Source organism: Lethenteron reissneri, chromosome 69, assembly GCF_015708825.2.
Source record: "Lethenteron reissneri isolate LAM-NWPU_2019-01 chromosome 69, ASM1570882v1, whole genome shotgun sequence".
Classification (NCBI taxonomy): Eukaryota; Metazoa; Chordata; class Hyperoartia; order Petromyzontiformes; family Petromyzontidae; genus Lethenteron; species Lethenteron reissneri.
This window is the reverse complement of record NC_083847.1, coordinates 9,195,409-9,259,664: the sequence shown is the minus strand read 5'-3', so window position 1 is coordinate 9,259,664 and position 64,256 is coordinate 9,195,409. Positions and strand designations below refer to the sequence as shown.

The following is a 64,256-nucleotide window of genomic DNA, read 5'->3' as shown; positions in this document are numbered from 1 at the left end:
CCTCCCCTGATGGTCGGAGCGCGGGGTCGGTGGGGGATGTTGCCACCGGCACCAGCATCTCGGTGAGCGGCCCGATGGTGACTGCCGTCGCCAGGATAGCGGCCACAGGTGTGAAGCGGGGGCGCGTCGGTTCTCGTCCCAGGAACGGTATCCGCTCGCCGTTGCTCTCCACGGTGGCGCATCGCTGGCGGGGTTGCACTTTGAGTCCCAGCCGTTCTAAGAGGTCGGTACCTGCGATACACTCGTGACACAACGCACTCGACACGTAGAACTCCTGGGTGCACCCCTGGCTGCCTATGCGGACCTCTAAGGTGGCTCTCCCCAGCAGCCCCATTCCGGCTCCGCTCGCCGTGTGCAGCGCGCGGTCCGGTGCCTGCAGGTGACGCACGTCGACCCCGATCATGCTGCAGTGCGCTGCGCTCACGAGCGAGGCCACCGCCCCCGTGTCCAGCAGGATTCGGGTACGCACTCCGTTTACCTCCCCTTCCACCAGCGACGTGGCCCCCGTGATCCCCGCCACCAGCTCCCGTAGCCAGTCGCCAGGAGTCACCGTTTCTGTGGGCGTTGTTGCTGGAACCTGTGTGGAGATCACTCGCTCGCCATTATTCTCATTATCGTCTATTTGTATCGGGACCGCGTCGATTGCACCCCTAGTTGGTCCGCTTTCTAGGGGGCGTTGGAGTTTAACCCCTGCGTCTGCCTAGCTCGGGTGATTTCAGGACAGTCTCTCACTAGATGCCCTCGGCGGTCGCACATATAACATGCCCGGGGAGGGGGGGCGGCTCCGTAGCGGGTCCCCTGTCCGCTCCCTCTCCCTCCCCCAGTACGCAGTTGTCCCACATCGGACTCTAATTGGGCTACTCTCCCGGCCAGCCCCCCTACGGTCGAGCGTAGTTCCCCCATCTCAGACTGGAGGGTCTTCATATTTTTATTCGCTTCCTCGCGTACCTGGGTTACCCTCTCACCTACGTGGGTTACCCTCTCCCCTACTTGGGTTACCTTACCGTCCATTCGGTCTACTCGGCCAGCAATATCTCCCATGCCGGTCTGTAACCCAGCTACCCAACCCGGGGTTGTCTCGCGGGGTTTCTGGGCCTCTCTTGCCCGTCTCCCCATGGGGCTGGCGGGCTCATCCTCATCCTCCTCCTCGTCAGGGATCAGGCTCGCCACGGTGTACTCCTGTCCCGACCCTCGGAGCTGCGCGCGTTCGCTGGAGAGCTCCTCACACTCCAGCGCTTGCTCGACTAGGGTATCGAAAGGGAGGCCTGCGCTACTCTTTTTGGGCTGCCACCACGCGGTGCGAGCTAGGTACCTGAGTAGCTTGTCTGCAGCTAGCGCGTCAATGACCTCCTTCGAGAACTCTGGACGGGCGATCCGGGTTAGTGATCGCACGTCCTCAGCGTAGTCTCGGAAGTCCTCGCCAGTTTGGCGTCGGCGCGCCTCTAAGGCGGTCTTCGCCCGTATCGCGTTGCGCGTGCCGAAACGCAGGTCTAATCTACGCATTAGTTCTTCTAGTTGGGTTTGCGCGCTTTCGGGTAGTGCCTCTACAAAGTCGGCTGCCCGCCCGTCTAAGTTTAACGTAAGATGTCGCAACGCCTGCGCGTCCGACCAGCCATTAAGCTCTTTAGCCCCTATGATATTACGGGAAAACGCTTTCCATGTAGGGGTCCCCTGGCCGGTGAACACATGCCTTACCTTTGCGTGGAGTAGCGCGCCACCTTCCCGTGAAGATGTGAGGGTTCGTCCCACTTCTGGCACCAAGTTGTTGGGGCCGCTGGTCCCCGGAGTCCCTCCCTGCTCCGTGCCTATGGCAGGGGCTCCGCCGTGCGCCGACCCCTCGCTGCTCTGCGAGCAGCTGCTGCCGTCGCTGGGCTCATCGCCCGACGGCTCCCCTCCCTGGTCCGTCCCTCCGCGAGCTCGTGTGAGAGGCATAGCTCGCCGCACGCCCTCGTTCACCTGCAGACGCTGCGTTGTCTCTCCACGGATCACGCGCTATTAAACGGGGGTCGGGGGCGAACGACACTGCCCTCACACTGCACGAGTCCCGGCGGCGACAGACGGATCGGGGACCTGCGGACGCACCGACCCCTTCACCCACACTACGAGCGCACACACCTGCACACACGCGACACCCACTCGTGCGCCGCTCTACGCAGCGCTCACTCACGTGGTGAACCACAGTGTACACACGCGCACCCACACGCTCACACTGCACGACAATATCACGCGAGACCACGCTTCGCTATTAATGATTTATTATCTGATACCTGGTAATTTAATGTTAAATCAGTGAGTCGACGAGGCTGGCCTACGCTGATACCTTTATACCTATTCCCGATTTATCTGCTATGATTCTAATTCACCTACTTACTTCCTGCTGGATGCCCACGGCGGTTCGTTGATCCCGTGCTCGAAGCGCACCTCGATGCGTCTCACGGACGATCGGGTCGCTGGACTGGAGAGCGTCCTGTCGCCTGGCGCTGGAGAGAAGAGAGCGATTTCCCCTCCGCGCTCCTCTATTTATCCTCCCTACCTCCAAAGGGGATGCTGCGCTGAACAATGGGCTCGTGCACCCCAAGCCCGCGCACGGCAGTCCCCAGGCGCTGTTGATATGCTAATCAGTGAGCGACGTTGGCGGCGTACATCCTAATTACTCCCTTACCCTTCCTAACAATGGGGCCTGCGCGCTCAAGCGCAATTATCCCAACCCCCCATGACTATGCGCAACAGCCCCTGTGACCCCGCTATTCATGCTGTCTCGTGCCTCCCCTGCTTGCCCCGTCGACTCGTGGGGGTGTGTGTGGGGGGAAATGCGCCTCAACCGCGGTGGCCGAATGCCCCACGCCGCGACCACACCATATTAAGGCCGGCAGCAGCGCCGCGGTACCACGTAGCACGGGGGAGGTCATCCAATTCCCTGATCGCCGGAAACCGTGAGAATTAATCCCGATAAGGGTCTCTCGGATAAAAACCGGTCGGCCAGGCGACCTCCCCTCGGAGCTCTATGGGGGGGGGGGGGGGGGAATGAGTGCAGGTGTGTTCATGTGAGGTGAAGTGAGGGGGACGCGGGGTCGGCTCCGTTGCTTGGTGGTGGCGAGGTCGGGGATTTGGTGCCTGCCGAACGGCTTCGTGGCGGCGGCATCACAGGTGCCGGCGTTGCGTGCACAAGCACGGTCTCTTGAGGAACAACAGCCGTTCGCAACCCAACATTCAGGACCGCGATGAAGGGGTCCCCGTTCCCTTTAACAATGGTCTGTGCCGCTATCAAATCGGGTCCATTTACTCCGGCCCTACACGGTCCCAACAAAACACCCCAATCCGCAATCCCCTCAGCGAAGGGTCGACGCAACCGAAGAGGCACGAGTATCTGGGCTCCCGGCGGTACGCGTACCATTCGCGTAACGAGCGCATGTACCGTCGCAAATGCCGTACGGACAGTAGTGGGGGAGAACAGGAACATCATATGTCGGCCTAAAGGGAGTTCGATGCAACCTTGGTCGATCAATATTCGAATTGGCATTTTGGCCAAAAAGTCCGTCCCCAACAGGCACGGAACTGCCACAGAGGAGGAGACCAACACCGGCCCTGACAATTTGATGTCCCCAATACAAATTTGCGTGCGGATCTGTCCAATAATGCCCAATGAGCCCGCGTTGGCAGCATAACACGAAACATCAACGGGGAGCAGAGGGCGGCTTTGAACAGGAAGAATGTTGTAAATTAAATCGGACACAATTGTCGCCGATGCTCCCGTATCAACCAAGACCCATACCTCCACCCCATCAATATGTCCCACAATGACCGACGACCCCGCCGACGCGGCAACAATGCGGTGGGCCAACTCAGACCACTGGCCCGGATGGAACACCCTCCCCATCACGGCACAGTTTGACGTAGCGACAGCCGATTTCCGAAACCCGTTTGTTGCAGCGTGTGAGTGTGTCACAGGTGTGTGCGTAGGCCAAACATGTGGGGTGCCACGACTTGCCGGAGTTTGCTGCGGAGCCTTGGGAAGAGCAGCGTCGTCCAGCCGAGGTGTTGCACCGCGTTGCCGAGGAGCCTGGCATCCAGAAGCCACATGGCCCCGGAGGCCATAGTTGTAGCACCGTGTGAGTGCCACAGTCGGCTTGGGCTGATCCTGGTGGCTCGGCCTGTCCCGAGCTGGTCGGTCCCCAGATCTCCACTCCGTCGGGCGACCCACAGCGCAGACTTCTTCCAGTGAGAGGGTGGTTGCAGCCACGGTATGCCTGGTTGCCGCCTTGCTAGTGTAGTGACATAGAACGGTCACTACTGTGTCGGCCCGTACGAGGGCTGGGGGCCCCAAGGGGGTGCCTGGGGGGTCACGTGCTGGAGGGATCCGGACCTTCCCAGAGGTGGGGGAAGTGAGGCGTGTCCTGGGAAGGGAGGCGTGGCCTGGAGAGAGCCAGCCACGCCTGGGCGGAGCCGGCCACGCCAAAGCAGATATAAGCGTGGTGTGAACGCAGAGCAAGGCTGTAGTACTGTACTCCGAAGAGTGAAGACACCATCGGTCGTCAAGTCCCGAGTCGTCGTCCTGGGCCAGGCAGGCTGTTGCCTGCCTGGTCCAGTCTGTGTCGCGTTCCAGAGTGTTAGTGAGTTGAGGAAGGTGGTCACCACCTCATGTACAGCGTTATGTTACTTACCGTTTAATAAATAGTGTTGTCTCCAAGCTGTGTGTGTGTGCACCTAATTCGAACCCACTACACTAGCCTTACGACGTTGTGACAGCAAGTTAGCGTGGATGTGCCGTGCGGCCCACAGGGAACGCATCCCTTGTCGTCTTGCGCCAAGACGATGATGTTCAAATCGTCCGCCAGCAGCAATATCTTCTCTGCCACCATAGCGTTTACCTCTTGCTCATCCATCCGCGGGAAAGCCGTCTTTGCCAAGGCCAGGAGAGCCGTGCGGTACGCCAGGGACGATTCCTTGGCGCCCCGCTGACGATCGCAAAAAAGCTGTCTGCAGTCGGAGGGTGGCCTGTAGACTGCAGACACGAGTCGAAGCGTCGCCTGCAGCGTGGCGCACGACGATCTCGGTGCCGTAGTGAGGGTGGCGAGAGCGTCGCTGTCCAGCATCGCTGGGAGCGCGTGTAGCGCCTCGTCGTCCGTCCATCGCGACATTTCTTGGTGGGCGAGGAACCGTCTTTGGAACGCTCCCCAATCGCTCTCTTCTGCCACAAACTCTTTGAGGACCGGCAACTGCTGCTGGAACGAGGACTCCGCAGCCAAAGATCGCCAACCGCCATTCCCGCCATTCTGTACAGTATCGGCGGGAATGGCGGACGCCATCAGCGTCCGCATTGCTGGTGACGCGCTGTCCGCTGATTGGCGTTCGCCGCCGTCGGCCGCTGTTGATGACGTGGCAGTTACTGGTCGGTGACCATCGGCCACATGATGTGCCCGGGCCCCGCCCTCAGCGCCCACTGTACTGATGGCGGCGAATTCAACCTACAGCCCCGTTGAAATGGCGGAAACTGGCGCTGCGTGTCGTCCGTCGTCGCCCCGTGCTGCTCCTCCAACCCCAGGCGAGTGATTTCCTCCAGCGTGGCAGCTGCCACGTAGAGTAGCTCCGCAGGCGGGAGTGAGCCACCCGCAGCCCGTCAGCCGACGGCCCCCACCCGTCCGGCTGTTGCGGTGGTGGTGGACTTGGCCCCGGTTGCACGGACTCGCTCTCGGCGAGGTCAGGCTCTGAGTCAGCCGAGGTGTCATCCTCCCCAGGTCCCCTGGTATGAGCCGTCCATCTTGTATCCATCTTTAGAAAACCACTTCTGACGCCGGTTGTGGTGAGTTCAATGAGACGTAGACGACGTAGTCGAAGGCACACTTATATATTATAACTTTATACTCAGCACAGGCCAATGTATACAACACTTGAAGGGGTAGCGGCCCTGTCACCCATCTAACAAGGAGACCCCACTAACACTAGCCCAGCTAGCCTACTCCCAGGTCCTCCACTCGAGAGCTAGATGAGGCTAGCTGATCCAGCTCTGGCCAAGCTAGGATCACGGCACCCTTAGCCACCAAACCGGCTCTTACAAGAGCATCTGCTCTGGGCTCTCGGGGCCACGCCACTGGGTTGCCCTGGTCAGTCCTTAGAAGGACAACGATCCAGGGGAGTCCCAGGGCCTATCTAGCCGATCTTCACTCTTCACTGGTTAAGCTGAATACTGAACCCCGAGCCCACCGGCTCACCGCCTCATATAGCAACACCCCCCCGAGGGGTGGGGCCGTGGGGGATCACAGCGCCGTTACAGCCCCCCAGGGCTAACCGATGCGGACGTGGATGTAGGCATCCTTCCACCTGCGGGCGTAACCACCCCTTGTGTGTTTGTTCGCCCTCCCGCAACACCCCTACACATGTACAGGGGGGCTGCTGCCTGAACCACGTGAGGATACCACGTCGGGGGGGGGGGGGGTGGCAGTGGGGCAGATGGACATTTTAAATGGAGGGGATGACGGGGAGGGGACATATAGCAAACCGAATGTGGGAGACCGAGGGGGGAGAAGGAAGAGTGGAAGGGGGGTGGTCAAAGAAGGCCCCTAAGATCAAAACATGTGGCTGATGGGCGTATTATACTATCCTTACACCGAGATTTGAAGCTTTCGTGACTGCAAGTATTCATAGTCTTTGGTTTTTTCTGTAAAGTCACGTAGGTAAAAAATTAAAATTAATACAAGTAAAATAAAATAAAAGTCACGACGTTTCGGAGGCAACACAAGCTTCCGTCTTCAGGTGGAACCGTCACAGCACGCTTTCTGTATCAAGTAAATGAGAGATTCCAAGAGATACTACCCCGTATATATACTGGTTGAGGGGGGGGGGGGGGATGGGCCAGGACAGGCTCCCTTTTTATTATTATGGTAAGGTGCGGCTTGAGACTACGCTAGTCTACATAACAAAGGACTGGGCCTTTATTATGGTAATGATAAGCCGCACTTACCATAATAATAAAGGCTATCACTGGTGACAAAGGGGAACCCATAGGGGTATCCTTATTCTGTTTGTAGAAGGTGCCATTCCAGGTAAAATAAGTGTTGGTGAGGCAATGCCAAACCAGCGCAGGTACATCCGAATTCAATCCATGTTGGACCCGGTCTTAAATTATTGTTAGGGTGGCAGGTACTGGGACTTTGGTAAATAGAGATACCACATCAAAACTGACAGAATGAGGATACCCCTATGGGCTCCCCCTTGTCAACAGTGATAGCCAATATGTTCATGGAAAAGTTTGAATCAGACGCCATCCATACATCCACCCTTGCGTCCTTCCCTGTGGAAGAGGTATGTGGATGACACTTTCGTCATTTGGCCACATGGCCTCCCAGCATAGAACCACTTCTTGGACCACATCAATTCCAGACACCCATCCATCAGATTCACCATGCAAGTGGAGAAAGATGGCAAACTATCATTCTTAGATATTCTGTTTGAGAGGAGACCTGATGGATCCTTGGGACATTCTGTCTACAGGAAAGCCACCACACAGATTCCTACTTGAAACCTGATTCCCACCACCACCCATCTCAAAAGAATTCTCTCATCAAAACGCTATACCACAGAGTTCATGGCATTTCTGACCAACACCACCTGGCCAGTGAATTAAGACATGTACATGGGGCCCTCAGGATGAACGGATACTCTGGCCGCACCATCCGCCAAGCTGTTTCTCCCACCATTCAGAAACAGCCACTTGAAACTCCGATCAAAACTATCACGTTGCCATACATAGCAAGCGTGACCAAAAAGATCTCCAAAATTCTAAACAAATATAAGATCCAAGTCCGATTCAGTACAGCACATAAAATCCGTGATCTAATTCCACCTGTGAAAGATGTCATTCCTAACTTAAATACCCTGGAGTCTACAAACTGAGTTGCAGCTGTGGTGATTGTTACATTGGAGAAACGAAACGTCATATCTCTGATCGTGTCCGCGAGCACAAGTCAGATCTGAAACATGGCAAAACTGATTCTTCCGCCGTTGCCGATCATTGCTACAACGCTGTGGGCTCTCATGAAATTGTCTTTTCCGAGACCAAGGTACTCTGCAAACCTCCTGGCTACCATCAAAGGTTTGTACACGAAGCCATCCAAATATATAAACACAGACATAATTAAAACCGTGATGATGGGTATAAACTGAGTAATCATTGGAAATATGTTATTAACCATGCAAAAAAGATTTAACTACGCATATTTTGACCATCTTATTTGTTAGGCACTATTCTTCAGTTACCGTACAGTTTCTTCTTTTCTCACACACTGGTTTCCTGCTTTAAGTTTCACCACACATATTTGGCAAATCTAGAATTAATCCCATCAACATAGCAAAGGGCTGTTTCATCTACGTAACAAAGGTTCAGTCCCATTTTCAGCAGCCCCACCTTTACAGCAGCCGCACCTTAACAACTCTGGTATTTCCCAGTTCAACCAGTCTACACAACAAAGGCTCATTCCTAGCAGCGGCTTCAGCCGCACCAACCTCACAATAATAATACAAAACTCCGATCCAGGTGCCTGCCTTGACTCCTACCACCTTCAACCAGTATATATACAAGGACGGGTCTCTAGGAATTTCTCTTACTTGATATAGCAATCGTGCTGTGACGGTTCCACCTGAAGACGGAAGCTTGTGTTGCCTTCAAAACGTCGTGATTTTTATTTTATTTTTATTTTACTTTTTATTAATTTTAAACTTTTTTACCTACGTGACCTAAGAATATAAATACACATCAACCCCACAGACCCGCTCATCCTCGAGACACTGTCTGATGTCCCGCCCATTAATGAACTCGACACTCCACCACCATTTTCTGAGGTCGACCAGGCAGTCAAAGGCCTGAAAAACAATGAAAGTGCTGGACCCAACGGCCTCCAAGCTGAGATGCTGAAGCAAGGGGGATACCTCCTCCTTCACTGCTTGCAACTTCTCATCAAGTCCATCTGGCTGTCCAAAACCATCCCACAGGAATGGAAGGACGCGAATATTGTAGTTATCTACAAAAAGAAGGGTGACAAAGAGGCTTGCGGCAACACACAAAAACTAGACCCCTACAGTCCTTTGAACTGCAATATACAGACGACTGTGCACTCATGGTTCATACCCCAGAATCCATGCAACACGCCCTCAACCGGGTCTCCTCCTAGCGCTCTGTCGGCCTCCAAATCAATACTTAGAAGACATAAATAATTTCCCAACTCTCATCCACATGCACTTCACTCCCTATCTTCAATATCGGTGGTATTCACCTTAAAATGGTTACCCCATTTCACCTATCTCGGTTCTGCCCTCTCCCCTACGTGCTCCCTTAACGATAAAATTGACACTCACGCCAACAGAGCCTCCACTTCCTTTGGATGCCTCTCGGCCAGGGTCTTCAAAAACTGTAAGCTCAAGACCCACACCAAGGTGGGAGTTTGCAATGCCGTTTCTGATTCCACCCCGCTTCATGGCTCAGACAATTGGACCTCACACAAGTGGCAAATTAACATCCTGGAAGCCTTCCACATCAGATGCCTCCAGCGCATCCTAGGGATAACCTGAGAGGACAAAGTTCTACATATTGAGATCCTCACCAACACCACGTCGTCCTGCATTAAGGTGAGCATGGCCACATGGACACCTCCACTGGCTTGGCCATGTGGTCCGCATGCCTGATCGCCTGCTCCCCTGTCGAGTTCTCTAACGCCAACTCAGCACAGCCAAACGCTCCACGAGAGGACAGAAAAAGTGCTTCGAGGACCACAGCAAGGACCTGCTGAAGCACTGTTACATCAATCCCTTCAGCCTGGAACCCCTGGCGCTGGACAGGTCCAACCTGGTGGTCCACTTGTGCCAGAGGGGTTCAGCACCTGGAAGACGCCATCTCACAGTAGAGATGCGAGAGATGCACCCAAAGACACCCCCAGACACCAACGCATAGCTGGGATAACGCCATCCGAGACGCAACACACGTGTCCGATCTGCAGCAGAGTGTGCGGCTGTCGCATTAGCATCCACAGCCGCATGAAGTGGCACTAACGCCAAAAGTGCTAGCCCACCAACAAGAGGAGCAATCGTCATCATCTTTTTTCGATAGACAGCCAAGAGAGAGGTCTAGTAACTATAGTAGTATTTTTCGATACTCTTTGGTTCTTTCGGTAAAGTCAAGTAGGTATAAAAATACAAATAAATAAATTAAATCACGACATTTCGATCGCTTACACAAGCAATCATCATCAGGTGTTAAAATCACAGAAAGAAAATGTTTTGCTGAAGTGGGAGAGAGATATCGTGGTAAGAGGTTAAAAAGGTAAGAGAGGGGGTAGGGGGAGGGGGGTAGGGAAAGGGGAGCTTTGCTTGAACGCTAAGAGAGGGAGACGTGAAGCGAGGATGCGGGGAAGTGGGCGGAGCTGGGAGTGGGATGCTGAGAGTGCTCATGATACACGGGGGGGGGGGGGGGGACGCTACTACAAAGCAGCAACAGTACCAATAAAGGCAACAACTCCCATGCAGTAGCAATGCCAAACGCAAGGGATGCAATTAACTCAGCAAAATAGACTATTGCCCGGTAAATATGGTCCTGTGGTTTTCCCACCTGATGATTTGCTTGTGTTGCGATGGAAATGTCCTGATTTTATTGATTTATTTGTATTTTTATACCTACGTGACTTTACCAAAATAACCAAAGAGTATGGATCCCTGCAGTCACGAAAACTTAAAATCTAGTATTTTTCGACTATAGTAGTGACTGCACATTTCAAAGGGGAGAGAGGGGGGGGACATCAGTGGGGGCGACATGTGAGGCACAAAGCACCAAAAAGCCTTCCAAACGAGCTAAAAAGTGTTTTCTTAGCCCGTTCTGCAGACGTAATTGTGCAGTCTGGCTTGTCTCCATGCACGCTGTCCAGGATTATCCTCAGCGTGTGCTCTTGCAACAGTAACGGTGCAGTCTCCGGCTTGTCTTGATTCAGGCTGATCTGCAGTTCTCAGCCCGTGCTGCCAAACTGCCTTCATTGATTGGTTGCTGTTGAGAGCCGCAGCTCCTCCTTTTGTTTTGCACGCGACAATGCTGCCACTGTTTTTTCATAGCATTTTTTCTCACCAAGTCTTTAGCGCCAGAGAACCTCCCGTCAACACTAAGCAACCGTTTGCATTGCTCGAGGCAACCACGCATGTGCAGATGCGTGTTGTGGCTCAGTTATCATTAAGATCAGCGTACATTGTAGTTTGATTTACTTTATATTGGACCAAGGATACAAACAAATAGCGAATGTTCATTCTGGGACTGAGTTTGTTGGCTTTGTGTACCTTGTCGAAATGTAAACAAGTTTGTTTAAAGTGTTAAAAGGCAGACGATGACGTTTAGGCAGAGGGAGTGCGCGTATATGGGTGCTATAGACATTAATACAGGTAGGAACAGTTCCACACTGCCCACCAGGGATCGTCTCGGTCTTGCATAGCCACGCCCTCGATTTGTATTTCATAAAGCGCTTCGGTCGGGCTCAGCACCACGTGACACGCCCCCCCACGTAGCTTGCGCCACGTCACACGGATCGCACGAATGCACTATCCAACCAAGTTCCTACCTGCCCACTCCGAAGGAACTTGTTATTACAAATGTTATACTGGTAGGAACGAAGTGAACCAGCCTACAATAGATTATATCGTCCGTCCGATGTCCGATTAGGTGTAGCAACATCGCCCCCTACTGCAAACACTTGGCAGGACCCTACAAAAACCTTAAGCCAGAAAAGCCACACAGTCTAAACAAGTAATAATACATTATGTTTATATTCTTTGGTTATTCGTTCCTACCAGCCCACCCCGCAGGGACTTGTTCAGGACAAAGTAACTTTATACCATGACATTTCAGGCAATACGTCACGTAGATGTTTCGTGTGTGTTTTTTACTTTAACAGGTAAGACTTAAAAGGAACATCCAAATCGCCCCATGCGTCACCATGTCAGCTATTATCCAGGATTGAGCAAGTCCAGGAGAAATGGTCTTTACAGGTTGTCCGTCCTTCATACAGTTCGAGGAAGTTGAGAAACACCAAGGTAGAAGGTCAATGATTTCCAGGCCGTGTTTGGAGGCAAACGGTCTTCCTAACAGCGGAGTTTCAGGCAGATGGTTTAACACAGGTCCCAGAGTTCAGGTAGTTGTAGACCGGAGACTCCGGGGCTATCAGCATGTGTGGTGTCATACCCAAGGAATTTAACGTCGAGGAACCAAGTGGAGGCAGAGTTTATCCAGCATTCACCCCAATGCAGATAGACGGATGCGTCACGGCTTCAGAACCCAGGGATCTGAAGCAACACGCCACTTGTGCACAAGACCACAAAGAATGTCTAGTCAAGCATCCATTAGCGTTGTGGTTGTCGTTTCCAGGGGAAGAGCACTTTTGGCAATGTAGACAGACGCTTTGTAATGCTACAACCAAGGTCAACCCAACCTTTACTTGAAACTAGTTAAAGTTGGCAGCATTCAATTTCTCCCCCCTTGCACCACACATTCTTGATGTTCCTTCGAAATAGTTTGTTAGTGTGACGGAAACGTGTCTCTGGAACATAATGTCCACATTTGCGTGTTTGGGGAAAAAGGATTCATTAGGTCATACATTTAAGAAACCTGGATTCAGATTCCTTAAGCATGGCAAGGTGCTCTTGTTTGAAGCCAAAGGCCTAAACCTTGGTACACGTTGCTGCTATCGAGGGACTTGCCTTGGGGAAGAAACGTGGCCAAATGCAGCACTAATACTTCCTACATAGTGCACACAATCCTCGTGAAAAGGTCAAAACAGCAGTAGCGAATTTCAGAATTTTATTTTTGACAATGGTCAGCAAGACATGCAAGTGCCAGCAATCACAAGTAGTCAATAGCCACTCCCGTCAAGCGCCACAGCCCGGCTCCTGCGCCTCCTGACGGCAATGGCAGCAGACAGGAGAGCAATGACGGCTGTGGCAATGACGAGGAGAAAGGACAGAGTCCCAGCTGAGGCCCACGATGAGGAGGGAGCCTCCAGCAACAGCAGAGCAGCGTCATTAACAGGCGCTTCTTCAAAGAGCACGGGGCCCTGCAGCGACACCACGTGCTTTCCTACCACGCTGGAAGCGTCAGAGATGGCGTTGCGCTCTGGAACAACAGAAATCGGTCGATGACCACTGGCCCATACGAAAGGACATCATATGCTGCAGGTCAAGTTCCCCAGAAAATCAAACGAGTAGGTAATTATGGCATGCCACGGGTTGTCAAACCAGTCTGCAAAGGTCACAGCAAATGCACTCTAAATATAAACGATAACATATCAACATTAAAGCCCCTTCGTCCTCTGACAAATCGTTACTCTGCGAGGCTTTTCTGGGTAAACAAGCACAAGATAATCAATAGGTCGCGGTGGTGCTCACGGTAGCGCCTGGTCTGTCCACACTGCCGATTGCACTCGGTGAGGAAGTTGGTGCTGGAGCTGTCGCACACCACGAGAGAGCAGTGCAGGTAAACCTGTGGCAGACAGAATGCATCGCTCCCGTAAGTAAAGTGTCCCCATGTTTTTCGGTAGTCCTTTTGCCCTCCCCAGTTGTACACCGTAAACGTCATCCCTCCATGGTGACCTGGTTTTTAATGGATGGAAAGAATCGGGCACTCACGAGGTCACGGGTGGTGCTGCGGTCAGAGTTCATGAAGGCGAAGGCCTGGAGTGCCAGACGCTTGTAGTGAGAAGGCAGTGGCAGGTCAGCAACACCAGGGAAGAACACACTGCAACAAGGAGACTGCACGGGGCAGCTGCACAGGAAAAAGTGCCGTTTACCCTCAATTCAAAGCAGATTGAATACACACATCTTTATTTAAATCTGCACGCAAGGATGAAGGTCAGCTTTAGTGAAGACATGCTCACGACTAGCAAAGGCAGCCCAAATGCCAATATGCAGTGCATCCGTGCAATGCAACCATCATTGCATGTAGTCGGGCCTTGTACAAATCACCAGCTCTGGGAGGCAGAGGGTGGCTGTGTTAACATCCAGAACAACCCAAGGAGCGGTAACTATCGACATTTGGAGATGGCACTGCAATCTTGCTTAGACGCCAGTACTTGATAGTCACCATTCCACGACCCGTTGTCATTACATGGGGACGTAATTAGCACAACTCTGCTTACGTGGGAGAAGAGACAACCAATGCCTCAAACCAGGTTGCCTCTGCAGGCCCTGCTGTGGCAGTGAGAGCACTACACCATCCAGCCTCACCCATCCACCACAAGCTTCCACTGCGTGGGGTCGGTGGCATCTGCCGTGGGTGTGGCCCAGCAGTCCTTCAGGAAGAGCACCAGCGTGGGGTCAGAGCGGTGCAGCAGTGACGCCTGCAGGTAGAGCGGCGTTCCCAGAAGCGTTACCAGCGGGTACTGCCAGGGCTGGTACGGCGTGGTGTAGGAGTTGTCTAGCAGCGTGCAGACATGGTTCACAAGGCATGTGGATTAGTGGTGTAAAGGACCTGTTTAGAGCACATTGGATAAGGCAAAGCACAAATCCCAAAACGTGCGAATTACTTTTGAATTGAACTAGTGCACATCTCAACATGTTCCTGGCATTAACCGTGGTTTATATTTCATTTGTATTTTCAGAATAAAATGCTGTGACCCTCACCTACATACGGTGTATACAACGGCATCTCTAAATGTCTGTAGATGTGTTAAAACGTGCCCCTTACAACGGAGGGATGGGAATCAGGTGCTAACAGTTGGCCAAGTTCTAGTCCTATTTTTAGCCAATTGGTAACCAATGAAGCTATTGATAACAATTCGTTCACGCAATTGTGACCTGACAAATGAGGCTAAGAAAGCCAGTCCAATTGCCCTGTAAACAATGCCCTCAAGCAGACCGTTTTGATTGATAGGGGCCATTGTCATCCCGTTCAATGTCGGCCCCACACCAACATGGTTTTAAGCTAATAGCTGCTAGATCAAAACCTCAGTAGAAATTAGCATTTGAAGTTACACGTCGTACTATGGAGAAGGTGCAAGTCGTTCTAGTTCCCTTATGGCTAATTATGAACTGTTGGCAGGTTCACAATACTGGCAGCACAGCCTAGCACGTCATCCGTTTACAGTTCAAGTTCAGCAGCCATGCCGATTAATGTTGCAGATGCATTCAAAAAGCGCATGCAGCCTGCATCAGGGGAAATTAAACCAGGGTTGAGCTGCTAGCTCCGCACAGGATAAAATAAGTACGACTTACAGCTGGCTTCGACGCAGAGCTAATACGGAGAATACCGACTCAAGCCTTCCCTGGGCAGAGCAACCTCACAACCCGTGTTCCCCTAAAGTGCCATTTGTCCGTTCAGCTGCACAGGGTGTGGGAGGGCAGTACTCACCAGTGAAGACCTGGAGCAGCAGGGAGAGGGGCCCAGTGGCTGTGGCTGGAGGTGGCGGTGGGAGAGTGCTCACCTGCACTCCAAGCTGCAGGTCTCCACTTCCAAGGAAGCGGCATTGAAGAACCATCCTGGTAAACAAACACCACCCATCAAAAGGTCATGCACAACGCCCTCACGGCAGCAAGAAATTGCAGGAGCCACACAGCAGACAGGGTGCTTTGCAGTCGTACCAGTCAAGGAACAAATTTGGTTAATACCGTGTTTACATTAGCCATAAACCATATTCCTCCTACTTCAGGCGATGTTAAAAAGATCCTGGACGAAGAAGTTGCCCTTGTGCGTTGAATGGCCCAATTTGAAAATTAAATCGTTGAATATGGAAGCAGATTGGTCATGGTTCTGCAGGGAAATGCTGAAAATATTTCATGTTTCAGTGACAGTGGCCATCGATTGGGGTGGATCTCCTCTGCAATCTCGTGCTGGACCCTCATGAGCACAGCACGTGCAGAGGGGTGGTGGCAGTGCTTACTTGTACGTGGACGACTTGGTGATGGCGACGTTTCCATCGACGCAGAGCTCCCGCTCGGAGACCAACATTAACTCGTACACGAGCTCCTGTCCACTCCACTGGTCACAACAAAAAGTAGTATACACAACGATACTTCCATTGAGTGAGCAAGCAGAAGACTGATAACTGGTACTGTCAAAGAGTCCAAATTGCTCAAAATTAGATATTAGGATCCTCCTAAATTCTGCTTTGGGGCTCGATTCATTAGACACGCAATAAGTGACCACGCTGTTCTTTATCAACTAGTGCATGACTGTACTCAAGTAGATGTACATCGTGAAGGGTCCGATGCAGCACTTCAACAAGGCCAAACAACCACCATCAGGATGGGGGCAGGGCAAAGCAGAGTCCAGGAGCCCATTACCTGTACAGTGGCACCACACGCTGCCATGGGTATGTCAAAGACTGCAAGGTCTGCAGACACCAGCACGGGGCTGCACTGCGCACTGCTACTGCCAGTCAGATGCACGGTGCTCAGGTCCAGCGGTGGAGACGTTAGGTTCCGAGACACAGGCACCACAAAGCGCCCATCTGTGGTGCACACTGGGTGGAGCATGGTGGGAGGGTAATGGAGAGTTCGGCGAATCGCGAAAGATGCCCCATGTAGCCCGTGGTGATGCAACAAGTTCAGAGAACCAGCACAGCAGGATGCTACTGTGCGAACATTGAACCTCGCAGTAAGAGCCTAGTTTAGGTAGTAAATTATGGAATCTGTTTTGAGGCGGCTACGTACCAGCTTCACTGTAGAAGCAGCGGCGTTGAGTGGGGTCGAAGCAGCAGCCACCCTGTGCACAGACGTCTGCGCTCGGGACACTCTGCACAGAGTTGCATGGGAAGTTCCTGCTCTGACCAGAACACGTGGCGATCTCTAAAAAAACAGCACGAGCACAACAGGTCATCGTACAAAACCCCACACGTACTTAAATACAAGTCATCGTTCGAGCCACGTGTCAAGTATGTGAATGAATGTTACTTGGCACATGACAAAAGCACCCGGGCAACACACCCAATCTCAGAAGCGGAGCAGGGTTGAGTGTACAAGCAAAGATGGACAAACAGTGCTCACTGGCTGTAAAAGGCTATGGCAGTGCAGCACAATTTGTTGCATTGCAGGTCAGTGCTACTAAACCGCACCAACCAGCAGTGCATTAGGAAAACGCGTTTATAATGGTGCAATTATTGCAATCAGCCATTGGGGGGGGGGGGGGGGGGGGGGGGGGGGGGGGGGGGGGGAAGTGCATCGGAAAAGGAGTCAAGCTGCAAGTTTGTCCAGTAAAAGCCAAGGACATGAAACGCATTTGCATGAAGTGCAAAAGCACCAGGAGAGATGATGTGGGTCGATACAAAAAAGGCAGCCGTTGACCCAGCAGACCCATTCTAGAGCACCAAGTCCGATTAGCAGAGTCAAATCAATGGTACTCACCTCCAGCCCTCGCAGATCTAAGGTTCTCAGGGCAGTCGATGGTGAAAGCCCAGACGAGCCCATTCAGCCCCTGCCGCATCTCGTGCAGCTCCACCTGGATCTTCCTCCTGCCGTCCTGGTGAAATCAGCAGCCCTCAAAATCGGACTCGGGGGCCAGTGCGCCAGGAAGGCTCAATTACAATCAGATTTCGTGCATTCTAAAGGTTTGGGTGAGGTCAGGTTAATGACAATTAAAACTGTCAATTAGGAACACGCCACCACCTGCCACCCAAATTATGACAGGCAGACCCCGCACGTGGGGGTTGCATTCCTGGGTCCGAAATCACTTTCCCAGGTTAACCCTTGTCATTGTACAAACGGATGCTGCGCTGCGCTCTACGTGTAATACATTTTCCATATTGACCTTGCCACAAAACCTCCATTACTCTTCCCACAAAACAACCGTACTCACAAATTCTCACCCTTCACACGGGCATCACGATCCCTGGGCAGAAAGTCCATTGTGTCAACGACACATTTATTATTGGTTTCCACTTTCATGTCTTGTGCAAGTAACCTCAAGTAGTGCACATCTTTCTGGCACAAAGCTCGTATGTTGGTTAGGTCTGCCAAAAGTTACATTTTCTTGTTGTAGATAATACATGTGCAATATTTTTTTTACAACTACTTTGGTGCCTTACAAGTCAGCTTGGATAGTGACTTTCTGTAGCAATACATAGTGCTGCTTATTCTACACCAAGCAAACTGCTCCGATTCCCATCTTTGCATTGAAGAGTACTGCGAAAGCTGCATCCATTGGCAGGCGTGAAATACATAAACTGAAAGCTTGTTATGCAGTGTTTTGTGCGATGGAAACAGTTAACCGTTCACACATTGCCTCTATTAAAAGGCGACTACTTTTGCGACATGCACGTCTAGATGGCAAATCCTTTACCGTTAAGCACAGGAAGAAAGATTATGCTAGACAAAAGACTGAGGAGACGGAGAATAAAGAAACGAGCAATGCAAGGCGAGGCAAGGACATGGGCAAGAAAGGATACTTAGGAATGGCTGGAAGCGTAATATAGCAACATGGCATAGAATGAACAAGAGCACAAATAAAAAGGTAAACTGATAAAAAAACAAGGATGCAAGATCTTGATAACAAGACAGATGGAATGAGCACTGCATCGATTGTACAGGGATACCAGTCGAGAGAGCTGCTGTATAAACTAGAAACAAAGTCGATACCACCAAGGGATGATCGAAATAAATACATTTTGTAGGAATAAATAGAAAAAGCAATAAAAACAACTTCCAGATTGGACGGCATGAGCTAAAAAAAAATATTGGAAGAGACTTAAAAATAAATGTACGAGCCAAGCAAACGTGGAGGGGAAAATACCAGAGTAGACAAAATTCAAGTCGATTCTGGCCAGACAACATCGGTGGCACGTGATGGTCGATCGGTTATGGATTGCGAAACATCAATTTCGCTACTACCACAGCAGTCCCAGCAGATAATAGGATCGACGCAAGTCACAACGGTCTCCTCGTGTTCACCTCCACGCGCACGTGGCAGGCATCACCAGCAGCGGTGAAGTGGAGCGCAGCACCGTCCCTCGCGATGGAGAAGCCACACTCCCCCTGCACAGACTCCACATCCACGGCCTCATTCCGCACCGCTGGAGACATCAAGAACAAAGTTAGAAAAACCTGCATCTGGATGGATTGCGCACCACAAGTTCATGTGGGTAGCGTGACTGCAAGAGAACAACAAAGTATGGTGTCAGCGTCAACGCGAATAGGAAGTTTCCACAGTACCAGGAACGTATCCAGGACACAGGATACTCAATACACTGCTGGAGTTACGGTACTCCCAAACATGCACAACGACCTGCGTGGCAGATTTAGCGACAAGAGCGTCCAAGTCGACAACGGAGGACTTCTGGTGGGAAATGCAGACGATGCAAGTAGAGAACTAGAGTCTGAGAGGAGTCGCCAGGTTCAGTTTATAACAGAAGGTACCACCTTGCATTAAATGTTCCAATGAAATAAAGAGCCTATTGCGTAGGCATTGATAAGGTAGTCAACTGTTTAGTAAACACATGTACCATTGGAACCTCGTTTGCCAGTAGCAAAATATGATAATTGGCTCTAAGGAAAGCAGTCTCGGGTGTGGACCAATCCATTTCAAGGACAGTGCATACATTATCAGAGTTATGTTTTTGTTTGCATTCCGACTGCAGGTTTAGTGATCAATGCAAACATGACTCCTTGTAAAAAAAGTGTCAGTTTTGTTGCCAGATAAAAGGGTAAAAAACGAATCGTCAGAAAACACACGCATTTATCCTATGAAAAATAAGGGTTGATTGTCATCTGCTGTATTAGACTAGTTGAAATGAACCCAATACAATATTATGCTTTGAACCAAAGATTCTTAAATTTCCCATCGTTCATAATAATTACATTTCCCATCGTTCATAATAAGTACATTTCACAATGGAGAGTGAACCAAAAAACCTAAAAAGCGACACCGAATAGGAAAAACTGCAAAGGTCAGAACGCATCGAAAACGAAGCAGTTGGGACCAAAACAAGTGGCCAGAGAATCTCAGCCCTGAATCAAGTTGCTAGGATCCTTGAGAAGCTTGATATATTCAATCATGCAACGGATCAAGATGATTAATTATGTCATCACGATTGAAGTGAAAGCTGGTGGACTCACTCCGTACAAAGACACGGTAATCACTGTCAGAGGAGCTGCGCCATCCCACAGAGAAACCCAGAGTGGAGGAGAGGCATTGCTTCAGTAGACCTGGGGGAGGCAGTTCAGAAGTTGAGACGTCAACATCAACTACACCTTAGGGAGCAATTAAAAACAGCCCGTGCCGGTTGCTGGGTGGGCGCACATCAGTCCCTTACCTTTTCTGTGCACACAAGTCTGTTAGGTGTTGCAGCGTTCTAATTTGGCGCAAATTAAAAAAGAGGCACGTGCACGACTCGACAGTATGAACCTCATACCAGGGATCGTCAACCTGCAGCTTCGAAGCCACAGGTTGAAACATGGCTCTTGATATTTTGGTTGTAGACCCCTGCATTAGACTCTTGAAATTGTAGTGGAAAGTTGCCAAGGTAGAGCCTGATAAATGCAAATTATCAACGCGAGTGTACAAGTTCGTTGTTACTGCAATGGAAAGGAACAAGGCCATGATGATTTTGCCACGCGAGTGTTACGTGTAGTCGTGTGCTGTCCAAGTTGTACAACTCACTATTTACAGTTTCAAGAGCCGTACCAATCAGTCAAAAGCCGTATTTTTCGAAAGGGTTATTATTGTGAAAAGAAACGTGCAAGGGAGTTAATGTCCCTCCCTGAACGCCCCCTTTTCCATGCGCTGGAGGATTATTAATTATCCCCATGCCGGCCCCGTACCCAGCAGCGATCACGTCGCGTCACGTGACTGCTGCAGCGCACAATACAGGCACCCCCACCTCGTCCAGGCAGCGCTCTTGTGGGCAACTCATTTCGCCGGTAACGGTTTTCCAGTTCACCGAGACGCCGCCCTTCTAGTCTTGCGCACGGCGGTGTCTGTACACACGAGGTGGTATTGAGCGAATGCGCGATGTGGTTTTGTGGCGGCAGCAGCGCCCCCTACCGCTCGGCTCCCCCAGCGTCCGCGGTCCCAGCGGCTGGCGAAGCCTCGCGAGGACGGAGCCCAGGCAGAGGAAGCTGTTGGGAGCACGAGACACGTGATCGCCAAGACCAGAGGACGCAGGGAAAGAGGAGAGGCAAACACACCCCCCCACCCCCCCAAAAAAAAATATATTAAGTGGCCAGTAGCGATTTTAGAGAGCACCTATTCAAGGCCAGCACGGTGCACGATGGAGTTGGTGTGAACAGCGCCACGCAATGCCACCTTTGGAACCCTTACCACCCACAAATGGTGTAAGCGAGACATTTCAGGACCGCATTTCCACATTTTTATCTCCATGCAGGTCAGTTACGCAGAGCGATATGGATACGCTCGCTCTTACAAACGTACACAAGACTTCATTATCCAGAGATGTTGAGTAACATCCCTGAACACCCCTCAGCACGCTCCTCCGCCTCCTCACCTGGTCAGGAGCAGTAGAAGAACTCGCAGGGTCGCCATCGTAAAACAAATCGGCTGCGTCGCCTCCTTTAGGCAACGGCTCCCTTTTATATGGAGAGCCCTCAGCGATCCCGATCCAGATTGGATCAGATCCACCCACGCATTGTCTCATCAGCGAGATTGTATCAGAGCAGATCCACTCACTGATTGTCTCATCAGTAGAGGTTTGCTTGAGCTCGGCATTACGTGCATGGATTGGAGCAGCACCGCAATCACGCGGCACGTACGCAGGAGGAGTTAATTGGCTCATTACTGAAACTGAATGAGGCCGGGCGCAGATAAAAGCCCCGAGTCGGGACAGTAGCTGCGTTGGCTCTGCTGGTGCCGTGCTAAGTCTCGGTTTTTGTTGTCCTTGCGATGGAGACCACGAGGGCTTTGTTTGCGGTCTTGGGGTTGTTATGTCTTGCCTCTGGTGAGTGGAGTTTGGTCGATAGATGCTTTTACAAACTTGTTTATTCGTCGTTCAATGCAACTGCCGTGTTTATTAATGTGAACACCATAATATACCGGTACTAACGATGGGTTTGGTAGTGTGGTGTGGTGGTTAATTTACTGTTCTATATACCTGAACACGAATTTGCGTCCTGGTAATGGTTTGCCATAATTCAACCCGTACTGATCTGTATGGTCAAACTGACCGCAATGTGCGAGACTTGGTCCAGTAGTGGATTGCCAAAATTTATTCTCAACCTGTCGTAACGCGTGTATGCATTTATTGAGGTAATACTGCGGAATTTGGACTCTAGTATTAGCAGCTCCGTGTGGATGATTGTGACTCGCGTCTCGGACTTTTTAAGGCTTCACTGACCACCTGTGTCACTTTGGGTAACTCTCGCGTCTCGTCCCGTGCGGCACCGCCAGCCGCAGTGGCCACATCCGCCACGGTGAGTGTGGTGTGTGACGAGGCGACGCTCACGCTGACCGTGAGCAGGGACCTGTTCGGCACGGGTCACCTGGCCCAGGCGAGTGACCTGTCCCTGGGAGTGCCAGCCTGCCCCGTCACTGGGAGCGACGCCCTTGCTGGGACGGTGACGTTCCTCTACGCACTGGAAAGCTGTGGCAGCAGCCTCCAGGTAACTGACTGCTAATGCTGCTGTAACATAATCTGCGCAGTCCAACTGCTATATTTTTTCGCCGAGTGTAGATGCAGAACTAAAATTCCGCATTCGAGTCGAGCCAATCTTCTTCATTAACAGTGGGGTGTATCACTTTGAAGTTCCCTTGGTATTTGTAGATCGGTTATTGCATTATTATGTTAAGGTCTGTTCTGGATGACCAGTCGTACATTAGAGCGTTTTATTCTTCCATAATGCATCGGGAATCTGCATCTGCCGTGGTTTTATATGGTGGACATGAGCTAGGTGAATTATTTAAACCATGGACCTGCTGCATTGGGTCTTCCACCAAGGTGTTTGAGCATGTTTTTTTTACTTCTAGTATTGCAATGGGTAAAAAAACCCCACGTCTTCCCCTCTCCTTAGATGAGTGCAGAGCTGCTTTCTTACGAGAACTACCTCTACTACCGCCCCACGTCCAACACGGGCATTATCCGCACAAACTACGTCGCCGTGCCGGTTGTTTGCCGCTATCCCAGGCGAGTTCACCAGCAGTCTCTTGTTGACATTTGCTTAATTTTGAAGTCCAGCTAAACTGCTTCCAATTCTATCACTGTCTTTACAAACTACGTGCCGTTTCGTGTGCTTTAGCTTTGCGAGGCCTGAATTGCAATAAAGCCAAAATAACAGCGAGTTAATCCACCGATGAAAGGTCTCCCTGTGCTGTCTGTCGTGGGGGTTTTTGGTGCCAACTTTACTGATGGGTTCACATCAAGCTCCTGTATGGCGTGGCCTGCCTCAAACATCCTGCCTTGCAAGTGTCCACGCCTGAAGTGGTGCATGCCTTGCATAATGTGAACCCCGGTCCCCTTAATTATACTCCATTGCATAGCATTCATTGCACCAAGTCTCTTACTTAATCTTATTTGGTTATCGTCGGATATAAGTTTTGCACGTTGCGATGTTAAATATACTCTGAAAATATGGTTGTATATCTTCGCTTGTCTACTCCTTGTAAGATGGTGTTAACAGCATTGCAATAAGAATCTGGTCACAATTAGTGCTGTTGAGCATCGCCCACCTCTGCTCGTTTGTCGAGAATGTGTGCCTGATCTCCTTCTCACTGCAGGAAGGGGAACGTGTCCAGCAATGCCATCAAACCCACATGGATCCCCTTCAGCAGCGCCAAGGTTATGCAGCAGCAGCTGAGCTTCACGCTGAGGCTCATGACCGGTCAGTGGTGATGTGAGGACGTTGATTGCCTATTATGCACATGGCTACTACCAGGATGGCAGTTTAGACTAAACCCTTCAAGATGTTTGCTTGGTATTGAAGAATATGCCCGACATTCCTAAACTTTATCCTAGTTTTAAGAATAGGTTTTCCCCTGTTAACGGGTGTTAGAATGTTAAAACACCAAACTAAAACCTTTTTACAAGGCATGTCTGCATTAACCACAATCCTTGGTCGGAATGCAAACAAAGACTCTGATAATATATGCATCGTCTTTGAAACTGGTCCACACGAGGCGGCTTTCTTTCGAGTTTTCTTTGTTTGCATTCCGACCACAAATAGTGGTTAATGCACACGATTCCTTGTAAAAGGTTTTAGGTTGGTGTTTTAACATCTTAACACCTGTTGCCAGAAAAAAGGAAAACCAATTCTCACATTTTGGTACTGGCAAAGGAGGTCCCATGATTTATCTGGGATTCTTCCACAAGCAGTGACGTGAGCAAGCATTTTCCTGGCTATGCTTTTAGTCTGCACTCGGCCTTGGCAATTGTGTTTTATGAAGTTGTCTAATTGGTTTCTTTTTTATGAAGACGACTGGAGTGGCGCGACCTTCCACTGTATACCAGCTGGGCCAGACTCTGCATGTCGAGACGAGCGTGCAGACACTGAACCACGTTCCACTCCGGATCTTCGTGGTCAGCTGCTTTGCAACCCCGGTTCCGGACAGGAACTCTCCCCTCAGCTACCAAATAATTTCTAACTCTGGGTGAGATTTCCCTCTCCTAATCCCACCTGATGAATGTGTATGCTCCTTGTGAAGGTGGCATTCCACTGCTTGAGTATATAACATCCTGACGTTGAAATGCCGCTGAATCTTGCTCTGTGTACAGTTATTGCTTTTTTTCACGTGGTGTCTGTCGGTACACTACTGATGAGAGATGTGGTCCATGTGCGTTATTGGTGACCTTTGGTTTGTGGGTGGGAGGAGCCCCTTAAGAGGTGGGCTCGGTGCAGTATTATACTTCTGCTGGCCTGCCCTATTTAAAGCCACGTGTCATACGTCTACGATGTCTGTGCAGGTGTCTTGTGGATGGCAAAGTCTCGTATGATGCTCACCTTACTTCTGGCTTCCTGCTCCGGCAAAGTGACAACGTCCTTCGCTTCTTCATAGATTCCTTCCGCTTCCTTACAACGTTGACCAACAATGGCGATCAGGTGATCTACTGTCATGCAGGCCTCGACAGAAACCGTCTTTAGCCAGGTGGTAGGCAGTGTGGTTGAGTAAGAACCCATCTTCCTCTTCTCGGTCCAGGTTTTCATCTTCTGCCAGCTGAAGGTTGCAGATGTTGCTACATCTCCAACGGCTGTCAATAAAGCTTGCACCTACAGCCCCTCGGCTGCATACAGGTTGGTCTGCTTCCTTGTATTGCTCAGCAATTTGTTTTTCAGCATCTTCCATTTCAATAGCTCAATCCATGCCTTGCATGTGTGCTTGACCAAGATCCCCCGAGACCTGACTTCGGTTTCTCGCTGCAACTGGTATTACAACATTTCCTGTGCAGTTCCACGGGTCTGCTCTTGTTTAGATTTATTCAGGTGGTTATTGGTCATAGCCTCCTGCACTGGTCTTGCGTTTGGCAACAAGTGTAGAAGCCTGCATACGACGTCCGTAATTCGTCTGAGCCTGGTAGCCAGAGTTCAAATCTCACTCGTGGCTAAATTCAGGAGCATCAACTGAGCCGCGCCTTCGTATATGTGTGTGTGCAATGCAGGTGGGTCTCTGCTGATGCATCCGACTCGGTGTGCAGCTGCTGCGAGTCCACGTGCCCCAGTGGAAGAAGGCGCAGGGATGTGGCAGCAGTGACTGGTGAGTACATCCGTCGTAATCGGACATTTAGTCTTACACAGGAGACCCTTGACTATCAAGGGAGTAAAGTTCTTGGAAAGTGTCCAAAGCCAAACTGCGACATTCACTATGTAAGCCTTTCCTAAATAATGGTGTTAGGTGGCAATCGAAAGTGGGAGGCATCACGATTGAAATAAGTACTGTAATGTGCCAAGTAAACTTAACAGAAATACTTTTGTTTTAAAGCTTTTGTGACTGCAGGGATTCATATTCTTGGTTCTTTCAGTAAAGTCGCATAGAAGGGAAATAATACAAATAACACTAATTCGCATGACGTTTCGATTGCAACACAAGGAATCGTCATCAGGTGTGTATGGGCTTAAGCCTGGGCATTCGCCACGTTGCAAATGTGGTACTCTCACTCAGGACCGTCGTATGCGGTGGAAGATGTGATGCTGGGCCCCATCGTGATTGCCAAGCCCTTCTCAGATGGTGCTGAGCCAAGCAGCCCTGCAAAACGGCAGCAGCCACGGGTTTCTACATCTGCATCCAAAGGTAATCCTGCCAGATTATTTCATGGTACATCTTTTCCAGTCTCGGGGTTAAAAGCTATTTCTCATACTTCGATACTGGCAAAAAGGTCCCATGATGTATCTGCTCGCCCAGGGATATAAATGCTCTGATACATGGATTGTCATTGTACGGTTTGCCTTTTTGGCGCTTTCTGGTTTGTCTCGGACTAGGCCATAAACAAGGTTGTCTCTGGTGTAGCCCAATCCATTTCAAAGACGATACCAATATAAAAGGAGCATGTTCACCAAAAGTACGTGTGGTTAATGCAGACTTGATTCCTTGTAAAATATATCAATTTGGTATGAATATATTAACACCTGTTTTATTGCCTGAAAGAGTAAAACCCGTTTGCATACCATCCGATTCAATTGAGGCTAGACCAGGACCTCCATGCGGCAATGACGCTCTCAGGTTGACCTTGGATTGGCCGTCTGTAATACTTGATCTCTATACGGAACGTTCTGCAATTTGGGGAGGAAGCAATTTGTTTTTTCGAACTCCATCTTCTTCCCTTATGAAAGGGCCTATGACATCCAACTACAACCCCCTTCCCCCAATAACTAGTTGAAAAGGTACAAAATACGGATATTACAGCAGTGCCCTAAAGGTATGCCGAAGATGTATTGCTATGCTGCTCCTTGAATGTCCTTTGGTCGTCGATGTAAATATGTTTTAAGATGGCAAACTGTTTAACAGACCTAATGATACTTGTGATAGTTTTAAATAATATATAATGTGTGACATGCTAAGTTAAACCCATCTACCAGTGTTATATGGCAAACCTTGGTGAGTGACATATTTGAACAGCACACCTTGACCAAATACTTGGATAGGTCAAATGCTCTCACAACCTCCGGCATGTGGAAACCCTAGCTATACGGCTCCGCGGTTATCCACCAGCCCTTTCTCTCAATTGGTGTTCTACAGGTGCTGCTCCCGTCCTTGGTCTGGGAGTGGCTGCGCTGGTGATGGCTGTCGCAGCAAGCGCCACGGTGGCTATGTTTGTTTCGAAGAGGCGTCACACGACTCCTTCAAAGTGATTGGAAACGAGCTTCTGATCTTCAGTTGCTTTGCTTTACCTATGATAATAAAACTCTGGTGCATTACTTTTCTGGTCTTGTGGGGTCTTTGCTTGGTGTTGTGAGCACTGTGTAACCACCATCGCCCAGTTAATGAGGGCGAGTATGGAAACGATTCGGTGGTCTCCAATTCATACGTTGCAGGACTAGTGGGATGTACCTAATATAGGCAAATGTTTTTTTAAACATTCCCAATTTGTCCTAACTGGCAGTCATTCTTTGTCATGTACAATGGAGCAGTTGAACAATTTTCAGCTGACAAATGCATTCCTATGCCTCTTCAATCTGCCATGAAAAATGGCCCCAGAAGTTTTCAACCGGGGCAGTAATTGGCCGTTGATGGTACATTACAAAGACGGGTAATGTGCAACAACCGTGCAAAACAATAGGATCATTTAATATTGTACTTAAGCTGGTTGGAGTTTTACCTGTGGAAATTGTTTCCAGAGTGCCCACAGCCTTAAATCAAAATATTTATTCATCCTAGGGACGTGAGCTCTGAAGCTCTGTCAATTGGATGCATGTCAAAGTTACACAAGTTACCCTGTGGTACCCTTATAAAACTCGCGCCGGATTGTGCTGCCCTCAGTCGGCCATATTTGTGGAATACACCACGCCGCCGTTGACCCCTGGCCATTGACCGAGCAACCCAACGTTCCATACCAGCTCCCTCCGCAGGAATGTGGTGTCTAATTTACAACGTCAAGGTTCCAACACGGTGCTGCAAAGGCTTTATTAAATGCTCTTTGAATTGTTAGATGCAGTGATTGGTAACCTGAGGTGCACTCGCCCTCTGGGTTTGCGAGATTCCCCTTTCTGGGTGTGAGACGTGCCAGTTTTTTAGGAAGTAAATTTTCCAACGAATTATTCACAGGCGTGTAAGTACAACTACTTTGTTTCATTATTAACATTATACGTGTTTTGAACGATTGAGAACCACAGGGGTGCAAGGCTGCAGTAAGGGTTAAACAATGGTTTGGTGAATTTTTTTAGGTTTCTTGATTAGAATGGGGTTAATTCGTAATTTGCAGATTTACCAATGAGTATTGTGGCTGAATGTGACCAAATTTCTCTTGCATCAAGTGACTGTCGAAAAAAGTAATTGCCTGGCTTTTTTTTTTTTTTACAAAACGAGGGCCTGATGGAGCACAGCTCTCCGTAACCGTATCGTGTCCTGGAGAACAGTTTTAACGCAACTGGACCATGTGTTGTGAGTTCAATGAGACGTAGACGACGTAGTCGGAGGCACACTTATTTATTGTTACTTTATACTCCACACAGGCCAATGTATACAACATTTGAAGGGGTAGCGGCCCCTTCACTCGTCTAACAGGGAGACCCCACTAACGCTCGCCTACTCCCAGGTCCTCCACTCGAGAGCTTGGGGAGGCTAGCTGATCCAGCTCTGGCCAAGCTAGGATCACGGCACCCTTAGCCACCAGACCGCGTCTTACAAGAGCATCGGCTCTGGGCTCTCGGGGCCACGCCACTGGCTTGCCCTGGTCAGTCCTTGGAAGGACGGCGATCCAGGGGAGTCCCAGGGCCTTTCTAGACGGTCTTCACTCTTCACTGGTGAAGCTGAATACTGAACCCCGAGCCCACCGGCACACCGCCTTATATAGCAACACCCCCCGAGGGGTGGGGCCGTGGGGGATCACAGCGCCGTTACAGCCCCCCAGGGCTAACCGATGTGGACGTGAATGTAGGCATCCTTCCACGTGCGGGCGTAACCACCCCTTGTGTGTGTGTTTGCCCTCCCGTAACACCCCTACATCACCCCCCCCCCCCCCCCCTGTACAGCCCGCAGCCGTCCCGGCTGCAACAAAATTCAACAATAAAGATGAATTCCCCCAAACCCGTGTGTGCCTCGCATTAATAACAACAAGAGCAACAACAACAACACTAACGACAGTAACAACAACAATGCCGAGAAAAAAAACGATGTACCGCCAATAAATACCCCATTCCGTAAGAAACCAACATATGTACAATTGCATGTTTCCCCACCCCGAACGGATTCCCCCCCTCCCTCCCCACGACCCCAGCAAGGGCTGCACAAGAGGCCGACCTCACAACAGCCTGCGCATTTTGGCGCACGTTCTTGCAGCGGGACCGTCACAAGGGCCAACCCCGGCTGGCCCAGCGGTGGGTGTCAATAGTTCTGGTGCGAGAGCGTCCGGCTTCGCGGACGAGCGACCCCTGATCCCCCCGGGAGGGGTTGTCAGTCCCGGTGCACCTGGAAGCAGAAGAGTCAGTGGCAAATCAGGCGCATGCAGCGAAGTCGGACTCCGGAAGCTGGTGGACCTCTCACATGTTCGGCCATGTGTGTGTGGAGTAGGAACATGGGGCGCAATGAACGGTTTCAACCGCGAGGGGTGCACGAACCACCGACGCTTCCCCCACTGAATACGGACACATTGTGGCCGCAAGACCTGCACCACTTCCATGGGCCCCGTCCACGGCCACAACAGCTTCGACGAGGTTGCCAGCAGAACTTGGGGACAGTGCAACCATGCTTTGTCGCCCGGTTTCCACTGGAGCACATGTACCCGGCCCAGCTTGAGCCTTTCATTCGCCTTCTGGCGGAGGTCTGAATTTTGGATGGCCGCCTCCCGCTCCTCTGTCAATTTAGAGATGTTGAACTTGACATGGTCGGCCAATTTGGATTTAGCATGCGGCGCGGAGACCCGTAGCTGAGTCGCAACAGGCGGTTCAGCCACACAACCGTACATTAAGAAGAAGGGCGAAAATCCGGTCGCCGCATGAGGTGCCATCCTGTAGGCTGCCAAAACCCCCGGGATATGAAGGTCCCAGTCGGTCTGGAATTCAGACACCTGGTGAGACAGCATGGACGTGATAGTCCGATGCAGACGCTCCACCATCCCATCAGTTTGCGGGTGATATGGCGAGGTACGAATTTTTTTCGTACCCAGGAGCTCGCACACCTCGTGGAGAAGTTTACCAGAGAAATGTTTGCCTTGGTCGGTCAGCAGCCGCTCTGGAGTACCCTTGTCGAGGACGTAGCCCTGGACAAAGGCCTCCGCGATGGCTGCTGCCGACTGGTTGGTGAGGGGCCAGGCCATAGGCCATCGCGTAAAATATTCCACGCCAACCAATAGGTATTTATGTCCACTAGGTGTAACGGGGAATGGACCCAAAATATCAAGCGCGACGAGTTCGTTAACCCGGGTAACCTTAATAGACTGCAGCGGTGGGTTGGACCCCCTTGCTGGTGGCTTCCATTGCACGCACTGAGTACAGGACCCTAAGAGATCATCTACGTCCCTTGCCATGCCTGGCGAAGAAAAATCCAGCTGGAGCATGGCAAGGGTTTTGTGAGTCCCCAGGTGCAGGAGTCGCTCGTGAGCAGCCCACACCACCCTACCCGTCAGTGTGGAAGGCACCACCAGCCGGTGGCGGCGGGATCTCCCATCCCAATGCATCAGGAGACCCTGGAACAACCCCCATGAGTCGACATTCGCCGCGCCCTGAACAGATCCCCCGATGCGATGGCGCAACGCGATGAGGGAGGTGTAATCCATTTGGAGGTGCCCCCACTCCGCAACAGACAATCCCAGCAAGGAATCCCTCCCTTCTTGCTCAATAGGACCCGCAATTGAAGACGCATCAGTGGCGGCCGCAAGGACCGAATTAGAGATTTCATTCGGAGGTCTGCAACGCCCCGAACCCAGGAGGCAAGCGCAATCGGAAGTGGGCGGCAAACGCGACAGAGCATCTGCGTTCGTGTGGCGAATGCCCTTACAATATGTAGTCTCGAAATCGAAATCTTGGAGAATCTCCAACCATCGGCACAATTGTCCCGATGGCTGTTGAACCCGCAAGGCGTACTGTAACTCCGCATGATCTGTGCGGACGGTAAAATGGCGTCCGTACAGATATGGGCGATATTGCTGAATGAAGTAAACGATTGCCAATAGTTCCCGACGGGTGACACCGTACCTTTGCTCCGCCGGAGACAAAAATCGACTGCCATATGCCACAACATGCTCTACGCCCCCAACAACCTGGGAAAGCACGCCACCAATGCCCGTGTTGCTTGCGTCCGTATCGAGCAAGAAGGGTTTAGAAAAGTCGGGATAACTTAATGGCGGGGCCCCCACTAGGACGTGCCGGAGGGAGCGAAAAGCAGCCTCCTCCTGGCCCCAATGAAACTTGACCCCCTTTGATGTCAAGGCATGTAAGGGCTTAGCGATCATCGTGAAATCGGCAACAAACCGCCAGTACTAAGACGCGAATCCAATGAAACTCCTGACCTCCCCCACCGATGGTGGGAGTCGGCCAAGAGCTGACACATTGAGTTTTGGCGGGATCTGTGGAAATATCTGACCGTCCGACAATGTGGCCCAAATACCACACCGATTCGCAGAGCAAATTACATTTTGTGGCTTGAAATTCAAATTAGCAGCAAGCATCTTGAGAAAAACAGCCCACAACCTCTGGAGGTGTTCGTCGAATGTTTTACTAAAGACGATGATATCGTCTAGGTAAATCAGACAAGTATCCCATTGCAAGCCAGCAAGAACCAATTCCATTAAGCGCTGGAAAGTTGCCGGCGCTGAGTGGAGCCCCATCGGCAAGCGGTTAATTAGAATAGGCCGTGCGGCGTTTGGAAAGCCGTTTTTGGTTTAGAATCATCATCCAGAGGGAGCTGCCAGAACCCTGACAGTAAATCCAACGTGGAGAAGAATCGCGCCCCTGCCAGGGCGTCAAGCGATTCATCCATCCGATGGAGCGGCTATGCATCAGCCACCGAGATCTTGTTTAGCCGACGAAAATCGACACAGAAGCACAAAGAACCATCGTTTTTTTTTAACTAACACGATGGGTGCAACCCAAGGGCTGGTAGAAGGGGATATAATGTCCGCAGCTAGCATGTCATCTACAGCCGATTTGACATGATCTTTTTCGGCGAGACTCAACCGAAAAGGATTTTGGCGGATTGGCGCGCTGTCACCCGTGTCAATATGGTGTCGCAGCAGTTTAGTACAGCCACTATCATATTTGTGTTGACTAAAAACATCAGAAAAATCTTCTTGGTTCTTTCGGTAAAGTCACGTAGAAGGGAAGTAATAAAATAATAAAAATAAAACATAATAAAACAATTCTCACGACGTTTCGGCCACAACGCAAGCAGCCGTCCTCAGGTGAAAACCAGGTCCGTCGAGGCGACAGAGTCTGAATGAAACAGCACACGGGCTTGGAACATATATATAAGCTGGGCGCATTGACAAAGGAATTTGCATATCAACAGGAATTTAGCATATTTATGGGAAATGCAGGAATGTAATTAGTACTGCATATGCATGTGCATTATGCAGGATTAACAGCATCAAAGGGAGCTGTAGTTACTGCTGCTGCAGTAGTTGCTGCTGCTGCTGCAGTTGCTGCTGCTGCTGCACTTGCTGCTGCTGCTGCACTTGCTGCTGCTGCTGCACTTGCTGCTGCTGCTGCACTTGCTGCTGCTGCTGCAGTTGCTGCCTTATCCATTTTAATATAACACTATGTATTATTCTACCCACCCTAATGTGTATCATACTGCTATATGTTTACTGTACAATTACGACACCATACATTACTCTGCACACTGCACCATGCCAGTGAGTGGAACGCGGTCTGAAAGTCACCGTTAACGTGAACACAATCAGTTAAGATCCGAAATGGTTTATTACGTCCTTCCAATGATTGCTGGTGTCTTCAGACCGCGTTCCACTCACTGGCATGGTGCAGTGTGCAGAGTAATGTATGGTGTCGTAATTGTACAGTAAACATATAGCAGTATGATACACATTAGGGTGGGTAGAATAATACATAGTGTTATATTAAAATGGATAAGGCAGCAACTGCAGCAGCAGCAGCAAGTGCAGCAGCAGCAGCAAGTGCAGCAGCAGCAGCAAGTGCAGCAGCAGCAGCAAGTGCAGCAGCAGCAGCAACTGCAGCAGCAGCAGAAACTGCAGCAGCAGCAGCAACTACTGCAGCAGCAGTAACTACAGCTCCCTTTGATGCTGTTAATCCTGCATAATGCACATGCATATGCAGTACTAATTACATTCCTGCATTTCCCATAAATATGCTAAATTCCTGTTGATATGCAAATTCCTTTGTCAATGCGCCCAGCTTATATATATGCTCCAAGCCCGTGTGCTGTTTCATTCAGACTCTGTCGCCTCGACGGACCTGGTTTTCACCTGAGGACGGCTGCTTGCGTTGTGGCCGAAACGTCGTGAGAATTGTTTTATTATGTTTTATTTTTATTATTTTATTACTTCCCTTCTACGTGACTTTACCGAAAGAACCAAGAAGATGAATCCCTGCAGTCACGAAAGCTTTAAATCGAAATCAGAAAAATCGTGCAGAAGGGTTCGTAGTTTTTCACGCTGTGAGTCGGACAGCTCCGATGATCCCGCACAAAGCGCATCCAGCCGCCCCTCATCACGGTCCAAATGCGGTTGCGACGGAGGAGCGGTGCTCACATGGCCAGTGAGCGGTTCCTCTCAAGGTGCCGGCGTTGCGTGCACAAGCACGGTCTCTTGAGGAACAACAGCCGTTCGCAACCCAACATTCAGGACCGCGATGAAGGGGTCCCCGTTCCCTTTAACAATGGTCTGTGCCGCTATCAAATCGGGTCCATTTACTCCGGCCCTACACGGTCCCAACAAAACACCCCAATCCGCAATCCCCTCAGCGAAGGGTCGACGCAACCGAAGAGGCACGAGTATCTGGGCTCCCGGCGGTACGCGTACCATTCGCGTAACGAGCGCATGTACCGTCGCAAATGCCGTACGGACAGTAGTGGGGGAGAACAGGAACATCATATGTCGGCCTGAAGGGAGTTCGATGCAACCTTGGTCGATCAATATTCGAATTGGCATTTTGGCCAAAAAGTCCGTCCCCAACAGGCACGGAACTGCCACAGAGGAGGAGACCAACACCGGCCCTGACAATTTGATGTCCCCAATACAAATTTGCGTGCGGACCTGTCCAATAATGCCCAATGAGCCCGCGTTGGCAGCATAACACGAAACATCAACGGGGAGCAGAGGGCGGCTTTGAACAGGAAGAATGTTGTAAATTAAATCGGACACAATTGTCGCCGATGCTCCCGTATCAACCAAGACCCATACCTCCACCCCATCAATATGTCCCACAATGACCGACGACCCCGCCGACGCGGCAACAACGCGGTGGGCCAACTCAGACCACTGGCCCGGATGGAACACCCTCCCCATCACGGCACAGTTTGACGTAGCGACAGCCGATTTCCGAAACCCGTTTGTTGCAGCGTGTGAGTGTGTCACAGGTGTGTGCGTAGGCCAAACATGTGGGGTGCCACGACTTGCCGGAGTTTGCTGCGGAGCCTTGGGAAGAGCAGCGTCGTCCAGCCGAGGTGTTGCACCGCGTTGCCGAGGAGCCTGGCATCCAGAAGCCACATGGCCCCGGAGGCCATAGTTGTAGCACCGTGTGAGTGCCACAGTCGGCTTGGGCTGATCCTGGTGGCTCGGCCTGTCCCGAGCTGGTCGGTCCCCAGATCTCCACTCCGTCGGGCGACCCACAGCGCAGACTTCTTCCAGTGAGAGGGTGGTTGCAGCCACGGTATGCCTGGTTGCCGCCTTGCTAGTGTAGTGACATAGAACGGTCACTACTGTGTCGGCCCGTACGAGGGCTGGGGGCCCCAAGGGGGTGCCTGGGGGGTCACGTGCTGGAGGGATCCGGACCTTCCCAGAGGTGGGGGAAGTGAGGCGTGTCCTGGGAAGGGAGGCGTGGCCTGGAGAGAGCCAGCCACGCCTGGGCGGAGCCGGCCACGCCAAAGCAGATATAAGCGTGGTGTGAACGCAGAGCAAGGCTGTTGTACTGTACTCCGAAGAGTGAAGACACCATCGGTCGTCAAGTCCCGAGTCGTCGTCCTGGGCCAGGCAGGCTGTTGCCTGCCTGGTCCAGTCTGTGTCGCGTTCCAGAGTGTTAGTGAGTTGAGGAAGGTGGTCACCACCTCATGTATAGCGTTATGTTACTTACCGTTTAATAAATAGTGTTGCCTCCAAGCTGTGTGTGTGTGCACCTAATTCGAACCCACTACATTTGGCGTCAGAAGTTGTGGAAAAATAAATATTGCTAGGTGTTATCCTAGGGAAGTAAAATGGGCACACGAAAAACAAATACAAAACTCATCTGGACGTCTTCGTACGACGGGGATGGTGTGACGACCGTCCTTCGGACAGCCCCGGGGATGGCAGCCCCGGTGACAGAGAGAGAGAGAGATGGCGCTGCATGCGGAGCGGCGGGACTTGCAACGCACTGCTGCTTCGCCGCCATCGGGAACGGAGCGACGGAGCCGCGGCGAGAGGACACCATCGTCGCTGCGGGGGCTGGCGGGGGAGGCCCGGGCAAGCGGGCCACGCGGTGGGCCCGCCATTTCGGCGGCTGGTCGGGGCGCTGTTCCCGCCAAAACGCCGTTCCCGCCATTTCGGCGGCTGGTCAGGGCGCTGTTCCCGCCAAAACGCCGTTCCCGCCATTTCGGTGGCGGGTCGGTGCGCTGTTCCCGCCAAAACGCCGCTCCTGCTGCCGAAATGCCGCTCCCGCCGACATCAACGCCTGCAGAGGGGGAGTTCCAGCCTTCTGCTCGAGCGCGAGAGGTGGATGGGTTCGCAAGAGCAGGCCGTGTTCACCATGAAAGATTCTTCGGGCCGTCCCAGTGCTCCACCTTGCCGCCCTCCACTATGCACAGTTTGCCAGGCGAGTCGTGACATGACAAGCACCCGGCCCCAAGAAAAATAATAATAATCTTCATCCATCTTGCGTATGCCGGGTTGCGATCGCGTGTGTTTTTTTTTAACTCGCTGGGTTGCGGAACGTGTTCGTCCGGTTGTGTGCGTGAGAAATTGACGCGGCGACCATGCGGGTTCTGCTTGTAACAGTGTTTGTTGTTAATTACGGCGTCGAGATCGGTATCTTCTGGGTGTAGTTAATGATTAATTCGTTGTTGGGTGTCCCGAGCTCCTTTGATATCCTGTAGGTTGCCGTGTTAATGACTCGTGTTGTTACATCGTTGTGTTGCGAAATCGCCATTGCTTTGTGTATACTGTATGGAGTTTCGCTCGTGATTGTCACGTGTAACTGTAAGAAACTTTGATCGTCATTGTTGCCAAGGTACAGACCGTATGGAGCTTTGCTTGGAATTGTTAACAGTGTATGGAATGTTGGGTACTTGCTTGTGATTATTTACTATGTACGGATTGTCTGGAGTATTGATTGTGTGTGTTGCCATGTGGGGACTGGATGGAACATTGCGCCAAATGATTGACTGTACGAACTTCGTATACTGCATATACTGTATTAATCAATTCGGCGATTCTTGGGGTTTGTGTATAGTTTTTTTGCTCTCAAAATTCGAATGCCCTGAGTCCCATGGTTAATGTTGAAGGGGATTTTGAAATGACAGGTTCGGTTTGTTCAAACTCACTGGTTGGTTCCTGTCCGTTGTTGCACAGATGATGTCTTTTGTGCGGGAATGCTCCTTGTGTTCTACATGGATCGGGGGTGCGTTTCCGTTAATTGCCGTCAAATTGCGTTGCTCTCTCCACTCGGTTTGGTACAGCTGCATGCTGCAATGCGAGTCTCGGAGATGATGTGTATGGATACGGGATGTGAGGTGTATTGTTGTGACCATTGAATATTCGGGATCGTCACAAATTGTGCGTACCTGTTCGGCATTGGATCAGTTCTGTGGGGGATCATAATTCAAATTGTATGTGTTGTGATTGTGTTAAATTGCGATGGTGACATGCTGCCAGGGATTTGGAATTGGGGTGCTGGCTGTCACTTATCTTGGGGCGCAGATCCTGACCAGGATGGCCCAGTGAGTGTTGCGTGTCTAACATGAACGTTGTGGTCCCGTCATGCTATGGCTGACGGCTTGACCTGACAGCCCGGAGATTGAAACACTCCGTGGTATGTCTAGCCTAGTGGGCTGTGCGCTCACAGGGCTCGGAGAGTGTGGTCCCGTCATGCAATGGCTGACGGCTTGACCTGACAGCCCGGAGATTGAAACACTCCGTGGCATGTCTAGCCTAGTGGGCTGTGTGCTCACATGGCTCAGAGAGTGTGGTCCCGTCATGCAATGGCTGACGGCTTGACCTGACTGCCCGGAGATCGAGACACTCCGTGGCTTGTCTAGCCTAGTGGGCTGTGCGCTCACATGGCTCGTAGAGTGTGGTCCCGTCATGCTGTGTCTGACGGCTTGACCTGACAGCCCGGAGATCGAGACACTCCGTGGCTTGTCTAGCCTAGTGGGCTGTGTGCTCACATGGCTCGGAGAGTGTGGTCCCGTCATGCAATGGCTGATGGCTTGACCTGACAGCCCGGAGATTGAAACACTCCGTGGCATGTCTAGCCTAGTGGGCTGTGTGCTCACATGGCTCGGAGAGTGTGGTCCCGTCATGCTATGGCTGACAGCTTGACCTGACGGCTCGGAGGTTGAGACCGTCCGAGGCGAGTTGAAACAGTGGGCTGGAGATTCGTAAGGTTCAGGTGGAGTTGTCTTGTTACGTTGAGACTGTATCCCTCAGTTGTTAGGGTGCATGTTGTGCAGTGAGTGAACGATGGGTCATCTCAGCTCGGTCGGTACAGCTATATGCTGCGATGCGAGTCTTGGAGAGAGACTGGGTTAAAATCCCACCGATATGGCCGACGCGTGCTGCTGGTTGTGACGCCGCGTCGGAAAGGCGGTGGGGTGGTAACATGGAAATTCCCCCCCCGATATGGCCGACGTGTGCTACTGGTTGTGACGCCGCGTCAGAAAGGCGGTGGGGTGGTAACATGGAAATTCCCCCTCCGAAATGGCCGACGCGTGCTACTGGTTGTGATGCCACGTCGGAAAGGCGGGGGGGGGTGCTAACGGGTGACTGTCATTGCATGCGTGATTCTAACGGGGGGGGGGGGGGGGGGCTGTGCTGGAGCGTAAGTGGGTTAGCCAGTTTTCATGTATATTTGTTGTTAATTCCCCGTTTTCTATGCGGTTCCCTTTTACTCTCGTCGATTCTGTATATATTACGTGATTGTATTTCTTATCGGTCGCCGGTCATTTATTGATGTTGCTGGTTCGGAGGCACACCTTTTCGATGTTTCACAGTTGTGTTACAGCCGGGGACGGCTGTGTGTTTATACAGGGGGGGGTGATATAGTGACATAGAACGGTCACTACTGTGTCGGCCCGTACGAGGGCTGGGGGCCCCAAGGGGGTGCCTGGGGGGTCACGTGCTGGAGGGATCCGGACCTTCCCAGAGGTGGGGGAAGTGAGGCGTGTCCTGGGAAGGGAGGCGTGGCCTGGAGAGAGCCAGCCACGCCTGGGCGGAGCCGGCCACGCCAAAGCAGATATAAGCGTGGTGTGAACGCAGAGCAAGGCTGTAGTACTGTACTCCGAAGAGTGAAGACACCATCGGTCGTCAAGTCCCGAGTCGTCGTCCTGGGCCAGGCAGGCTGTTGCCTGCCTGGTCCAGTCTGTGTCGCGTTCCAGAGTGTTAGTGAGTTGAGGAAGGTGGTCACCACCTCATGTACAGCGTTATGTTACTTACCGTTTAATAAATAGTGTTGTCTCCAAGCTGTGTGTGTGTGCACCTAATTCGAACCCACTACACTAGCCTTACGACGTTGTGACAGCAAGTTAGCGTGGATGTGCCGTGCGGCCCACAGGGAACGCATCCCTTGTCGTCTTGCGCCAAGACGATGATGTTCAAATCGTCCGCCAGCAGCAATATCTTCTCTGCCACCATAGCGTTTACCTCTTCCTCATCCATCCGCGGGAAAGCCGTCTTTGCCAAGGCCAGGAGAGCCGTGCGGTACGCCAGGGACGATTCCTTGGCGCCCCGCTGACGATCGCAAAAAAGCTGTCTGCAGTCGGAGGGTGGCCTGTAGACTGCAGACACGAGTCGAAGCGTCGCCTGCAGCGTGGCGCACGACGATCTCGGTGCCGTAGTGAGGGTGGCGAGAGCGTCGCTGTCCAGCATCGCTGGGAGCGCGTGTAGCGCCTCGTCGTCCGTCCATCGCGACATTTCTTGGTGGGCGAGGAACCGTCTTTGGAACGCTCCCCAATCGCTCTCTTCTGCCACAAACTCTTTGAGGACCGGCAACTGCTGCTGGAACGAGGACTCCGCAGCCAAAGATCGCCAACCGCCATTCCCGCCATTCTGTACAGTATCGGCGGGAATGGCGGACGCCATCAGCGTCCGCACTGCTGGTGACGCGCTGTCCGCTGATTGGCGTTCGCCGCCGTCGGCCGCTGTTGATGACGTGGCAGTTACTGGTCGGTGACCATCGGCCACATGATGTGCCCGGGCCCCGCCCTCAGCGCCCACTGTACTGATGGCGGCGAATTCAACCTACAGCCCCGTTGAAATGGCGGAAACTGGCGCTGCGTGTCGTCCGTCGTCGCCCCGTGCTGCTCCTCCAACCCCAGGCGAGTGATTTCCTCCAGCGTGGCAGCTGCCACGTAGAGTAGCTCCGCAGGCGGGAGTGAGCCACCCGCAGCCCGTCAGCCGACGGCCCCCACCCGTCCGGCTGTTGCGGTGGTGGTGGACTTGGCCCCGGTTGCACGGACTCGCTCTCGGCGAGGTCAGGCTCTGAGTCAGCCGAGGTGTCATCCTCCCCAGGTCCCCTGGTATGAGCCGTCCATCTTGTATCCATCTTTAGAAAACCACTTCTGACGCCGGTTGTGGTGAGTTCAATGAGACGTAGACGACGTAGTCGAAGGCACACTTATATATTATAACTTTATACTCAGCACAGGCCAATGTATACAACACTTGAAGGGGTAGCGGCCCTGTCACCCATCTAACAAGGAGACCCCACTAACACTAGCCCAGCTAGCCTACTCCCAGGTCCTCCACTCGAGAGCTAGATGAGGCTAGCTGATCCAGCTCTGGCCAAGCTAGGATCACGGCACCCTTAGCCACCAAACCGGCTCTTACAAGAGCATCTGCTCTGGGCTCTCGGGGCCACGCCACTGGGTTGCCCTGGTCAGTCCTTAGAAGGACAACGATCCAGGGGAGTCCCAGGGCCTATCTAGCCGATCTTCACTCTTCACTGGTTAAGCTGAATACTGAACCCCGAGCCCACCGGCTCACCGCCTTATATAGCAACACCCCCCCGAGGGGTGGGGCCGTGGGGGATCACAGCGCCGTTACAGCCCCCCAGGGCTAACCGATGCGGACGTGGATGTAGGCATCCTTCCACCTGCGGGCGTAACCACCCCTTGTGTGTTTGTTCGCCCTCCCGCAACACCCCTACACATGTACAGGGGGGCTGCTGCCTGAACCACGTGAGGATACCACGTCGGGGGGGGGGGGGGTGGCAGTGGGGCAGATGGACATTTTAAATGGAGGGGATGACGGGGAGGGGACATATAGCAAACCGAATGTGGGAGACCGAGGGGGGAGAAGGAAGAGTGGAAGGGGGGTGGTCAAAGAAGGCCCCTAAGATCAAAACATGTGGCTGATGGGCGTATTATACTATCCTTACACCGAGATTTGAAGCTTTCGTGACTGCAAGTATTCATAGTCTTTGGTTTTTTCTGTAAAGTCACGTAGGTAAAAAATTAAAATTAATACAAGTAAAATAAAATAAAAGTCACGACGTTTCGGAGGCAACACAAGCTTCCGTCTTCAGGTGGAACCGTCACAGCACGCTTTCTGTATCAAGTAAATGAGAGATTCCAAGAGATACTACCCCGTATATATACTGGTTGAGGGGGGGGGGGGGGGATGGGCCAGGACAGGCTCCCTTTTTATTATTATGGTAAGGTGCGGCTTGAGACTACGCTAGTCTACATAACAAAGGACTGGGCCTTTATTATGGTAATGATAAGCCGCACTTACCATAATAATAAAGGCTATCACTGGTGACAAAGGGGAACCCATAGGGGTATCCTTATTCTGTTTGTAGAAGGTGCCATTCCAGGTAAAATAAGTGTTGGTGAGGCAATGCCAAACCAGCGCAGGTACATCCGAATTCAATCCATGTTGGACCCGGTCTTAAATTATTGTTAGGGTGGCAGGTACTGGGACTTTGGTAAATAGAGATACCACATCAAAACTGACAGAATGAGGATACCCCTATGGGCTCCCCCTTGTCACCAGTGATAGCCAATATGTTCATGGAAAAGTTTGAATCAGACGCCATCCATACATCCACCCTTGCGTCCTTCCCTGTGGAAGAGGTATGTGGATGACACTTTCGTCATTTGGCCACATGGCCTCCCAGCATAGAACCACTTCTTGGACCACATCAATTCCAGACACCCATCCATCAGATTCACCATGCAAGTGGAGAAAGATGGCAAACTATCATTCTTAGATATTCTGTTTGAGAGGAGACCTGATGGATCCTTGGGACATTCTGTCTACAGGAAAGCCACCACACAGATTCCTACTTGAAACCTGATTCCCACCACCACCCATCTCAAAAGAATTCTCTCATCAAAACGCTATACCACAGAGTTCATGGCATTTCTGACCAACACCACCTGGCCAGTGAATTAAGACATGTACATGGGGCCCTCAGGATGAACGGATACTCTGGCCGCACCATCCGCCAAGCTGTTTCTCCCACCATTCAGAAACAGCCACTTGAAACTCCGATCAAAACTATCACGTTGCCATACATAGCAAGCGTGACCAAAAAGATCTCCAAAATTCTAAACAAATATAAGATCCAAGTCCGATTCAGTACAGCACATAAAATCCGTGATCTAATTCCACCTGTGAAAGATGTCATTCCTAACTTAAATACCCTGGAGTCTACAAACTGAGTTGCAGCTGTGGTGATTGTTACATTGGAGAAACGAAACGTCATATCTCTGATCGTGTCCGCGAGCACAAGTCAGATCTGAAACATGGCAAAACTGATTCTTCCGCCGTTGCCGATCATTGCTACAACGCTGTGGGCTCTCATGAAATTGTCTTTTCCGAGACCAAGGTACTCTGCAAACCTCCTGGCTACCATCAAAGGTTTGTACACGAAGCCATCCAAATATATAAACACAGACATAATTAAAACCGTGATGATGGGTATAAACTGAGTAATCATTGGAAATATGTTATTAACCATGCAAAAAAGATTTAACTACGCATATTTTGACCATCTTATTTGTTAGGCACTATTCTTCAGTTACCGTACAGTTTCTTCTTTTCTCACACACTGGTTTCCTGCTTTAAGTTTCACCACACATATTTGGCAAATCTAGAATTAATCCCATCAACATAGCAAAGGGCTGTTTCATCTACGTAACAAAGGTTCAGTCCCATTTTCAGCAGCCCCACCTTTACAGCAGCCGCACCTTAACAACTCTGGTATTTCCCAGTTCAACCAGTCTACACAACAAAGGCTCATTCCTAGCAGCGGCTTCAGCCGCACCAACCTCACAATAATAATACAAAACTCCGATCCAGGTGCCTGCCTTGACTCCTACCACCTTCAACCAGTATATATACAAGGACGGGTCTCTAGGAATTTCTCTTACTTGATATAGCAATCGTGCTGTGACGGTTCCACCTGAAGACGGAAGCTTGTGTTGCCTTCAAAACGTCGTGATTTTTATTTTATTTTTATTTTACTTTTTATTAATTTTAAACTTTTTTACCTACGTGACCTAAGAATATAAGTACACATCAACCCCACAGACCCGCTCATCCTCGAGACACTGTCTGATGTCCCGCCCATTAATGAACTCGACACTCCACCACCATTTTCTGAGGTCGACCAGGCAGTCAAAGGCCTGAAAAACAATGAAAGTGCTGGACCCAACGGCCTCCAAGCTGAGATGCTGAAGCAAGGGGGATACCTCCTCCTTCACTGCTTGCAACTTCTCATCAAGTCCATCTGGCTGTCCAAAACCATCCCACAGGAATGGAAGGACGCGAATATTGTAGTTATCTACAAAAAGAAGGGTGACAAAGAGGCTTGCGGCAACACACAAAAACTAGACCCCTACAGTCCTTTGACATGCAATATACAGACGACTGTGCACTCATGGTTCATACCCCAGAATCCATGCAACACGCCCTCAACCGGGTCTCCTCCTAGCGCTCTGTCGGCCTCCAAATCAATACTTAGAAGACATAAATAATTTCCCAACTCTCATCCACATGCACTTCACTCCCTATCTTCAATATCGGTGGTATTCACCTTAAAATGGTTACCCCATTTCACCTATCTCGGTTCTGCCCTCTCCCCTACGTGCTCCCTTAACGATAAAATTGACACTCACGCCAACAGAGCCTCCACTTCCTTTGGATGCCTCTCGGCCAGGGTCTTCAAAAACTGTAAGCTCAAGACCCACACCAAGGTGGGAGTTTGCAATGCCGTTTCTGATTCCACCCCGCTTCATGGCTCAGACAATTGGACCTCACACAAGTGGCAAATTAACATCCTGGAAGCCTTCCACATCAGATGCCTCCAGCGCATCCTAGGGATAACCTGAGAGGACAAAGTTCTACATATTGAGATCCTCACCAACACCACGTCGTCCTGCATTGAGGTGAGCATGGCCACATGGACACCTCCACTGGCTTGGCCATGTGGTCCGCATGCCTGATCGCCTGCTCCCCTGTCGAGTTCTCTAACGCCAACTCAGCACAGCCAAACGCTCCACGAGAGGACAGAAAAAGTGCTTCGAGGACCACAGCAAGGACCTGCTGAAGCACTGTTACATCAATCCCTTCAGCCTGGAACCCCTGGCGCTGGACAGGTCCAACCTGGTGGTCCACTTGTGCCAGAGGGGTTCAGCACCTGGAAGACGCCATCTCACAGTAGAGATGCGAGAGATGCACCCAAAGACACCCCCAGACACCAACGCATAGCTGGGATAACGCCATCCGAGACGCAACACACGTGTCCGATCTGCAGCAGAGTGTGCGGCTGTCGCATTAGCATCCACAGCCGCATGAAGTGGCACTAACGCCAAAAGTGCTAGCCCACCAACAAGAGGAGCAATCGTCATCATCTTTTTTCGATAGACAGCCAAGAGAGAGGTCTAGTAACTATAGTAGTATTTTTCGATACTCTTTGGTTCTTTCGGTAAAGTCAAGTAGGTATAAAAATACAAATAAATAAATTAAATCACGACATTTCGATCGCTTACACAAGCAATCATCATCAGGTGTTAAAATCACAGCAAGAAAATGTTTTGCTGAAGTGGGAGAGAGATATCGTGGTAAGAGGTTAAAAAGGTAAGAGAGGGGGTAGGGGGAGGGGGGTAGGGGGAGGGGGGTAGGGGGAGGGGGGTAGGGGGAGGGGGGTAGGGGGAGGGGGGTAGGGGGAGGGGAGCGTTGCGTGGACGCTAAGAGAGGGAGACGTGAAGCGAGGATGGGGGGAAGTGGGCGGAGCTGGGAGTGGGATGCTGAGAGTGCTCGTGATACACGGGGGGGGGGGGGGACGCTACTACAAAGCAGCAACAGTACCAATAAAGGCAACAACTCCCATGCAGTAGCAATGCCAAACGCAAGGGATGCAATTAACTCAGCAAAATAGACTATTGCCCGGTAAATATGGTCCTGTGGTTTTCCCACCTGATGATTTGCTTGTGTTGCGATGGAAATGTCCTGATTTTATTGATTTATTTGTATTTTTATACCTACGTGACTTTACCAAAATAACCAAAGAGTATGGATCCCTGCAGTCACGAAAACTTAAAATCTAGTATTTTTCGACTATAGTAGTGACTGCACATTTCAAAGGGGAGAGAGGGGGGGGGACATCAGTGGGGGCGACATGTGAGGCACAAAGCACCAAAAAGCCTTCCAAACGAGCTAAAAAGTGTTTTCTTAGCCCGTTCTGCAGACGTAATTGTGCAGTCTGGCTTGTCTCCATGCACGCTGTCCAGGATTATCCTCAGCGTGTGCTCTTGCAACAGTAACGGTGCAGTCTCCGGCTTGTCTTGATTCAGGCTGATCTGCAGTTCTCAGCCCGTGCTGCCAAACTGCCTTCATTGATTGGTTGCTGTTGAGAGCCGCAGCTCCTCCTTTTGTTTTGCACGCGACAATGCTGCCACTCTTTGTTTTTTCATAGCATTTTTTCTCGTTAACAAAATGGCCACCAAGTCTTTAGCGCCAGAGAACCTCCCGTCAACACTAAGCAACCGTTTGCATTGCTCGAGGCAACCACGCATGTGCAGATGCGTGTTGTGGCTCAGTTATCATTAAGATCAGCGTACATTGTAGTTTGATTTACTTTATATTGGACCAAGGATACAAACAAATAGCGAATGTTCATTCTGGGACTGAGTTTGTTGGCTTTGTGTACCTTGTTGAAATGTAAACAAGTTTGTTTAAAGTGTTATAAGGCAGACGATGACGTTTAGGCAGAGGGAGTGCGCGTATATGGGTGCTATAGACATTAATACAGGTAGGAACAGTTCCACACTGCCCACCAGGGATTTTCTCGGTCTTGCATAGCCACGCCCTCGATTTGTATTTCATAAAGCGCTTCGGTCGGGCTCAGCACCACGTGACACGCCACCCCACGTAGCTTGCGCCGCGTGACACGGATCGCACGAATGCGCTATCCAACCAAGTTCCTACCTGCCCACTCCGAAGGAACTTGTTATTACAAATGTTATACTGGTAGGAACGAAGTGAACCAGCCTACAATAGATTATATCGTCCGTCCGTCCGTCCGATGTCCGATTAGGTGTAGCAACATCGCCCCCTACTGCAAACACTTGGCAGGACCCTACAAAAACCTTTAGACTCAGTGAGGCTTTCCTGGCTAAACAAGTGTAACATTCCCTTATAATTCCCTGAGATAGCTTTTACAGGTAGGAACAATGTTACAGGTAGGAACAATGTTCCACACTGCCCACCAGAGATTTATTGTCTGTCTGTCTGACTGTCTGTCTGTCTGTCGTGCATAAATAAATATATAATACACACAGCTCTTTGATTGGTGGAGACCTTACAAACAGCTCTTTGATTGGTGGAGACCTACTGCCGGGTACGGAGAGGGGCGGTGCCTATGGGAGGAGGGTCAGGGGAGGGGCCTAGGGGAGGGGCCTAAGGATATGGGGGGTTGGTCAGGGGAGGGGCCTAAGGGAGGGGGGTAATGGGAGGGGCCTAAGCAAGGGGGAAGGACCAATAGTTAAGGGGGCTGGCTACCTGGTTGGCTGCCTGGCTACCTCAAGTCAAGTTATCTTGTATACAGGTAGGAACAACAGGTTCCACACTTGTCCACTAGGGATTATTTGTTTGTCTGTCGTGCACGAATGCGCTGTCCAACCAAGTTCCTACCTGCCCACTCCGAAGGAACGTGTTCCACACTGCCCACCAGGGATTTATTGTCTGTCTGTCTGACTGTCTGTCTGTCGTGCATAAATAAATATATAATACACAGCTCTTTGATTGGTGGAGACCTTACAAACAGCTCTTTGATTGGTGGAGACCTACTGCCGGGTACGGAGAGGGGAGGTGCCTAAGGGAGGAGGGACAGGGGAGGAGCCTAAGGAAGGGGGGAGTCATGAGAGGAGCCTGAGGGGGGGGATCAGAGGAGGGGCCTAAGGGAGGGGGGGTCAGGGGAGGGGCCTAAGGATATGGGGGGTGGTCAGGGGAAGGGCCTAAGGGAAGGGGGGTCAGGGGATGGGCCTGAGGATATGGAGGGGGTGGTCAGGGGAGGGGCCTAAGGGGGGAGGGGCCTAAGTGAGGGGGGGTAAGGGGAGGTGCCTAAGCAAGGGGGAGGGGCCGATAGTTAAGGGGGCTGGCTACCTGGATGTCTGCCTGGCTACCTCAAGTCAAGTTATATTTTATACAGGTAGGAACAACAGGTTCCACACTCCCCACCAGGGATTATTTGTCTGTCTGTCGTGCACGAATACGCTGTCCAACCAAGTTCCTACCTGCCCACTCCGAAGGAACGTGTCAATTAAAACATTTAAATTAAAAATTAACTCACAGCGGCCTAAAGCCTACAGCTAGGCCTAAAGCCTAGAACTAGGCCTCAAACTCTCCCTTCGTATCGTACCCCCACGTATGTGAAAGGGAGTTAATGTTTAACGATGTTACATTCCCTGATGTTTTTAAATAGAAACATTAAATTTAAAGTGTTTAAATAAATAATTAAAACATTTTAATTAAAAATTAACTCACAGCAGCCTAAAGCCTACAGCTAGGCCTAAAGCCTAGAACTAGGCCTCAAACTCTCCCTTCGTATCGTCTGATTAGGTGTAGCAACAACGCCCCCTACTGCAAACACTTGGCAGGACCCTACAAAAACCTTAAGCCAGGAAAGCCACACAGTCTAAACAAGTAATAATACATTATGTTTATATTCTTTGGTTATTCGTTCCTACCAGCCCACCCCGCAGGGACTTGTTCAGGACAAAGTAACTTTATACCATGACATTTCAGGCAATACGTCACGTAGATGTTTCGTGTGTGTTTTTTACTTTAACAGGTAAGACTTAAAAGGAACATCCAAATCGCCCCATGCGTCATCATGTCAGCTATTATGCAGGATTGAGCAAGTCCAGTTGAAATGGTCTTTACAGGTTGTCCGTCCTTCATACAGTTCGAGGAAGTTGAGAAACGCCAAGGTAGGAGGTCAATGATTTCCAGGCTGTGTTTGAGGCAAACTGTCTTCCCAACAGCCGAGTTTTCCAGGCAGATGGTTTAACAGGTCCCAGAGTTCAGGTAGTTGTAGACAGGAGACTCCAGGGCTATCAGCATGTGTGGTGATCATACCCAAGAAATTAAACGTTGAGGAACCGAGTGGAGGCAAAGTTTATCCAGCAGTCACCCCAATGCAGATAGACAGATGCGTCACTGCTTCAAAACCCAGGGATCTGAAGACCACAAAGAATGTCTAGTGAAGCCTCCATTAGCGTTGTGGTTGTCTTTTCCAGGGGAAGAGCACTTTTGGCAATGTAGACAGACCCTTTGTAATGCTACAACCAAGGTCAACCCAACCTTTACTTAAAGCTAGTTAAAGTTGGCAGCATTCCGTTTCTCCCCCCTTGCCCCACACATTCTTGACGTTCCTTTGAAATAGTTTGTTAGTGTGATGGAAAAATGTCTCTGGAACATAATGTCCACATTTGCGTGTTTGGGGAAAAAGGATTCATTAGGTCATAAATTTAAGCAACCTGGATTCAGATTCTTTAAGCATGGCAAGGTGCTCTTGTTTGAAGCCAATGGCCTAAACCTTGGTACACGTTGCTGCTATCGAGGGACTTGCCTTGGGGAATAAACGTGGCCAAATGCAGCACTAATACTGCCTACATAGTGCACACAATCCTCGTAAAAAGGTCAAAACAGCAGTAGCGGATTTCAGAATTTTATTTTTGACAATGGTCAGCAAGACATGCAAGTGCCAGCAATCACAAGTAGTCATCAATAGCCACTCCCGTCAAGCGCCACAGCCCGGCTCCTGCGCCTCCTGACGGCAATGGCAGCAGACAGGAGAGCAATGACGGCTGTGGCAATGACGAGGAGAAAGGACAGAGTCCCAGCCGAGGCCCACGATGAGGAGGGAGCCTCCAGCAACATCAGTGCAGCGTCGTTAACAGGCGCTTCTTCAAAGAGCACGGGGCCCTGCAGCGACACCACGTGCTTTCCTACCACGCTGGAAACGTCAGAGATGGCGTTGCGCTCTGGAACAAGAACAGAAAGCGGTCGATGACCACTGGCCCATACGAAAGGACATCATATGCTGCAGGTCAAGTTCCCCAGAAAATCAAACGAGTAGGTAATTATGGCATGCAACGGGTTGTCAAACCAGTCTGCAAAGGTCACAGGAAATGCACTCTAAATATAAACGATAACATAGCAACATTAAAGCCCCTTCGTCCTTTGACAAATCGTTACTCTGCAAGGCTTTTCTGGGTAAACAAGCACAAGATATTCAATAGGTCGCGGTGGTGCTCACGGTAGCGCCTGGTCTGTCCACACTGCCGATTGCACTCGGTGAGGAAGTTGGGGCTGGAGCTGTCGCACACCACGATAGAGCAGTGCAGGTAAACCTGTGGCAGACAGAATGCATCGCTTCGGTAAGTAAAGTTTCCCCATGTTTTTAGGTAGTTCTTTTGCCCTCCCCAGTTGTACACCGTAAACTTCATCCCTCCATGGTGACCTGGTTTTTAATTGATGGAAAGAATCGGGCACTCACGAGGTCACGGGTGGTGCTGCGGTCAGAGTTCATGAAGGCGAAGGCCTGGAGTGCCAGACGCTTGTAGTGAGAAGGCAGTGGCAGGTCAGCAACACCAGGGAAGAACACACTGCAACAAAGAGACTGCACGGGGCAGCTGCACAGGAAAAAGTGCCGTTTACCCTCAATTCAAAGCAGATTGAATGCACGCATCTTTATTTAAATCTGCACGCAAGGATGAAGGTCAGCTTTAGTCAAGACATGCTCACGACTAGCAAGGCAGCCCAAATGCCAATATGCAGTGCATCTGTGCAATGCAACCATCATTGCATGTAGTCGGGCCTTGTACAATCCACCAGCTCTGGGAGGCAGAGGGTGGCTGTGTTAACATCCAGAACAACCCAAGGAGCGGTAACTATCGACATTTGGGGATGGCACTGCAATCTTGCTTAGACGCCAGTACTTGATAGTCACCATTCCACGAGCCGTTGTCATTACATGGGGACTGTAATTAGCACAACTCTGCTTACGTGGGAGAGAAACGAGACAACCAATGCCTCAAACCAGGTTGCCTCTGCAGGCCCTGCTGTGGCAGTGAGAGAGCACTACACCATCCAGCCTCACCCATCCAGCTCCACTGGTGGGGTCGGTGGCATCTGCCGTGGGCGTGGCCCAGCAGTCCTTCAGGAAGAGCACCAGCGTGGGGTCAGAGCGGTGCAGCAGTGACGCCTGCAGGTAGAGCGGCGTTCCCAGAAGCGTTACCAGCGGGTACTGCCAGGGCTGGTACGGCGTGGTGTAGGAGTTGTCTGTCAGCGTGCAGACATGGTTCACAAGGCATGTGGATTAGTGGTGTAAAGGACCCTGTTTAGAGCACATTGGATAAGGCAAAGCACAAATCCCCAAAACGTGCGCATTACTTTTGAATTGAACTAGTGCACATCTCAACATGTTCCTGGCATAAACCGTGGTTTATATTTCATTTGTATTTTCAGAATAAAATGCTGTGACCCTCACCTACATACGGTGTTATACAACGGCATCTCTAAATGTCTGTAGATGTAGTAAGGGGCACGTTTCCACACGGAGGGATGGGAATCCGGTGCTAACAGTTGGCCAAGTTCTAGTTCTATTTTTAGCCAATTGGTAACCAATGAAGCTATTGATAACAATTCGTTCAAGCAATTGTGACCTGACAAATGAGGCTAAGAAAGCCAGTCCAATTGCCCTGTAAACAGTGCCCTCAAGGAGACCGTTTTGATTGATAGGGGCCATTGTCATCCCGTTCAATGTCGGCCCCACACCAACATGGTTTTAAGCTAATAGCTGCTAGATCAAAACCTCAGCAGAAATTAGCATTTGAAGTTACACGTCGTACCATGGAGAATGTGCAAGTCGTTCTAGTTCCCTTATGGCTAATTATGAACTGTTGGCAGGTTCACAATACTGGCAGCACAGCCTAGCACGTCATCCGTTTGCAGTTCAAGTCCAGCAGCCATGCCGATTAATGTTGCAGATGCATTCAAAAAGCGCATGCAGCCTGCATCAGGAGAAATTAAACCAGGGTTGAGCTGCTAGCTCCGCACAGGATAAAATAAGTACGACTTACAGCTGGCTTCGAGGCAGACCTAATACGGAGAATACCGACTCAAGCCTTCCCTGGGCAGAGCAACATCACAACCCGTGTTCCCCTAAAGTGCCATTTGTCCGTTCAGCTGCACAGGGTGTGGGAGGGCAGTACTCACCAGTGAAGACCTGGAGCAGCAGGGAGAGGGGCCCAGTGGCTGTGGCTGGAGGTGGCGGTGGAAGAGTGCTCACCTGCACTCCAAGCTGCAGGTCTCCACTTCCAAGGAAGCGGCATTGAAGAACCATCCTGGTAAACAAACACCACCCATCAAAAGGTCATGCACAACGCCCTCACGGCAGCAAGAAATTGCAGGAGCCACACAACAAACAGGGTGCTTTGCAGTCGTACCAGTCAAGGAACAAATTTGGTTAATACCGTGTTTACATTAGCCATAAACCATATTCCTCCTACTTCAGGCGATGTTAAAAAGATCCTGGACGAAGAAGTTGCCCTTGTGCGTTGAATGTCCCAATTTGAAAATTAAATCGTTGAATATGGAAGCAGATTGGTCATGGTTCTGCAGGGAAATGCTGAAAATATTTCATGTTTCATTGACAGTGGCCATCGATTGGGGTGGATCTCCTCTGCAATCTCGTGCTGGACCCTCATGAGCACAGCACGTGCAGAGGGGTGGTGGCAGTGCTTACTTGTACGTGGACGACTTGGTGATGGCGACGTTTCCATCGACGCAGAGCTCCCGCTCAGAGACCAACATTAACTCGTACACGAGCTCCTGTCCACTCCACTGGTCACAACAAAAAGTAGTATACACAACGATACTTCCATTGAGTGAGCAAGCAGAAGACTGATAACTGGTACTGTCAAAGAGTCCAAATTGCTCAAAATTAGATATTAGGATCCTCCTAAATTCTGCTTTGGGGCTCGATTCATTAGACACGCAATAAGTGACCACGCTGTTCTTTATCAACTAGTGCATGACTGTACTCAAGTAGATGTACATCGTGAAGGGTCCGATGCAGCACTTCAACAAGGCCAAACAACCACCATCAGGATGGGGGCAGGGCAAAGCAGAGACCAGGAGCCCATTACCTGTACAGAGGCACCACACGCTGCCATGGGTATGTCAAAGACTGCAAGGTCTGCAGACACCAGCACGGGGCTGCACTGCTACTGCCAGTCAGACGCACGGTGCTCAGGTCCAGCGGTGGAGACGTTAGGTTCCGAGACACAGGCACCACAAAGCGCCCATCTGTGGTGCACACTGGGTGGAGCATGGTGGGAGGGTAATGGAGAGTTCGGTGAATCACGAAAGATGCCCCATGTAGCCCGTGGTGATGCAACAAGTTCAGAGAACCAGCACAGCAGGATGCTACTGTGCGAACATTGAACCTCGCAGTAAGAGCCTAGTTTAGGTAGTAAATTATGGAATCTCTGTTTTGAGGCGGCTACGTACCAGCTTCACTGTAGAAGCAGCGGCGTTGAGTGGGGTCGAAGCAGCAGCCACCCTGTGCACAGACGTCTGCGCTCGGGACACTCTGCACAGAGTTGCATGGGAAGTTCCTGCTCTGACCAGAACACGTGGCGATCTCTAAAAAAACAGCATGAGCACAACAGGTCATCGTACAAAACCCCACACGTACTTAAATACAAGTCATCGTTCGAGCCACGTGTCAAGTATGTGAATGAATGTTACTTGGCACATGACAAAAGCACCCGGGCAACACACCCAATCTCAGAAGCGGAGCAGGGTTGAGTGTACAAGCAAAGATGGACAAACAGTGCTCACTGGCTGTAAAAGGCTATGGCAGTGCAGCACAATTTGTTGCATTGCAGGTCAGTGCTACTAAACCGCACCAACCAGCAGTGCATTAGGAAAACGCGTTTATAATGGTGCAATTATTGCAATCAGCCATTGGGGGGGGGGGGGGGGGGGGGGGGGGGGGGGGGGGGGGGGGGGGAAGTGCATCGGAAAAGGAGTCAAGCTGCAAGTTTGTCCAGTAAAAGCCAAGGGCATGAAACGCATTTGCATGAAGTGCAAAAGCACCAGGAGAGATGATGTGGGTCGATACAAAAAAGGCAGCCGTTGACCCAGCAGACCCATTCTAGAGCACCAAGTCCGATTAGCAGAGTCAAATCAATGGTACTCACCTCCAGCCCTCGCAGATCTAAGGTTCTCAGGGCAGTCGATGGTGAAAGCCCAGACGAGCCCATTCAGCCCCTGCCGCATCTCGTGCAGCTCCACCTGGATCTTCCTCCTGCCGTCCTGGTGAAATCAGCAGCCCTCAAAATCGGACTCGGGGGCCAGTGCGCCAGGAAGGCTCAATTACAATCAGATTTCGTGCATTCTAAAGGTTTGGGTGAGGTCAGGTTAATGACAATTAAAACTGTCAATTAGGAACACGCCACCACCTGCCACCCAAATTACGACAGGCAGACCCCGCACGTGGGGGTTGCATTCCTGGGTCCGAAATCACTTTCCCAGGTTAACCCTTGTCATTGTACAAACGGATGCTGCGCTGCGCTCTACGTGTAATACATTTTCCATATTGACCTTGCCACAAAACCTCCATTAATCTCCCCACAAAACAACCGTACTCACAAATTCTCACCCTTCACACGGGCATCACGATCCCTGGGCAGAAAGTCCATTGTGTCAACGACACATTTATTATTGGTTTCCACTTTCATGTCTTGTGCAAGTAACCTCAAGTAGTGCACATCTTTCTGTCACAAAGCTCGTATGTTGGTTAGGTCTGCCAAAAGTTACATTTTCTTGTTGTAGATAATACATGTGCAATATTTTTTTTACAACTACGTTGGTGCCTTACAAGTCAGCTTGGATAGTGACTTTCTGTAGCAATACATAGTGCCGATTATTCTACACCAAGCAAACTGCTCCGATTCCCATCTTTGCATTGAAGAGTACTGCGAAAGCTGCATCCATTGGCAGGCGTGAAATACATAAACTGAAAGCTTGTTATGCAGTGTTTTGTGCGATGGAAACAGTTAACCGTTCACACATTGCCTCTATTAAAAGGCGACTACTTTTGCGACATGCACGTCTAGATGGCAAATCCTTTACCGTTAAGCACAGGAAGAAAGATTATGCTAGACAAAAGACTGAGGAGACGGAGAATAAAGAAACGAGCAATGCAAGGCGAGGCAAGGACATGGGCAAGAAAGGATACTTAGGAATGGCTGGAAGCGTAATATAGCAACATGGCATAGAATGAACAAGAGCACAAATAAAAAGGTAAACTGATAAAAAAACAAGGATGCAAGATCTTGATAACAAGACAGATGGAATGAGCACTGCATCGATTGTACAGGGATACCAGTCGAGAGAGCTGCTGTATAAACTAGAAACAAAGTCGATACCACCAAGGGATGATCGAAATAAATACATTTTGTAGGAATAAATAGAAAAAGCAATAAAAACAACTTCCAGATTGGACGGCATGAGCTAAAAAAAAATATTGGAAGAGACTTAAAAATAAATGTACGAGCCAAGCAAACGTGGAGGGGAAAATTCCAGAGTAGACAAAATTCAATTCGATTCTGGCCAGACAACATCGGTGGCACGTGATGGTCGATCGGTTATGGATTGTGAAACATCAATTTCGCTACTGCCACAGCAGTCCCAGCGGGTACTAGGATCGACGCAAGTCAACGGTCTCCTCGTGTTCACCTCCACGCGCACGTGGCAGGCATCACCAGCAGCGGTGAAGTGGAGCGCAGCACCGTCCCTCGCGATGGAGAAGCCACACTCCCCCTGCACAGACTCCACATCCACGGCCTCATTCCGCACCGCTGGAGACATAAAGAACAAAGTTAGAAAAACCTGCATCTGGATGGATTGCGCACCACAAGTTCATGTGGGTAGCGTGACTGCAAGAGAACAACAAAGTATGGTGTCAGCGTCAACGCGAATAGGAAGTTTCCACAGTACCAGGAATGTCCCCAGGACACAGGATACTCAATACACTGGAGTTACGGTACTCCCAAACCTGCACAACGACCTCGTCTAATAGCTGCGTGGCAGATTTAGCGATATGAGCGTCCAAGTCGACAACGGAGGATTCCGGTGGGAAATGCAGACGATGCAAGTAGAGAACCAGAGTCTGACAGGAGTCACCAGGTTCAGTTTATAACAGAAGGTACCACCTTGCATTAAATGTTCCAATGAAAAAAAGCCTATTGCGTAGGCATTGATAAGGTATTCAACTGTTTTAGTAAACACATGTACCATTGGAACCTTGTTTGCCAGTAGCAAAATGATAATTGGCCCTAAGGAAAGTCGTCTCGGGTGTGGACCAATCCATTTCAAGGACAGTGCATACATTATCCGAGTTATGTTTTTGTTTGCATTCCGACTGCAGGTTTAGTGGTCAATGCAAACATGACTCTTTGTAAAAAAGTGTCAGTTTTGTTGCCAGATAAAAGGGTAAAAAACGAATTGTCAAAAACACACGCATTTATCCTATGGAAAAATAAGGGTTGATTGTCGTCTGCTGTATTAGACTAGTTGAAATGAACCCAAGATTCTTAAATTTCCCATCGTTCATAATAATTACATTTCCCATCGTTCATAATAATTACATTTCACAATGGAGAGTGAACAAAAAAACCTAAAAAGCGACACCGAATAGGAAAAACTGCAAAGGTCAGAACGCATCGAAAACGAAGCAGTTGGGACCAAAACAAGTGGCCAGAGAATATCAGCCCTGAATCAAGTTGCTAGGATCCTTGAGAAGCTTGATATATTCAATCATGCAACGGATCAAGATGATTAATTATGTCATCACGATTGAAGTGAAAGCTGGTGGACTCACTCCGTACAAAGACACGGTAATCACTGTCAGAGGAGCTGCGCCATCCCACAGAGAAACCCAGAGTGGAGGAGAGGCATTGCTTCAGCAGACCTGGGGGAGGCAGTTCAGAAGTTGAGACGTCAACATCAACTACACCTTAGGGAGCAATTAAAAACACAGCCCGTGCCGGTTGCTGGGTGGGCGCACATCAGTCCCTTACCTTTTCTGTGCACACAAGTCTGTTAGGTGTTGCAGCGTTCTAATTTGGCGCAAATTAAAAAAAGAGGCACGTGCACGACTCGACAGTATGAACCTCATACCAGGGATCGTCAACCTGCAGCTTCGAAGCCACAGGTTGAAACATGGCTCTTGATATTTTGGTTGTAGACCCCTGCATTAGACTCTTGAAATTGTAGTGGAAAGTTGCCAAGGTAGAGCCTGATAAATGCAAATTATCAACGCGAGTGTACAAGTTCGTTGTTACTGCAATGGAAAGGAACAAGGCCATGATGATTTTGCCACGCGAGTGTTACGTGTAGTCGTGTGCTGTCCAAGTTGTACAACTCACTATTTACAGTTTCAAGAGCCGTACCAATCCGTCAAAAGCCATATTTTTCAAAAGGGTTATTATTGTAAAAAGAAACGTGCAAGGGAGTTAATGTCCCTCCCTGAACGCCCCCTTTTCCATGCGCTGGAGGATTATTAATTATCCCCATGCCGGCCCCGTACCCAGCAGCGATCACGTCGCGTCACGTGACTGCTGCAGCGCACAATACAGGCACCCCCACCTCGTCCAGGCAGCGCTCTTGTGGGCAACTCATTTCGCCGGTAACGGTTTTCCAGTTCACCGAGACGCCGCCCTTCTAGTCTTGCGCACGGCGGTGTCTGTACACACGAGGTGGTATTGAGCGAATGCGCGATGTGGTTTTGTGGCGGCAGCAGCGCCCCCTACCGCTCGGCTCCCCCAGCGTCCGCGGTCCCAGCGACTGGCGAAGCCTCGCGAGGACGGAGCCCAGGCAGAGGAAGCTGTTGGGAGCACGAGACACGTGATCGCCAAGACCAGAGGACGCAGGGAAAGAGGAGAGGCAAACACACCCCCCACCCCCCCAAAAAAAAAATATTAAGTGGCCAGTAGCGATTTTAGAGAGCACCTATTCAAGGCCAGCACGGTGCACGATGGAGTTGGTGTGAACAGCGCCACGCAATGCCACCTTTGGAACCCTTACCACCCACAAATGGTGTAAGCGAGACATTTCAGGACCGCATTTCCACATTTTTATCTCAATGCATGGCAGTTACCCAGAGCGATATGGATACGCTCGCTCTTACAAACGTACACATGACTTCATTATCCAGAGATGTTGAGTAACATCCCTGAACACCCCTCAGCACGCTCCTCCGCCTCCTCACCTGGTCAGGAGCAGTAGAAAAACTCGCAGGGTCGCCATCGTAAAACAAATCGGCTGCGTCGCCTCCTTTAGGCAACGGCTCCCTTTTATATGGAGAGCCCTCAGCGATCCCGATCCAGATTGGATCAGATCCACCCACGCATTGTCTCATCAGCGAGATTGTATCAGAGCAGATCCACTCACTGATTGTCTCATCAGTAGAGGTTTGCTTGAGCTCGGCATACGTGCATGGATTGGAGCAGCACCGCAATCACGCGGCACGTACGCAGGAGGAGTTCATTGGCTCATTACTGAAACTGAATGAGGCCGGGCGCAGATAAAAGCCCCGAGTCGGGACAGTAGCTGCGTTGGCTCTGCTGGTGCCGTGCTAAGTCTCGGTTTTTGTTGTCCTTGCGATGGAGACCACGAGGGCTTTGTTTGCGGTCTTGGGGTTGTTATGTCTTGCCTCTGGTGAGTGCAGTTTGGTCGAAAGATGCCTTTATAAACTTGTAGTTTTGTTGTTCAATGCAACTACCGTGTTGACTGATGTGAACGCCATAATATACCCGCACTAACCATGGGTTTGGTAGTGTGGCGTGGTGGTTAATTAACTGTTCTATATACCTGAACACTAATTTGCGTCCCGGTAATGTTAACATCGGCGACAAGTGTGTAGACCTGGGCTTTGCCTAAAACCGGCCCGTTCTGATCTGTATGGTCAAACTGACGACCGCAATGTGCGAGACTTGATCCAGTAGTGGATTGCCAAAACTTATTCTTAACCTGTCGTAACGCGTGTATACATTTATTGAGGTGCTACTGGGGTTATTCGAACCCTAGTATTAGTAGCTCCGTGTGCATGATTGTGACTCGCGTATCACAGACTTTTTATGGCTTCACTGACCACCTGTGTCACTTTGGGTAACTCGCGTTTCGTCCCGTGCGGCACCGCCAGCTGCAGTGGCCACATCCGCCACGGTGAGTGTGGTGTGTGACGAGGCGACGCTCACGCTGACCGTGAGCAGGGACCTGTTCGGCACGGGTCACCTGGCCCAGGCGAGTGATCTGTCCCTGGGAGTGCCAACCTGCCCCGTCACTAGGAGCGACGCCCTTGCTGGGACGGTGACGTTCCTCTACGCACTAGAAAGCTGTGGCAGCAGCCTCCAGGTAACTGGCTACTAATGCTGCTGTAACATAATCTGCGCAATCCAACTGCTTTATTTTTTCGCCGAGTTTAGATGCTGAACTAAAATTCAGCATTCGAGCCAAACTTCTTCATTAACAGCGGGGTGTATCACTTTGAAGTCTCCTTAGTATTTGTAGATCGGTTATTGCATTATTATGCTGAGGTTTGTTCTGGATGACCAGTCGTGCATTAGAGCGTTTTTATTCTTCCATAATAGATCGGGAATCTGCATCTGCCATGGTTTGTGTGGGTGTGGTTTTTATGGTGGACATGAGCTAGGTGAATGATTTAAACCATGGAACTGCTGCATTGGGTCTTCCACCAAGGTGTTTGAGCATGTTTTTTTACCTCTACTAGTATTGCAATAGGTAAAAAAAACCCCCACGTCTTCCCCTCTCCTTAGATGAGTGCAGAGCTGCTGTCTTACGAGAACTACCTCTACTACCGCCCCATGTCCAACACGGGCATTATCCGCACAAACTACGTCGCCGTGCCGGTCGTTTGCCGCTATCCCAGGCGAGTTCACCAGCAGTCTCTTGTTGACATTTTCTTAATTTTGAAGTCCAGCTAAACTGCTTGCAATTCTACCATTGTCTTTACAAACTACGTTGCCGTTTCGTGTGCTTTAGCTTTGCGAGGCCTGAATTGCAATAAAGCCAAAATAACAGCGAGTTAATCCACCGATGAAAGGTCTCCCTGTGCTGTCTGTCGTGGGGGTTTTTGGTGCCAACTTTACGGATGGGTTCACATCAAGCTCCTGTATGGCGTGGCCTGCCTCAAACATCCTGCGTTGCAAGTGTCCACGCCTGAAGTGGTGCATGCCGTGCATACTGTGGACCCCGGTCCCCTTAATTATACTCCATTGCATAGCATTCATTGCACCAAGTCTCTTATTTGGTCCTCGTCGGATATAAGTCTTGCACGTTGCGATGTTAAATATACTCTGAAAATATGGTTATGTATATCTTCGCTTGTCTACTCGTTGTAAGATGATGTTAACAGCATTGCAATTAGTGCTGTTGAGCATCGCCCACCTCTGCTCGTTTGTCGAGAATGTGTGCCTGATCTCCTCACTGCAGGAAGGGGAACGTGTCCAGCAATGCCATCAAACCCACATGGATTCCCTTCAGCAGCGCCAAGGTTATGCAACAGCAGCTGAGCTTCACGCTGAGGCTCATGACCGGTCAGTGGTGATGTGAGGACGTTGATCGCCTATTATGCACATGGCTACTACCAGGATGGCAGTTTAGACTATAAACCCTTCAATATGTTTGCTTGGTATTGAAACATAGGCCAGATATATGCCCGAGGTGCCTAAACTATATCCGAGTTTTAAGACTAGGTTTTCCACTGTTTGGCAACGGGTGTTAAGATGTTAAAACACCAAACTGAAACCTTTTTTTACAAGGAATCATGTCTGCATTAACCACAATCCTTGGTCAGAATGCAAACAAAGACTCTGATAATATATGCATTGTCTTTGAAACTGGTCCACACCAGACGGCTTTCTTTCGAGTTTTTTTTTGCATTCCGACCACAAATATTGTGCTTAATGCACAAGATTCCTTGCAAAAGGTTTCTGTTTGGTGTTTTAACATCTTAACGCCTGTTGCCAGAAAAAAGATAAACCAATTCCCATATTTTGGTACTGGCGAAGGAGGTCCCATGATTTATCTGGGATTCTTCCACAAGCAGTGGTGAGCATAGCCAGGAAAGTGCTTGCTTTTAGTCTGCACTCGGCCTTGGCAATTGTGTTTTTTGAAGTTGTCTAATTGGTTTCTGTTTTATGAAGACGACTGGAGTGTGGCGCGACCTTCCACTGTATACCAGCTGGGCCAGACTCTGCATGTCGAGGCGAGCGTGCAGACACTGAACCACGTTCCACTCCGGATCTTCGTGGTCAGCTGCTTTGCAACCCCGGTCCTGGACAGGAACTCTCCACTCAGCTACCAAATAATTTCTAACTCTGGGTGAGATTTCCCTCTCCTAATCCCACCTGATGAATGTGTATGCTCCTTGTGAAGGTGGCATTCCACTGCTTGCGTATATAACATCCTGACGTTGAAATGCCGCTGAATCTTGCTCTGTGTATAGTTAATGCTTTTTATCACGTGGTGTCTGTCGGTACACTACTGATGAGAGATGTGGTCAATGTGCGTTATTGGTGACTGCTTTGGTTTGCGGGTGGGAGGAGCCCCTTAAGAGGTGGGCTCGGTGCAGTATTATACTTCTGCTGGCCTGCCCTATTTAAAGCCACGTGTCATACGTCTACGGTGTCTGTGCAGGTGTCTCACCTGCACAGACCTTACTTCTGGCTTGCTGCTCCGGCAAAGTGACAACGTCCTTCGCTTCTTCATAGATTTGTTGTATGTGTTGGGATTATGAAATTTTGATAAAAATAATAAAAATTAATAATTTTCCGAAAAATGCACAAATCGCATTAATTATGTTAATGTGTGTATTAACATGCATAAATTATGATAATGCACGTAATTATATGCATAAATTATGATAATCGCAGTAATTTATGCGGATGCTTGCGATTATGTTAATGTGAGCAGTTGTGATAATTAAGCTCAGCTTCGTTTATCCAGTGTTATATCAATCAGGATAACACGATTATCATCGATTAAACGTTTACCGATTATCCTAGTGTGTTATGATATTTTAGGTCTCCATTTTCACATCTCATCGCAGGTAACAGCTCTTATGAATAAGATAGTTTTGCATGGACTTGGAAAGAAGCACTCGAACAGTTGGTGTTAAGCAATTTTATTCTAACAAGCATGTGACATTCTATCATGCAAAAGCAGGTATACGTCAATAATTCATGGACAAGATTATGCAGTAACGAAAATGAATGACTAAAACATTTCTTATTCATGTAACTCGACGGCAGCAACTGCTTTGCACGATCAGTTGATATTGAACGCACCACCTCGAAATGGCAACCCTTTTTGAAACACAAAGATAACTTTTTGAAAGTCTTATTCGTGTGCGTTGGTGTGGGAGGATACAAACAGCGGCTAGTTTTCTCTGGGTGGGGCGTGGCCGCATCGAGTCGTGCTGCTCCCTCGCTCGGCGTGTCGCTCGGCTTGTGCGCTCTCTCTCTCTACTGCTAGATGACGAGTTGGCACGATGCTGTCCTTGAAGATGCTCGGTCGCTCGTGGCGCTGGGTGGCGCTCGCGCTCTCTTGGTGGCAGCCCCAGGCTTCTCCACTGCTCGATTGATTGTTGAGTCGGCACGATGCTCGCCGTCGCTCTGGACGTCTTGTGTGTTCACGCTGGTCGTTGGTCGGTGTGCCCTCAGGCACACGGCGCATTCGATGGCGCTGTCCTCTCCCTCACAGCCGTTTGACCAGGCTTTCTCCACTGCTTCGCGCGCTCTGCTTTGCTCGTTTGGTCGACGCTTGGCGATCTCCGCCCTTTTACAGGTTGATTGCTTGTCGTCACTCGTCACTCTCTCTGCTCCGTGCTTCCCTTGTTCGTGCAGCTGCCAGCTTCACTCGCACTTAACTTCGTTCTGCGAGAAGCGACACCTGCTATCGGCATCGGTATTTCGTTTCCTCACGACGCTCCGCCAGCCGGAGCATGGCTGAAACCCAGCCCCGACCCAGGTTGAACTCAGACTTCTGCGACTCGAACGACCCCTCGTTCCATCTCTCCTCGAGGCACGATTTGCCCCAGCTCTCTTGCGAGCCCTGTCGCAACGCTGCGTCGCAAGCCGAGTTGCGAGACTGAGCACGGCTTGACCCAGACTGCTCTCAGGCTGCCACTTTAACGATGTCTCGTCGTCCCATCTCTTCTCGAGGCACGACTGCCACAGCTCCCTTGCGTGCCCCGTCGCAACGCTGAGCTCGACTCGGACTGACTGTGTGTGCTGTGCCTAACTCAAAACGTGACTCCCCTCTCCTCTCTCCGCGTCTCTTGCGAGAGAAAACAAACAAAACAGATGTCTTTGGAATGTCAGGCACCGATTCCCCCCTGTGACCTTTTTGCTCCCTCCTTGCTTGCCCTGCGTGGGTCATTCTGAGGTCAGACACCGCTGGAAGACAAAGGTGGTCGAGGAGATGTATGCGATACATTTGTGGTCCTGTGTGTTACATTTATTCTTGAGTTATATTTTAATGTCCTGAGGTTAAGTGCAACTAAGTTTCCACTTATGCTTCCTTAACTGTTGGAATTCGTAATTATTATTTTTTTGGTCAGGTAGATAGAAACATACAATACAAAAATAATATATACGGTGAATACGAGGAATACAAGGGAATTACTAATAAAAAAGCCCCTATTGTTTGTTGGTTCATTCTTTCTGTTAAGTTTCTACTTTTCGGTTAGGAAAACGTTAAGAAAACGCGAGTGGCAACCGTTATTTACTCTGCACCTTTATCTGTACCTCTCCAGATGTCTTGGGAGGTTAGTACGTACATCTTTTTGTCCATCTGGATGTCTATGACCTCTTTGTGACCGACTTCTTACCAGTTTAATGGCCGTTTCACAGATTCCTGGTGTGCTTGTAGTGGGTTGTTTTCATTATTTAATTTACAAAAAAGTGTATATATATATATATATAAAAATAAATTCCTTAATTATTCTTAATATTAACGGAAAACAGGGCATAGATACAACAGATTCCTTCCGCTTCCTTACGACGTTGACCAACAATGGCGATCAGGTGATCTACTGTCATGCAGGCCTCGCCAGAAACCATCTTTAGCCACTTGGTAGGCAGTGTGGTTGAGTAAGAACCCATCTTCCTCTTCTCGGTCCAGGTTTTCGTCTTCTGCCAGCTGAAGGTTGCAGATGTTGCTACATCTCCAACGGCTGTCAATAAAGCTTGCACCTACAGCCCCTCGGCTGCATACAGGTTGGTCTGCTTCCTTGCATTGCCCAGCAATTTGTTTTTTCAGTGTCTTCCATCCAATAGCTCAATCCATGCCTTGCATGCATGTGTGCTTGACCAAGATCCCCCGAGACCTGACTTCGGTTTCTCGCTGCAACTGGTATTACAACATTTCCTGTGTAGTTCCACGTGACTACTCTTGTTCAGATGTATTCAGGTGGTTATTGGTCATAGCCTGCACTTGTCTTGAGTGTAGCAGACAGCATACGACGTCCGTAATTCTTTACGGACGTCGTGTTCTGCAGATGTAGATGCCACTGATTCGTCATGTTCTGTAGATGTCACTGGTTGTTTAAGTTATGCAGATGTAGAGTTCAAGTCTCACTCGTGGCTAAATTCAGGAGCATCAACTGAGCCGCGCCTTCGTAGATTTTTCTCAAGCTGTTCACCAGGGCTGGTGTGTGTAACACAACATTGGAAGTGGTGCTGGTCACATACTTCCCCTTGATACTACAAATACTTTCAGTACGTTTTCTATAAGGCTCTGACTCGGCAAGGTATTGTGGACTTTGTCGTAGCGGCACACGCACACCCATCTAGTTTGTGTGTCGTCATGTTTTGTGGAATTGCCCTGCCGATTCTGCTGCTGCTTCTCCTGCTGCTGCTGGTTTTTTAGGAGATTTTCCGCCGCAAGGTGCGCTTTGATGTGCTCCTTACACTGTATTCTATCTTTTTTTCTTTTCCCTAGTAATGATGCTGATGGGGGCACCCGGATTCCGAATGCTTTCAAATCGATACGTTTTTTTCTCTTTATTTTTTTTAGGTTCCCCCCTTTGTTTGCAGTAGTCGCAGCATGCGCTGCTGCACGTGCTATTGTATCCTGCGGCAGAACACAACAGCAATAATCAGAATGATCAAAGATCCATTCAGTCTTTTGGGTCCAGGCCAAGTCATCAGGTGGGACCGTCACAGCCAGATTTGCTCATCAAGTGAGGGAGGGATTCAAGGTGTAAGCTCTTAAGTACCAGTTAAG

The 64,256-nt window shown here is 50.3% G+C and overlaps 2 protein-coding genes and 2 pseudogenes across 2 annotated transcripts; 2 read left to right on the top strand and 2 right to left on the bottom strand.

Moving 5' to 3' along the window:
- Nucleotides 1-12,872: 12,872 nt before the first annotated feature.
- LOC133360552 (zona pellucida sperm-binding protein 4-like) lies at nt 12,873-21,629 on the bottom strand. The gene is given in 14 exon segments (XM_061579343.1): nt 12,873-13,132; nt 13,405-13,498; nt 13,645-13,780; nt 14,242-14,431; nt 15,365-15,492; nt 15,894-15,991; nt 16,297-16,475; nt 16,666-16,800; nt 17,356-17,470; nt 18,898-19,019; nt 20,062-20,151; nt 20,990-21,063; nt 21,450-21,533; nt 21,535-21,629. Coding segments are annotated over 14 exon segments (1,770 nt in total). The 5' UTR covers nt 21,600-21,629.
- Nucleotides 21,630-21,844: 215 nt separating this feature from the next.
- On the top strand, nt 21,845-27,252 carry LOC133360535 (zona pellucida sperm-binding protein 3-like; annotated as a pseudogene).
- A 21,404-nt stretch (nt 27,253-48,656) lies between these two features.
- On the bottom strand, nt 48,657-57,396 carry LOC133360545 (zona pellucida sperm-binding protein 4-like; annotated as a pseudogene).
- A 214-nt stretch (nt 57,397-57,610) lies between these two features.
- Nucleotides 57,611-64,128, top strand: LOC133360705 (zona pellucida sperm-binding protein 3-like). Its single transcript, XM_061579491.1, has 9 exons — nt 57,611-57,665; nt 58,150-58,361; nt 58,784-58,900; nt 59,464-59,563; nt 60,173-60,350; nt 60,666-60,750; nt 62,996-63,055; nt 63,153-63,247; nt 64,113-64,128. Exons 1-9 carry the CDS (start codon nt 57,611-57,613, stop codon nt 64,126-64,128), a joined length of 918 nt encoding a protein of 305 aa, XP_061435475.1.
- Nucleotides 64,129-64,256: the final 128 nt, after the last annotated feature.

Excerpts from the sequence above, each read along its gene's own strand:
- LOC133360705 (XM_061579491.1), top strand. The coding sequence starts at position 57,611 with ATGGAGACCACGAGGGCTTTGTTTGCGGTCTTGGGGTTGTTATGTCTT. Across the intron at positions 58,901-59,463 it reads TTTGCCGCTATCCCAGGCGA|GGGAACGTGTCCAGCAATGC; the intron begins GTTCACCAGCAG and ends CACTGCAGGAAG. Across the intron at positions 59,564-60,172 it reads CACGCTGAGGCTCATGACCG|ACGACTGGAGTGTGGCGCGA; the intron begins GTCAGTGGTGAT and ends TGTTTTATGAAG.